Source organism: Dunckerocampus dactyliophorus, unplaced genomic scaffold, assembly GCF_027744805.1.
Source record: "Dunckerocampus dactyliophorus isolate RoL2022-P2 unplaced genomic scaffold, RoL_Ddac_1.1 HiC_scaffold_22, whole genome shotgun sequence".
NCBI classification, from domain to species: domain Eukaryota; kingdom Metazoa; phylum Chordata; class Actinopteri; order Syngnathiformes; family Syngnathidae; genus Dunckerocampus; species Dunckerocampus dactyliophorus.
The window spans coordinates 664,335-736,423 of NW_026559858.1; the positions used below are offsets into that span (position 1 = coordinate 664,335).

Below are 72,089 nucleotides of genomic sequence, written 5' to 3' on the forward strand. Positions count from 1 at the left end.
CATCTTTTAACATACCTGATCTTTTCCCAGATCCAGGAGATTATGAGGGACGCACGACCCCCTAAATTATCACATGATCATTGCCTTATGATTTCGCAGTCGAAAATCCTCGGAAGTGACTGTTGAATGATCTCTTTTCAGATGAGCAATGTGGATAAACAGGAGGGAAATGTTGGGAAAATGTACATACATTTATGCTTTTTATACAATATTATCCAAATTGCTGTGTTGAATAAAATGTGTGTGTGTGCAGCAGTAAAGTATCAAGGCCAGACGTCTCGCTGCAGGATGTGTGAATCAGTTGTTTTGCAGAGTGGAGACAGGACGCCCTGTCTCTGGTTGATTGTGTGAGCAGAAGAATCAGTTTCAACCGGCGCCAAGAATGTTCCCTCCCTTTAGCGGTTGAAACTGCATGTAACCAGGGCATACCCAAAGCAAAATAAAAGAGCAACGAGACAGAGGCTGACTCAGAGTGGGTTGGAGGATTGTATCTGAGCAGTCTCTGATCACTCTCCTTGCAAGTAAAACTGTACTCACGTCTTTGTGTCTTCTTTCACAGTTGGTGATATAATGTTTGGTGTTTGAACCTGACACTGCACAAAAAGGTAGGCAGAGAAGAAATGAAAACGCTGCTGAACAATCAAGCAGGATAATGACTCACCACTGCAGGTAAAAACCAAACTGCAGGAGGAACAGGCAAACAAGGTAGTGAACGACCAGAGAGTAGCAATACGAGCTCACTAGATGCTGGAAAGAGCAGGTAGTAGGCGTAGGCTGAGTAACAATCCGGCACTGGACAAGTGTTGGACTGCAGCTTAAGAAGTGCTTCCTTAATTGCCTGTAGGTGTGTCAAATTAGCTCCTCCTGCCGGTACCCGTGTGCTGCAACAGAAAACAGCCAGAGGGCAGCAGAGCAGCACACAGATCATGACACCTTCCTTAATATCCTCATTTCATTTTGCAATGCTTCTCTCTGAACTTGAACTTGCTCTTTTATACCTTGCATTTCTCTTTGTATGGCGTTGGAAGACTCTAGCAGAGTATGAGTTAGTTTTTGCATGGAGTTGGAATTCTCCACAAGTTGCTGCATCTGTTTTCCAGAATCCTCCGTGGTTTTCGCCATGGTAGCCTCACTCTTTTCCATTAAGCTTCTTTCTTGCTTTTTTGCGCGGTGTTTAACCTTCTGCAAGGCTCTCGCTGTTGCTTTGTCCATATTTCCACTCAGCTGTGTCATCTGATTAACTGTGTCATCCTTGTTGGGTCTCGGTGGCGGTTGTGGTACTAGGTAAGCACCTCCGGTTGTGTCAGGAATCTGTTCTAGGTCGACATCTTCCGTATATATGACTGAATCTGGAGTACTTCGACCAGAACTGTTAGAGCCACCGCTTGATGCGCTTCCTCTCCCTCGAGCCTTTGACATTGTTACTGTTGCTTGGTAACGCCATCAGTTAGCCGTTGGCTTGTGGTGCAATGCCTTCGGTGATTAATATCCGTTATAACAGCGAGTTTATCTCTCACCAGTATCTCACCAAAGTCCCACCAGTCCTCGTGGGCCGGAAAAAGGTGCACAGGAAAACTCCAAATGTTATCCTGTTATTAAAATCAGGCTTTGTGTGCGGCTGTCAAACCGCGGCTAGCATGATAGCTTGCTTGTAACGGTTTTGGTGAGTTTAGTCCACTCGCGGGTCCGAATTGAGGCAGAAGTCTCAGCACTCACTTGCAGAGTTGTAATCACAAGTTGTGATCACGAACTGTATTCACCAAGGTAGCAAAAGTTTAAAACTCCGGTAATAGTGGAAGGAGCTTTTCCGTGAGCGTCCTTTCCGTACAACAGGAAGTGACGAATCCCTTCTTGAAAAGGTCAACAGTCAAGTCACTTTGTTTGACTCCTGTACAAATCTGAGGACAATTTGATCTCACTTTGTTTAGGGTTTCAGTAAGCAAGTTCAAACTGACCACTTGCACACTGTTGCTATGGAGTTTGAAAGAACGTTTCACAGAGTAAAGTCCCGGTGTAACGCCATAGCGAGCACGTTAAAGAAGCACGTATGAAGGAAAATTGATGTGCTCTGCTACTTGGCAATCTGTGTAGGTTAGCGTTTTGCAATTAAAGTGTGCTTTTAGCGATAGCATTATTATTATTATTTTTTTTTTATTTTTATTTATTTTATTTTATTTTTTTTACCCCTGTCCTGTCCAGCCTTTAAAGCAGATAGAATTGTAGATCTAAATGCCGTCAAGTGCTCAACAGATTTACTCTGCCAGGGAGAAGTGTGACATACACTTCCCCTGTCATACAAAATTTATTCGACCTTGATGCTTGTTATAAAGCACATTTGGAGCGACCGGACCGGAGCAGGAGGGGACAGAGAAGAAGAGAAAAGGAAACGGGGGGGGGGGACAAAAACAAAAAAAGAGAGACAAGAGACAAGGACAACAGCAGCAACAACAACAATAGTGACAGAACAACAGAAACATACAGAACGACATCAGCAAATAAATGTCTGTGACAACAATGACAACACTGCATTGAAACAGTCACACATAATAGCAGTCATGAAATGATGAACTATGATAGTGATCACAATGACAATACCGCATTGAAACAGTCACACATAATTGTAGTAATGAAATGATTATCCATGATAGTGAACAGAATGAAAAGTACTGTAATGCACATCATTGTAAAAAAAAAAACAAATATATATATATATATATATACTGTATATATATATATATATATTTATATATACAGTATATATAGTCATACTGCTGATATCACCGTCGCTGTAATAAAACCAACAACATAACAACACCCTGGTTAACTCAGTGAGTAATGTGGGGAAGTACGTATGTGGTCGACTGCCCGACACCCGGAAGCCTCACCCTATCCCCCGTTGGTAACCCAAGGAGCAGCGGAGCCAGGGACCCCGAGGTCCCAGACATACAATCCAGAACCCAGGCGCGGAGAGCACGGACCGCCGGGGAGCAGGAAGACACCAGGCCACACTCTCCCAACGGCAGGACGCGAGGAGGGAAGCGGGAAACTGAGCAGGCAGGCGGGAAAACGGGCGAGCAGCCAGGCGAACCACCACAAAGCCCCAACCGACACCCGCGGGCCAGCAAACCCCGAAGAGGGAGCGGGAGCACCACACCCCAAGCCGCAGGGAGGCCAAGCACCAGAGCCGAGAAGGCGAGACCAGCCGACGGCCCCCACAAACCACCAGAAGCCAGACGCCACCAGAGCCGACAGCGCACCACCCACGCACCGGAGCACCACCCCCGACAAGCCCACAGACAGACCGGGGGAGGCGAGGACACAGACAGCGGCCCGGCAGAGCACAAAGCGCAATGGCGACAAATGCCCAAGCGCCCGGCAGAGCACAACCCCCCCCAGCGGGCCCGGCCCCAGGGCACCCGCCCCCCCACCCCCACCCCGCCACCCAGGCCCACAGTACCCGCAAGCATGACCAGGCCCCAACCCACCAGCTGGCCCGGCGCCCCAGCAGCCGCCACAGCACAGCAACCACCAGCCGCCACGGCGGCACACGGGCCACCCGAAGCACCGGCACCGTCCCCCAGAGACCGCCGAACCCGCCCCAAGAGCACAGAGGCGCCCGCAGCACGTGTCAGTCCAGGGGAAGCGCCGCAAGCCGCCCCCCCCGGCGCAAGCCCCGGCATCAACAGGGAAGGGCAGGCGAGGGCAGGCGAACCAGACAAGGGCACCCCACAGGCCAGGCCGCCCCGGGCGAGCCACCGCAACGGCCAGGCCCCCGGCCACACCGCCGACCCTGGCGGGCAGACGCCGAGGTGCACGAGGCACCCCAATCCAGCCCGCCCCACCCGTGTATGTGATAAGGTGTGATTGTGTCTATAATGCAATTAAATTAGCGATAGCATTATACTGTCAAGGACAACTCCAGTCTTGGTTTGTGTTCAATGCAAGATCCAATCTATTTATCCTCTAAAGGAGGAGGCAGGGCCGAGTGGTTAGCATGTCGGCCACACTGTCAGGAGATCTGGAAGACACACACACATATTTCAACTGTAAATAGTTCATGGTGTTATATTTGTAAAGAAATTGTTTTCATGTTGTGTTGTTTATGTTGGTATCTTTTCACAAAAAGCTGATTTTCATGTTATTGGAAATGTGAATACATGTATATTCAATGATCCCCAAGTTGGTGTCTACTCGCATGTAAATGAGTTGCGGAAGTCTTTTTTTGTTTTTTCGGTTCTGTTGGACGGGTTCCTGGAAAAGATCTCGTGGCAACACTTTTTGGTTGAGAGAGTCTCATAAAGATCCGACAATGATGAGGGCTGAGCTGCTGTTGTCGTCTAGGTAACGGCAGACGGTTGACGAGCCGTTCACAATCTGTAAGGCAGGGGTCTCCAACACAGTTTACCTGGGGGCCGCTGGAGGTAGTCTGAGTGAGGCTGGGCCGCATCAAGTATTGGGAATCTCAGGGTCCCTCACGATACCACACGCGATACATGGCTCACAATAACAATAATATCTTCATGCAGTAATAGGGTGAAGCACATAAAGAAATAAATCATTTCACAGTTTATATTTTGCTGCATTCAGCTGGGATAGGCTCCAGCTTACCCGTGGCCATAATGAAGACAAGCGGTATAGAAAATAGGTGGAATTTTTTACCACATTTTTTTAAGTGACTCACTCACTCACTAGTTCAGTGTAGGCTGATGTGTGCATCCTACGAGTAACACTGGCTTGGCTTCATCTTTGAAGACAAGTCGCGGGCCGCAAAATGTGACTCGGCGGGCTGCAAATGGCCCGCGGGCCGTGAGTTTGAGACCCCTGCTGTAAGGACACACAAACAAGGGGTGTCGTAAGAGTCTGCACAGGGGCCTTGGAGTGACAATCTAACACTTTCATCAACAGTATCCAAATAAGAATGGATTTTTTAATCTACTGTATGTACTGTATTTTATTTCAAAATAATGCTAAAAATGATTTTCAATGCCAAAACTTAATGGCAGCTTTGTCAGCACTTCATCTTCTCCAGTAAATACTCGTCCTTACAAAAGCAGCGTTGGTAAATCCTTTTGTTGGTTTTCTATGTTTGGCTATGTTTTCCTTTTCTTTTGACTGCATTTCAGGTATTAGTACATACACACACACGCCCCCCCCACACACACACACTTTTAGCATGGAAAAAAAGCTTAAAAAAGCTATCTACAAAGTTTGTAGATACTTTTTTTTTGTACGAGTAAATATATATTTTTATACATATTGTACGGTGGCTAGGAGCACTGGTATGAATACGAGTGAAATACTATAAGTTCTACATTATTCAACACTATATAATATATCATGAATATCATCAAATGTGTTATCTTTGGAAGGGCACAACCTTTGATGCAGCTAGCTTGTATCGCATTGTAGCCAGTTACAATAACTGAATGTTGACTTTGAATGTTTAACCTACTTTTTAATAACTAAAGGCATGTCAGAAAATACAACTCTTTTTTTATTTAATAAAATAATATCATTTATTCAAATGCATAACCACTCGTCTGCCATAAGCATCTAGGTGGGGACAATCTATTTCAAAAATAGATTAAACAAACAACCAAAAAAATGAAAAAAATAATGTGATTGACATAATGTGTATAATATTAAATTTAAAAAATATATATTTTTAAATGTATTTAAATGTATAGTTAGGGCAATCTGGAAAAAAATATAGAAAATGTAAAAAACAAAACACCAACAATTTTATTTGAAAAGTAAATATAAAATCAAAATATATTTGAAAAAAAAAACGCATGACTGTTACTCAGCTACCTCAAGTATGTTGGTAGTCAGTGTGGAAATCTGATTAAAAAAAACAAAAAATGAAAGTGTTGAATAGTTGGAAAATAAAAACACACCTCAAACATGGAAAAAAAAAACAGCTGTAATTTTATGAGAATAAAGTCAAAATATTACGAAAAATAAGGTCGCAAGTCACATAAGCGAGAAAGGAAGACGCTGATTGGATAAAAAGGCAAAAAACATCACTTCCAGGTAAGCTGAGTTTTGTGACGCAGTCACACAGACTCCAAGAATGGTTGTAGATATTTTTTTCTATGCCAGCATTTCTATGCCACTTTGCCAGCAAATGCAGTGCAATTCAGGTGGGGGCAGGGTCGAGGGGGGACACAGACTACAGACTAACACAGACTAACACATGTGCCAATATATTTTGCGTGCTAAACAAAACCGCATGTATTGTTTTTTTATCTTAGCTAGTAAAAACTCAACAAATTCTAAGATTTTTCGAAGAGTGAAATCACCAAAGGGTTATTTTTGGAATGTGGGAGGAAACCGGAGTACTCAGAGAAAACCCACACATTGGCTGGCGACCAGTCCAGGGTGTACCCCACCTGTCTGCGGTGAACGGAGTAACACTTAACAAGGGGCCTGGTCAACTTCCTGGCTAAAACTAGCGTTAAATGTCATTTGTCATCTCAACGATAACTGAATGGATAAGAACATTAAAATCATACAGATATTTATGTTTGGTATTTTTTATTAGAACTGAATTTGTATTAAAAAGGTGACTCAAAAATGGAATTTAAAAAAGTAGAAACAAAAGTGATGTTTTTAGAGCAGTTTTTTGAACATTCCTCGGCCATCATGCCACATCAAATATCCCAACCTTGCAAGGCTTGTATTTACTACCTGCCATGGGCAGCAAATGTAGGTCCAGGGTTAGGGTTAGGGTTAGGGTTAGGGTCCAGGACTTAAAGCAGGTCGGTACAGATGCTTGTGCAAGCGACAGGTTAAATATGTCAGCAAGCACATCAGCTAGCTCTGATGAGCAAACCCGAAGTGCACGTCCTGAGATGTTGTCTGGGCCTGCTGCTTTTCGTGGGTTTGTTTTGTTTAGAACCCTGCACACATCAGCTGATGTCACCATGAGAGGTGAGTCCTGTGTGCTCCCCAAGTCCAGCCACCCTCTCTGCTCATCAGGAGTTTGGGTGTCAAAGCGGGCATAGAACTCATTCAACTCATCAGGAAGTGTGGTTTGGCTGGTTTGGCTGGACGTGGCTACGCTACTCCGCTGTCGATAGTCCGTGATGTGCTGGAGCCCCGCCCACATGCGCCTGGGGTCTGAGGTGGAATAGTAGCCCTCCAGCTTCTGTCTGTACTGTCTTTTGGCCTCTCGTATGGACCTCCTCAGGTCATATCTGGCCTTTTTGTAGTCATCAGCGGTGCCCATGACAAATGCAGTCGAACGAGCATGTAGCTTAGCCCTTACATCACAGTTCATCCACTGTTTTTGATTGGGGTATTTTCTGTAATACTTGGTGGTGGTAACAGTCTCTATGCATGTGCTAATGTAGCCAGTAACAGCAGAAGCATATTCATCCAAATCAACAGTACAATCTTCCCTCCCCGCTGCAGTTTTAAACACATCCCAGTTTGTGCAGCCAAAGCAGTCCTGAAGTACTTGATCAGTTTCTTCATTCCACACTTTAACTTCTGTACTTACAGGGGAGCTTTTTTGAGAAGTTGTCTGTATGTTAAATAAAGGAATATAGAGATGTGGTCAGCCTTTCCAAAGTGGGGTCTTGGAACAGCCTTCAAAGCACCTTTCATGTTGCTGTAGACTTGGTCCAGGATGTTATTTTCCCTCGCGGGAAAGCTCACATGCTGGTAATATTTGGGGAGAACAGTCCTGAGGTTACAGTGGTTGAAATCGCCAGATATAATGAATACAGCGTCTGGGTGTTTGGTCTCGTGTTTATCAATGATATCATGCAGGAGGCCTAGTGCGTTAGCGGTGTTAGCTCGTGGTGGAATGTAAACAGCAGTTAAATACACAGCGCTAAACTCACGAGGCAAATAAAAAGGTCTGCATTTCACCATCAGCAGCTCAATGTCCTGCGAGCAGTGCTTTTCCATCGTCTGTACGTCTATGCACCACCGTTTGTTTACGAAAACACAGACGCCGCCACCTCTGTGTTTACCAGACGCTAAAGTCCGATCTCCCCGGTAAGCAGCAAATGTTTCCAACTGGATCACCGAGTCCGGTATATCCTCCGTCAGCCAGGTTTCTGTGAAGGTGAGGACACAGCATTCCCTGATCTCACGTTGAGCTGTAATCCTTGCTCGTAGTTCGTCCATCTTGTTTTCAAGAGAGCGGACGTTGGCTAGCCTCAGGCTTGGTAGCGGTGGCCTAGTCGCTCTAGCTTTTAGCCTAGCATGCAGGCCGCCTCTCTTGCCTCGTTTACGCCTCGGATGCTTTGCTCGCCGGGTATTCAGCTCACCAGGCCCGCAGGCTGCTGTGTTCTCCAGGAGCAGAAGAAAGCCAAAGTCTGATAGGCTAAATAAAAGTTCATGGTGAACCCTGCCGATGTTCAAAAGTGTCTCTCTGTTGTAATGTACTGCGTGAGGGTGTTGAATGTCCAAAATGAACAAAAAAATTGCAAAAAATTGATAAAAACGGGAGAGTGTCACAGAGACGTCTGCCACAGAGGGCGCCATCTTTGATCTATATAAATATATATATATACTGTATCTATATATATATAAAAAAGTGTGATTTATAGTAGTTCCATCCATTTTATTATACTGGTGAAAACATACGCAAAAGTATTCATTTAGGAAAAAATGGAATATCATTCAGTAAATTCACTTCTGATATGCAGTACCACCAAACTGACTTCAAAACGCAAGATCAAAAAATCTCATCCATACTTGAGATTATTTGACTTGTTACAGTATTTGAAGCTCTTGGGGCAGAATGGCGTGCATTACTTGGCTACAACCAGCAGAGGCGCTGCTGATTCAATGAGTTTGCTGTCTAAAGAAGTACACTATGGGAAGTGGAGCTATGTCTGCTCACCAACTCCTCTAGGCTGCATTATTCTTGTCAATACAACACTGGAATAGAAACAAGAGTTCAGAACACTCATATTCTTTCATCCAGTTAAAAATATAACAATTAAGCAACAAACGTAGTTTATCACCCATCTAACTCCATCTAGAATTTACGGGGTATGTCTAGGCTTACAGCCGTGTATAATTTCTATGTCTCTGCTAATGTCAGCAAGACGCACATGATAAACATACAGTCAAGCCAGAATATTAACATATGCAGGAATCCCCACCTTACCGTGGTGGAGGGGTTTGTGTGCCCGAGTGATCCTAGGAGCTATGTTGTCTGGGGCTATATGCCCCTGGTAGGGTCTCCCAAGGCAAACAGGTCCTGGGTGACGAGCCAGACCAAGAGTGATTCAGAAGACCTTTATGAACACATACACAAGGAGAGACCGCACCTTGCCTGGACGTGGTATAACGGGGCCTCACCCTGGAGCCAGGCCTGGGGGAGGGGCTCACCCATGGGGCCCGGCCGGGCTCAGCCGGAACAAGCCACACGGGATTCCCCCCCCCCCAGAGACCCACCACCTGCGGGGGCAAGCATAAGGGTCCGGTGCATTGCGCTTTGGTTGGCGGTCGAGGGCGGGCGCCTGGGCAACCTGGTCTTCGGCGGCCAAATCTGGTTCTTGGGACATGGAATGTCACTTCTTTGGCGGGGAAGGAGCCCGAACTTGTGAGAGAGGTTGAGACATTCCGACTAGATATAGTCGGACTCACCTCGACCCACAGTTTGGGTTCTGGATGCAAACTCCTCGTGAGGGGCTGGACCTTGTTCTACACTGGAGTTGCTGCTGGGAAGAGGAGGCGTGCTAGTGTGGGCTTATTAATAGCCCCCCGGCTCGGTGTCTCTGTGTTAGAGTCATCCCCGGTTTACGCGAGGGTCATTTCCCTACGCCTTCAGGGAAAGGATCCTGACTGTCGTTTATGCGTACACGCCCAACGGCAGTTCAGAGTACCCAGCCTTCTTGGAGTCCATCAGAGGGGTGCTGGAGAGCACCCCAACTGGTGACTCCGTCGTTTTGCTGGGAGACTTCAACGCCCATGTGGGCAATGACAGTGTGACCTGGAGGGGCGTGATTGGGAGGAACGGCCTCCCCGATCTGAACCCGTGCGGTGTGATGTTGTTGGACTTCTATGCAAACCACAGTTTGTCCATCACAAACACCATGTTCAAATATAAGGATGTCCACAAGTGCACATGGCACCAGGACACCCTAGGCCGCAGGTCTATGATGGACTTTGTAGTCGTATCATCAGACCTGTGTCCGCATGTTCTGGATACGCGGGTAAAGAGAGGGGCTAAGCTGTCAACTGATCACCACCTGGTGATGAGTTGGATTAGATGGCAGGGGAGGATGCCGGACAGACCCGGGAGACCCAAACGTGTAGTGAGGGTGTGCTGGGAACGTTTGGCAGAGTCTCCTGTTCGTCTAGTCCTCGGTTCTCACCTCCGGCAGAGCTTCGCCTGCATCCCGGGGGAGGACGAGGATATTGAGTCCGAATGGGCTCTATTCCGTGCCTCCATTGCTGAGGCAGCTGATCGGAGATACGGCCGCAAGGTGGTCGGTGCCTGTCGTGGCAACAAGCCCCAAAACCGATGGTGGACACCAGAGGTCAGGGCTGCCGTCAAGCTGAAGAAGGAGTCCTATCGAGCATGGATGGCTTGCGGGACTCCTGAAACAGCTGATAGGTACCGGCAGGCGAAGCGGCTTCGGTGGTGGTCAAGGCAAAAACTCGGGTGTGGGAGGAGTTCAGTGAGGCCATGGAACACGACTTTTGGTCGGCCTCGAAGAGGTTCTGTCAAACCGTCCGGTGCCTCAGAAAGGGGAAGCAGTGCCCGGTCCACAGTGGGGATATAGGATATAGTTGGGCAGTGGAAGCAATACTTTGAGGTCCTTCCATAGAGGAAGCAGAGGCTGAGGACACAAACGCAGACAGTTCCATCACCGTGGCTGAGGTATCTGGGGTAGTCAAAACGCTCCCCAGTGGCAAAGCTCTGGGGGTGGACGAGTTTCGCCCTGAATTCCTCAAGGCTCTGGATGTTGAGGGACTGTCTTGGCTGACACGTCTCTTCAACATTGCGTGGAAGTCGGGAACAGTACCTCTGGATTGGCAGACTAGGGTGGTGGTCCCCCTGTTCAAGAAGGGTGACCGGGTTGTGTGTTCCAACTATAGGGGGATCACAGTCCTCAGCCTCCCTGGGAAAGTCTATTGCAGGGTGCTGGAGAGAAGGGTACAACCGTTAATCGAACCTCGGCTACAGGAGGTGTAATGTGGTTTTCATCCTGGTCGCGGAACACTGGACCAGCTCTACACCCTTGCAAGGGTACTGGAGGGTACTTGGGAGTTTGCCCAACCGGTCTACATGTGCTTTGTGGACCTGGAAAAGGCATTCGACTATGCTCCGGGAGTATGGGATTGGTGGCGCGCTACTACGTGCCATTTGGTCCTTGTACAATCGGAGCAGGAGCCTGGTTGGCATTGCCAGCAGTAAGTCAAGCCTGTTTCCTGTGAACGTTGGCCTCTGTCAAGGCTGCCCTTTGTCACCGATTCTGTTCATAATTTTCATGGACAGAATTTCTAGGCGCAGCCAAGGTGTCGAGGGACTCCAGTTCGGGGACCTTAGGATCTCGTCTCTGCTATTTGCAGACGACATGTTCCTGATGCCCTCATCAGGCTGTGACCTGCAGCATTTACTGGGACGGTTTGCATCTGAGTGTGAAGCTTCTGGGATGAGACTCAGCACCTCCAAATCCGAGGCCATGGTTCTCAGCCGGAAAAGGGTGGATTGCTCCCTCCGGGTTGGGAATGAGGTCCTGCCTCAGGTGGAGGAGTTCAAGTATCTCGGGGTCTTGTTGACGAGTGAAGAAAGGCTGGAGCGTGAGGTCGATAGGCGGATCGGCGCAGCATCTGCAGTCATGCGGTCGCTGTACCGGACCGTCGTGGTGAAGAGAGAGCTGAGCCGGAAGGCAAAGCTCTCAATTTACCGTTCGATCTATGTTCTCACCCTCACCTATGGTCATGAGCTTTTGGTCGTGACAGAAATAACGAGATCGCGGATACAAGCGGCTGAAATGAGTTTTCTTCGTAGGGTGGCGGGACTCACCCTAAGACATAGGGTGAGGAGCTCGGTCATCCGGTCACTGCTCCTTCACATAAAGAGAAGCCAGCTGAGATGGCTTGGTCATCTAGTCCGGATGCCTCCCGGACGCCTCCCTGGTGAGGTGTTTCGGGCATGCCCAGCTGGGAGAAGGCCCCGGGTCAGACCTAGGACACGCTGGAGGGATTATGTCTCACAGCTGGCCTTCCCTAGTAAGACTGCTGCCCCCGCAACCCGGGGGAAAGCGGAGGAAAATGGAATGGAATGGAATGGAATGTGTTTGTGTGTTTTTGCATCAACATTTTAATAACCTTATGCTTTTAATAGTGGGTTAAAGTATCACGCCTTATTTACAGGTAAGAAATTCATCCTCATGCTTCTACACCGAACCAACAAGCCAAATAGTTGTGGTTTGCTCATGAAGCAGACGCCACAAGCCACAAAAGTAGGGGTGTAGTAGAGACCCAAATAATATTAAATAGTATCAATCATTTCTGCTTTACCAGTTTGCAACGCAACTCCCATGGCATATTCTATATTCACACCCCCAGCTCAGAACAATTACAAACTATTTGCTTTGTCCCTCGGAAAGTTCCAGTCCAGCGCGCGGCATCGCCATCGTGTCCGTGATCGTCAAAAATCCAAAAGATGCCCGGTGGGATACATAGTGGTCGTCTACATCCATGCATGTCTCGTTTTCCTCATGTATTTAGATTTTGTTTCTATCATAAGGTCTTCGTTTTCACAGGCTAATAGAAAGCATGTGGTTGTCAACAATGGCCCCTGGACAGAACAGCAAAAACAAATTGGGAGAAAGAATAATATCTTCTGCTTGAAATAATTGGGACATTTCAAGACTTCTGGTCATTTAAAAATAGCTTTAAATCTTTATACAGAGCCACTGACTTGTGTTGAAATTAGTACTTAAAACATATTCAAACCAGCCTGTATCAGCAGTAGTATGTATGAACTAACAGGCAAATGTTGTGGTCTGCTTTGCAGTCAAAATGGAAGTACAGTCAAACTTGTCTATAGCGGCCACTAGAGGGAGTCTGCAAAAGTGGCCGCTATAGACAGGTGGCCTCTATAGACAGGTTGGCGTCTAGTTTAAATGTTGACCAGTAGAGGAAAAAAAAGAAAAAAAGGGGGAAAAAAATAATAATAATAATGTTGACCAGTAGAGGGCACTGCGGACTGTGGATAAAAGTTGTACAGCACTACTAGGCTTGTTATTATCATGGTTCATGGTTCATGGTTTTAATCCTGAACATGCATGAGTCAAACATTAGCACATCACATCGTACAATTCACAATTTTGCATGTCCAAAAAGGAGTAGGAAGAAGCAAAGCTTATTTAATCCTACCCCTCATCAGTTTCACATCAGTTGCAATACATTTATTCACCTCTTGTTCTTCCAAGTGTACTTTGTAGGTCTACATGAGAATGTAGTGCAATCATAGCCAAGGTTTTTACTTACTAAAAGGAAGCTAGAGGCTTAATAATAACTGACAGAATATATCCACGACCCACAGAACAGAGCTGTGCTAGTAATGTCTTACAATTGTTTTTTATATTTTACTTTTTAAACGGCAGACAGCTTTAGTTCATCAGGAAGTGACGGGAAGTGACGGTGGGCGTCCCGAGCAGGAGCGCTAGGCTCAGTGCTAGCTGTGAGTTTGGAGAGAGTTGGGAAGTGTGTTTATGTTGGCGTGGATGTCAGGTCCTGCAGTGTTCTCCGCTGTTAATAAAGCCATTAAAGTGCATCGGTGACGTGAGTCTCTCCTTCCCCACAAACAAGAAATAAACGGTGTCACTTGTTACAGGCATTGCCTGGACAGCTATGTAGTGGGGCTTGTTTAGCCTTTGCCTTGTGGGCAAGCAGGAAGGAGAGACGATGCTGAGAGATGTGTGTGTGTTCTGAGCTGCTGTCTGGTGGCCGCGTTCAATAAATAAAGTTGGCAGAAGCAACAGGAGAAGTTTCCTTCTTTGCTTCGGAGCTGAATAACATTGACAAGTTAACAGACTAGTAGCGAACGGAAAAGAAGACGGCTTTGTTTGTGTCGAATACAGAAGATGAGGACTTTGATGGATTTGTGGATGAGGATTGATGAAAAACAACGTGAGTACATTCTAAAATACTTCAATTAAGTACAACCCAACTCAGTTTTGCTCCCGCTGCCGCATGCATGCTAGCACATGTTTTTTTTTATTATTGCAGCGTCGCTGAGAGCACGTCCTGTTCCCAGCCTACTTTGCGGTAATGTTTTGGTGCAAATGCTCTTAAAGTTACATGTTTGACCAGGAAATAGCAAGCTCAAAAGAAGACGGCTTTTTTTATGTGGAACAACTGACAGTTTGTGTGGATCTTGTGAATGATTGTGACTGAGCTAGGACTCAGTAATTAAAGTCTACACACGACAGCTTCATTGATTGAAAAACAAAACTTTTTCGTGCATGAAGCTTCTACTTGAGTTGGTAATTTGGCCGCTATATGCAGTCAGATATTGACCAAGGGAGACAAAATGGGTGGTCGCTGGCCGCGTTGGACAGGTGACTGCTATACACAGGGTCTATAACATGTAAGTTTGCTGGGGGGGATTTTTCAGTGGCTGCTATAGGCAGGTGGCCGTTCTATAAAGGTGGCCGCTAAGACAGGTTTGACTGTACATGGAATGGAATAACAATGGGCCTCATTCACGAAATGTTCTTACGCACAAATGTGTTCTTAAAGCCTTCTTACGAAGATTTTTGGCATTCACGAAACGTGTTCTTAACTCACAGTTCTTAGATCTAAGAACAAATTCTACGAATGCTCAGAAGGACTCTTACGCACAAGCAAAGCTTGCACTTTCATGAGCAATCGCCCTCATGATGGATTTTGCAACCTGATCACAAAAAATGTAGTGCAAATAAAATATCCCAACAATTATTTATCATCAAAACAACAAAAATATACTCCATGGATAAATATATATTCAAATCCCAATTCATCAAAAAAAAAGTAGCTGGCTGGACGTGCGCTGCGCAGAGAGAGAATGTAAAGGGACCATTAGATTTATTTGTTGAAAGCCACCAATATTTGATGTCCCGCTTCAGGCTTCCCTCTCTGTTCTTGCAGGTGTGCAGGATCATCAGAATAACATCGCAATGAAACGTATGAGAGGCCCCTTGAGAGATAATTCATACTTGGTTTCACACGCAATATCATAATCTCACATGTACACCACTATACTCTCTTAAAAACACTATCATACCCTCACACATACACTATCATACTCTCACACATACACCATCATACTCTCTTAAAAACACTATCATACTCTCACACATACACTATCATACTCTTACACATACACCATCATGTGAATGCAAATAATCATGTATAAGGATCCAAATGTCAGTGAATGTAAGACAGAATGGTAGGGTATGTGAATGAGAATAGTTGTTTGTGTGAGAGAGTTTGATTGAAACGGAAACAGTCCTGAATTCTCAGTGCCTGATTGGCTATCTTTGACGAAGCTGGAGGAAGCAGGATTTCATGGACATGGCCCACCTTCCCAATCATGACTGATAGAAGAAGATGGCGGACCGGGAGAAACTCAGTGAAGCCATTGGCCTTTTAAACAACATTTTAAACTCTCCAACCGTTATCTCAACAATGTCAGAAATGTTGGATCAAAGGCGACAGACACCCACAGGTGCCTCTTCTAACGCGACTGTGGAGGAGGAAATGCGGCGGATCTTCAGGGCTAGCTCATCAGGTGTATCAGGAAGTGCCAGTAGCACTTCGTCTGGATCTAGCCTGAACCAAGTGATGCAACCTCGATATCGAACTCAACAGTATTTCGGTGGATGGGCTTCAAAGTCAAGGAAGAGGTGAGTTTATTGAATAAGGTTTAATCATTTATTTAGCCGCGGATGTTTTTTTTTTTTATTTAAGCTACCGCTTAATAATATTACTGCTTCTACGCTAACACATTAGCATTAACACTAGCAGTTACTTTTGTCAGTATTCGTTAAGGGACAGTGAAAATGTTAAGAGTGAGACGTTGTAGTGTTTCGTTAAAATTAACGCTGCTGAATAACATTAAACCCGCATACTACCTAACTAATTTAACCTGTAAACCTAGGGCTGGGCAATTAGCTATTTGAAAAGTAACCTAAAACAACATTCAGAACTGACTTAGTGTTAATGTCAGGTATTTTCCAACAACTTTATGTAACGTTACATCTTAAAATGACAACAGTTAATATTACTCAAGGCTTGAGTACAGGTCAGTCTGCTGTGTGGAGCCATTTCATAACGTAAGTAGCGTTAACAGAATAGGCGAACAGCTCATTTCAGCTGCACTCCGGTGTCGCGACACCTGTCCACTTGCGATTCCGTGTGGTTGCACTCAGAGCAGTCATGTTAGCACTAAGACTGAATGTAACAGCGAATGTTCAAAATGAGCTATAGTATCTATTCTAAGTAAACGAGAATCAAGTTGAGTTCATGAGTTTTGTTTAGCAGCAACCTTGTACAGTAACGGTGGTAGTACAAAGTTAGCGACAGTTTAACCCTGAAGCAGCGAATGAGTCTCCACTGATGACAGTTAGGAAACTAAACAACTTGTTTCACACGCAGCACGCTGTTATTAAAATCTAGTTCTTACCAAAGTAATTATGTTAGTCACCAGATGTGTGAAACTAAGCCTGTACTTAGTTTTTCCTGTTTTAGAAAAGATAAACCTGAAAGCCTTCATAACTACTATATGTAACATAAATGTGACGCAGCTATAATTTATGTTCAATGCAAAGAGTTAATAAGAGACAATAAAGACGTGTGCACATATTTATTAAGATAAGAACTAGCTAAAGTTAATAGTGTGGATGTTATTGCCATTGCCAGCTGAAAATGTTATGTAATGCATTATGTATTGAGACAAGACTCTTTTTAATTACTGTCCTCTAAATGTTTGATTGTCTTGCATTGATTGTAAGTTGCTCTGGACAAAAAAGTTTGCTAAATGACTAAATATAATGATAATGCTTTCTTTTTTAGGCCTACTGCCTTAAATCACCCAACCTTTAATAAGGACATCATACTGCTACCTGATTCTACATGGGATGAAGTCTGCAAACACAAAACCAAAAGAAGGCTTCATGAAAGGGGCTATATTTTAAGTGCCTTTGAGATGAGGAAAATGTGGGACTGCAGGACAGTCATTGCAGAGATAAGAGAAGCATTCAAGGACAGAATTCCTGAGGATGTCAGGTATTTTTTAATATTACGACATTGCACGTTATACCTTATGGGTTGATTGATACAGGGTGGTTTTGAAATTGAATTCTATTTTTTCTTGTTTGTTATTCAGTATTGATCATTTGATGGCATGTGGAAACAAACTGGTTTCACCAAAGTTGCGTGAGGGCCAGGAACTGAATGGCTTTATGATTCACAAGGTGTTCAAATCAAAGGCAGTGTACATTAGGCTATCGACAAATCTTCCATTTCTGGTAAGCTATTTAAAAAAATGTCAAGCAGTGTGTTCCTATGTCAATTGGACCATACAGTTTTCATGGTTCGGCAATGGGTTTAACCCAACATTTTCTAAAAACATATTTTTTGTTGTTAAGTCTGACAGCACAGATTCGGAGGACAGTTGTGTGGAGGTTGACGCTACATCAGCATCTAGTGACCACAGTACCAGTCAGACCAGTGACTGTATGACCACAAGGGCCAGGGGAAACCAAACTGCATCAATACAGCAGATCTCTAGTTATCCTTTCACAAGAAGGGCCAGAGCTAACCAGCTCTCTGCAACACAGCAAACATCCAGCGATGTCATGACCAGAGCTAACCAGCCTTCTGCAACACACGAAGCATCCAGTGTCATTGACTTAGATAGTGTTGGCACAGTGAACCAGACACCATCAGCTAGTGATGACAACTATGCTGCCTACCTTTCGATCATGGGTTCCATCTCAGACCTTTCTTCTGATGATGAGGAAGTAAACCAGGCAATAATGGCCAGTCCTGAGAGTCATGTGTAAGTGACTGGTTAATATGACACTGTTTAATTAGTGTGGTCATTTCAGATAGACAGTGGTAAGAAAAAGTCAAGTCTTTGTAATTATCTGGTTTTCTTTCAACAGGGCATCCGAACACACAAATGCAAAATCAGCACAGGAAGTGCTCCTCAATCTTGCATCCCTAATTGACAGTAACAAAAGATGCAGGTTCAACATTAATAGGTCTTCAGTACTGGATGGTGCTCTGCGGGGCTTCAGACGACTGTCCTATAATCCCAAGCACCAGATGTGCATCAAGTTTTCAGATGACTTAGGAATGAATGAAGAGGCTGTGGACCTTGGTGGCCCTAGGAGAGAATTTTTACAGTTGCTCATGGAAGCCCTGGTACTGTCACCAATGTTTGAAGAGACGATAAATTGAACTTGGCTTTGGACAGTTCAGGTATATGTTTGGTTCCAGTGTATTGATTCCCCCCCCCCCAAATATCCCTTTTTCCCAGCACTAGTTTTGTCCTAGGGTGCGTACCATTCATTTTATCCTCTGTTTTGTCTTCCATGCTATGTTTGTTTCAGCTTTAAGAGAAGATAAATATTTTATCGCTGGCCAGGCCATTGCCGTAAGTCTTGTCCATGGCGGTCCTCCACCAGGATTCATTGCACCAACACTGTATTCTTGTCTAGTTGGTGGCAGTTCTTCAGTAAAGCCTGTCTTGGAAGACATTGCTGATACAGACCGCTATGAGAAGGTTAAAAAGGTAAATTTATTGTAAACATACACTCAGTTGCCAATTTATTAGGTCTACCTCGCTAAAAGTAATGTAGCCTAATCCAACAGTCCTGCAATAAATCCTACGTTCATGAAGGTTTTAATGTTCAGGTTTTGTTCAAACTGTTTTAGAGAGGTGTTGATTCAACTCTGTGATCATTTTGGAGGATGTAGTTTGGGCTGTCAGTGAACTGTATTATGTTATTCTGACATTTGTTATTTTGTCTGCCCCATTCATTTCAGTGTTGGAAGGCTAAATAACCAAAACACCTCTCAGTATAATGCAATCCAGTTCAACAGCACCAAAACCTGCAGACTCCAAAATGATCATACAGTTGAATCAACACTTTTCAAAGATAGTGTGTGGTGTTGTTTTCTATCCACAAAACACTTTAAAAGGAGGCTACAGATTTATCACACATACTTTTTGCATCCTTGGATGCCGGTGTCTCAGGCCACTGAAATGCATTGAGGACAGAGATCTGCTGGTTAAAGACATTCTCATGTTTCAGGTGGTCCACAGAGTCTGCGGGGCATTTGAAAGGTTTGTGTAACACTATTGTTCAGAACAGCAAATTTGTGAAATTTTTGTTACATGGATAGTGATATTTTCTGCTATATTTTCTCCTCTGCACAAATACAACAACAAAACATTTGAACATGTACTGTATTTTTTTTCTTTTTAATTTTTAATTAAAAAGCCACTGTATATCCTTATCAAATGCCTACATGGGTTGTGTAAGAATAACAAAAAAAAACAGGTTCCAAACAATTGATGAAGTAAGCAACTCATTACCATCTCTAAAGTACCCTGTAAAATAAACTATTTGCACACATTACAACAACTACATTTTCAAAATTGAGACATATTACACATACAAAAACAAAATTTTAACCACAACGATAAATTCTGTGTAGTCTTTCTTCTGGTTCTTCTAAAAATGATTGCTAGCTTGTACATTTGGGATTAAATTGGATTTGAAATTGTTTGGCGAGTCTGAACAGATAAATTTCAGATTGTCAAAGACAAAACATATTTTACATTTTTTGCCATCCTAGATTTCATCCTAACTTGTGCTGGCATCTTGGATTTTCTAGCTTTTATTCTGCATTGATGAAGCAAGTCATCCCTTTCCCCCTGCTAGCCTAACAATATATGATTATCAACACAATTTGAAACAGACATTTTTGTCTTCTTGTGTCTCATTTGTGTAGATTTAAGGAGGGGCTGAAGACCCTTGGTGTTCTGGATGCGATCAGAATGCACCCAGACAGTTTTAGACCCTTAATGTGTCACGAACCATCCCCACTCACTGCTGACTTAATGGATCACCTGTTCCACATCCGGCTGTCTGCAGTGGGAAGCAACAAAAGAAGGGCAGAGGAACGTGTTGTTCCATTTTGGAGGGACTACCTGCAGGATGTTGAAGGTAATTATTTGCTAGATATGTTAGATATGGCACTGTCTCATGCTTTTGTCACGTTTACAAATTGTACATACAGTATACTGGGCTAGGAGAAAATACATGGACTACTAATTGCAATGAACATTCATTATTCTCAGAGGTTGAATCAAAAGGATTTTGGTTTTTCCCTAACCTTTGCTAATGCCACCATTTGGCCAAGTTGTCAACTTTTGTTCCCATATTGGGTCTCTCTTTCAGTCTTTCATTTTTTTTTTTCCATTTATCCTTTTTTTTTGTTTTTGTTTTTTAAGTTTTTTACTCATTTTCCCTTCCTCTATCTTTACTCTTTGCTTCCTTTCTTTTTGCAATCTGTCTCCTCTAGAATTGGTTGTCTTTCCATTATATACCTTTTAAATAATTTTGTATGCTATTTTTGTAGTTCTAGTAACTTTTTTCTTTTTTCTTTCACTCCTCTCCTTAAGTTCTTTTCATCTATCACTTTCATTTCTCTCTTTTCTTCGTCTTACATTCCTTTTGGAGCTTTCTATATGGTACTTTTTACTTTCTGGTATAATTGCTGTAAATTCTCATTGTTGTCTTTGGTGTTTGCTTGCTTGTTTTTCTGTGTGTTAGAGCAAGAGGGATCCTCAAAGCTAGGTAAAATCCTAGCCTTTGCAACGGGTGCAAGTGTCATCCCTCCGGTTGGCTTCTCCCCTCAACCATCAGTTGATTTCTTGCATGATCAGCCTGTCAGCTCCAGACGCTGTTTGCCAATGGCAAACACCTGCATCAACTGCCTTAAGTTGCCACTGCTTGACACATACGAGGATTTCAGGGAGAGTATGGACTTTGCATTAGGTAACACACAGGGTTTTGGTAGAGAATAATATATGGACTGTGAACATTCAAGCTTAGCCATTTGCAGAAAAATCTTGCATTTGATGCTATTACAGGTAACTATTACAGTTTGAAAAAAAAAAAACAAAAACACATTTTCAGTAGTGAGCCAAAACTTTTTTTTTTCCAATAACCAATGCATTCACAGGCTGTATAGAATACCTTTTTTCTGTCACATTCTTTTCTAGTGGAGTGGTTGGGAAGTTATTATTATTTTTTTTTAGGGTATAGAAGCCCAGTGGTGCAAAAAAAGCTAAATGTTGGTTACATTATTCAGTCTGTTGTGAGATAAACTGTTTAGCTTAGCATGCATAAAAGTACTATATGCAGCCATTTACCATTTATCTGTTAGAGTACAATCCACAGTGTTCTAGTACTCAAGCGTCCTTGTTACTGTTCACTAATAAAATTCACCAGGCCTAAAAATAATTGTATGCCGTGGTTACCATCATCACTCAGTGGGTCTACTGTCTCGTGAATTCTGTTCAGAACTGTTTGATTTGCATTAAAGTTGTTTACTGGAACAACAATATTGTTTTCAGTCTCTAACTGTAGAGGGGTGTCTTCATTGATTTCCAAGGTATCATTTCCTGCTAAAATGTCCTGAATTGCACTGTTAAGAACCCCTCTCTGCCACAGTTGGAGAGGTGTTTGTCCTCCTTGTGTAGATAATCCATGATTGTTCCACTGATTTCGGAATTCTGCAGCCGCCCTCTGAACTCTTGGCAAGTAGATGTAGTGCAGACAAAACAGATGGAGTTCATCTGTAGAATCCAGTATGCCCTCATTTTCCATGAAGGTGAAGAGGTTACTGAAGTGGAATGAGACAACTCTGTTTAGCTCTGCCCACAACCGTTCAATCCTCTGATTGTGGACACTGCGTCCAGTAATGACACTGCCTCTGTTTAAACCCCTTCTCTCCAGCATATACCGGGCAACTGCTGTGTTCTCCATGCCATGGTCACAGCGTACTCTTAAGGGAAGGCCAAAGCTCTGTACACCAGTACAAAACAGTTCCAGTACGCTTGATGCCCTGTTGTTACTGAGGCACTGCAAGTATATGATGGTCCGGCTAAAGCCGTCAACACATCCATGAAAGACCAACCTCCACCTCACCAGCTTATGGTTTCCATCGATGTGCCTGTGGGGAGAAAAATTGCCAACATTTACTACTGTATTCAGTCTTGCGATAGACCCCCCACCAAACCCCCACCTACCTGCACTCTGTAGGAACATACAGCTCAGTAACTTTTAATTTTTAAAGTCTTCCCTCAGTTTATAAGCGATATCGCTCATAAACAACCTTTCTAGGACAATAATTAGTTAAAAGACGGCGCTTTTTACAGCCGAATCGATGTTATCTTCGACTTGATACATAATGCCTGTGACCTCATGACGTAGCTTTGACAGTTATTTCACGTTGAAGAAAGTGTACGTCCGTAAACTGTAACCCGTATTTGTAATTTTGTAAAGCTGCAACTATGAGTTGCATTCTTACAGATAACTAATACACTGCATAATCTATGCATAATCTATGCGTGGTTTGACTCAAACAAGAGTTTACAATTTTTTTTGTAATTTATGCACAACTATAGACTAACATGCACACATTTTTAATACGTGCACGATTTTTATGTGTACACGCACAAAACTTTTGACGGTAACCTTACCCCATATATTAATAATTCATATTTCCCCTGCAACTCTATGATTCCATTCCACAGATATGCTTTATGTAAAGTCATATGGTGTGTTGGAAGCTTTGCAGCCTGATGGCTGTGAGCTTGCAGCTGTGTGTTTTAGCATACAATTAAAACACATTGATTTGGCAAAATTAAATGAGAAAAACAGGCTAAATTCCCCTAAAAATGATGGCAGTGGTTCCAGCAATTCAGTCATTGTTAATATTGTGTTTTTTGTGGCATAGACTTCAATACCATATCCACTGTAATGTGCTGTTTTAGGCTGCAAGAGTAAGAATGTCTGTATACATATATTACCAGTGTGTGTGTTCAAAGAACCAAACTTGATGTAATATTACAAAACACTCACCATAATTGATTAGGAGTCTGAACATTGTAAATTCTTCGGCGAATTGCACGGCGGCGGCGGAAGGCCCGTCCAACTGGGTCAAGCTGTTGCAGGCAACGTCTCACTCTCCAACGCTGTATTCTAATGTTGCGTGATCGGAGGCCTCCTAGCACATACCTTTCTCCTGCATTTGGGGTGGTTTGAAGGATTGCACTAACAATGTCAGTCAAGGCCTCATCAGACATTGCTGTGTAAGTCAGTGGCCCAATTTGAAGTTGCTGTCTGTGCCTGTACAATGTCCTTCTGCTGATTCCAAAACATACAGCTATCCTTTGCCAACTCATTCCAAGGGACAAACAGTAGGTAATTTGTTCATGGAATATATTGTACTGAGGGCGACCAGGATGACCAGTTCTGATTGTTGGTGGTGCTCTTGAAGTAAACATATCCCTTTGTCTCATTTCCACAGATCTTGAGTTTTCATACGAATTTATGATGGAACAAAAACCATGCATAGAGTGCCTCCAGTGCACCTAAGCTTCCTTGAATGTCACCCCCTTCTAACTGCTGGCTTATTGAGAGAAAGAAAGAAATTGTCCGTGCATATCCGTTAAGCTCACAGAATAATCGTTCCAAAATCATGCTGTCATGTCCCATGCTGTCTGTTTCCCTTACAATGGTCTGAACACACCTCATGGTATTAGTGAAAAAAATAGCAATGTCCTCCTCATTACCATTTACTCCCACAAACAAAAACTGAACTTGAAAAAGAAGGTAAATAAGTGGAAAAATCATGACTACTTTGCTACTGTTCTTAAAAAAACTATAAAGTTGTCCTTGAAAGTGCTGCTGCTTGATTTGAATGCTCCCACGTAGCTTCAGTTTAGCTAGCAGTACTCTCTTTCACACATGGTACAATTCCCTCTCACATAAACCATCATAACTTCTTAAACACACAATCATTGTCATCATTGAGTATGATTGTGTTTTTAAGAGAGTATGATGGTGTATGTGTGAGAGTATGATAGTGTATGTGTGAGAGTATGATAGTGTTTTTAAAAGAGTATGATGGTGTATGTGTGAGAGTATGATAGTGTATGTGTGAGAGTATGATGGTGTATGTGTGAGAGTATGATAGTGTTTTTATGAGAGTATGATGGTGTATGTGTGAGAGTATGATAGTGTATGTGTGAGAGTATGATAGTGTTTGAGAGAGTATGATGGTGTATGTGTGAGAGTATGATAGTGTATGTGTGAGAGTATGATGGTGTATGTGTGAGAGTATGATAGTGTTTGAGAGAGTATGATGGTGTATGTGTGAGAGTATGATAGTGTATGTGTGAGAGTATGATGGTGTACGTGTGAGAGTATGATAGTGTTTTTAAGAGAGTATGATAGTGTATGTGTGAGAGTATGATAGTGTTTTTAAGTGATTATGATTTATGGCCCAGACAATACTGTGTGTGAGAGAGTATGATTATGCATGTAAGAGGGTATAGTAGTGTTTGTGTGAGAGTATAGTGGTGTACATGTGAGATTATGATATTGCGTGTGAAACCAAGTATGAATTATCTCTCAAGGGGCCTCTCATAGAAACGGGGTGTGTCTATTGCGCACGTAGCACCCCCAGATAACGACATGCGCCCCCAGCCACGTCTTGAGCCAGAGCACGGGGCTGCTGTATTAATTAGGCAGCGTCTAATCAAATGTAACCACAGAAAAAATACATTGTCACACACAAACTATGTATTTTGACTTTATTTTTCCATCATGATTGTGTAAATATTTTCTAGAGTTTCTGAAATGGTTTGGTTTCTGATTGATGGCCCACCTCCCGTTTCCTCCAGATCCCTCCGGTGCAGTCTAATCTTTTTTTTTTTGTCTATTTTAAGTCAAACCACTTCTTTTTAACCTCTGCGGTGGTGCGTTTCTCCGTGGAAACGGCATTTATGTTTCCTGCAATGGTGGTCCATGCCGACTCTTTTTGGATGGCCTGATGACCGGTGGATACACGTGAAAATAAGGTGGTCTTGTGTTCGCTCACTCCTTGTAAAAGCACCTCTATTTTAGTAGAATTGAAGTTTTTCTTTCATTTGTTGTCCAGCTGCTCCTCAGTCTTGCCCTTGCGCTTTGGCATCTTGGCCTCCAGCGGCCTGTTGCACACGGCACATTTTTTACCTTATATAGGAAATAATAGGCGGTGACCTATGCAAATTAGGCCTCACATGCACGCGCATCCCCGTTGGCATTCACCAACACCGGTGCGAACGATTATCCCTACTTAAAAAAGTGTCGTAAATGTGGTGCAGTTTCCAACCCGCGCCTTCTTAAGTACACTTCTTAAGAAGATATTCGTGAATGAGGCCAAATATGCCTTGTGTATAAAAGTTACGCTCTCTATGTTTGTGTGTGTGTGGTGACGTTTTTGAAAGTAAAGTGAAAAGTATTGACCCAATACTGATACTACCCCACAAACATAGCAGGTCTGCTTTCATGGATGACGAAGGAAATGACAAAATATGACATAATATATTTGAAAAAAGATACATGAAGATATCACAGCCAGTATCTGCTACTCCTATCACTCCTGCATCAATGAAAAATATTGCTTAAAAATGGAGACAAAATCAATATTAATAACTAAATTACAATGTATATAGGATGCGTCTGCGTAGGCTCTCAGTCGTACAGGAGTTGTCCAACGAGGGAAAGGCCTCTTGAGACGACATCTGTACTTCTGTGAAGAAGGTGTCGGACATTTCGCTCCTCATCCGAAGAGCTTCGTCAGCGAACTAATAATTGCTGGTAGCCTAGGCCTTAAAAACAGTGGGCGGAATTGGTGTGCCAACACCCTCCTCCTATTGGTTCCTTACACTAAGACTGGGCAAAGTTGTGGTCTAATCCTCTCCTGCCATTAGCACCTCCGATCAAAGAGAAGTGTAGCTCCCTGTAGTTGGGTATGAACGACTCTGATACTGGCTCGTTAGCATCTATTGCTATTGCTAACGTTAGCTATAGGCTCACCAGTCTAACCCATAGAGGCGAATCTGTACATGGAAGAGATGGAGAAACAGGCTCGGAGGTGCTAATGGCAGGAGAGGATTAGATCATAACTCCGCCCAGGCTTAGTGTTAGGAACCAATAGGAGGAGGGTGTTGGCACACCTGTATTTAAGGCCTAAACTACCAGCACTTGTTAGTTCGCTGACGAAGCTCTTCGGATGAGGAGCGAAACGTCCGACACCTTCTTCACAGAAGTACAGATGTCGTCTCAAGAGGCCTTTCCCTCAGTTTTGAGGTGTTTTTTTCCCACTTTATGTTTAAAATTTTTAATATGAGATTTCCAGTTCATCTTCTCGTCTAATATAACCCTGAGAAATGTGGGGGACAAGAGACAAGGACAACAGCAGCAACAACAACAATTGTGACAACAAGAACAGAAGAACAGAAACATACAGAACTACATCAGCAAATAAATGTCTGTGACAACTATAAAGACGAACAAGGACATAAGGACAAAGGACAAAACAATATCAACAACCACAATGACAATGCTGTCAATGACAATCACACATAATAGTAGTCATGAAATGATGAACTATGATAGTGATCACAATGACAATACTGCATTGAAACAGTCACACATAATTGTAGTAATGAAATGATTATCTATGATAGTGAACAGAATGATAATTACTGTAATGCACATCATTGTAAAGCTATAGTCATACTGCTGATATCACCGTCGCTGTAATAAAACAAACAACATAATAACACCCTGGTTAACTCAGTGATTAATGTGGGGAAGTATGTATGTACTGCGAGTGTGCATATGTGCAAATGTTACGTGCATATCTCTGTATGTGGGGAAGACTTCATATATATAAAGGTGCAGGAATGTGTGGGCGTGTAATTGACACTGAGAATGCATGAAAGGAAAGGGGCCGCCTTCCACCTCCCAGAGAGCCCCGCCCCAAATAGCCAGTCCGAGCCCCCGCCGCCAGAAGGCCACCAGGCCCACAGGGGATGGCAGCACAAAGATCAGTGCCCCAAGAGCCAGCCCAGAGAGCCCTCCCCCCGGGAAGACCAGCAAGGGGCCGAAGAGAGGTAATCCCAGCCAAGGACAGGGCGCCGGCGGGCCGGAGGACTGCCAACCCCTGAGACCAGCTAGAGATCACACCCAACAAAGGCAGACGAGTACCGGGGGCCACAAACCGGCAGGCCCTGAGATGCCCCCACAACCGGAAAGAAGCCGGCCCGCGCCACCCCCGCCCCCAGGGAGCGGAGCCCGGCCCGCCCCGGGCCAACCCCCACCCGACCCCCGACATAGGGCCGCCCCGCCCAGGGATGCAGGAGGCACACCTTCCACCCACTCGGCGGAGGCATGGGCGGCAGAGATCTATCACCCAGCACCCAACTCCACTGAGCAAACCCCTGTATGCCCCCCCCCCAAAAATAAATAATTAAAATAAATAATAAATAGTAAATATAATAAATAATAAATAAAAAATAAAAGTACACACATGCACGCACATACACACTCCTACGCACCCACAAGCACGCACATACACAATCCTACGCACCCAAGCGCGCACACGCACGCACACACGCGCGCGCACACACACACGCACGCACACACACAGTGGTCGACTGCCCGACACCCGGAAGCCTCACCCTATCCCCCGTTGGTAACCCAAGGAGCAGCGGAGCCAGGGACCCCGAGGTCCCAGACATACAATCCAGAACCCAGGCGCGGAGAGCACGGACCGCCGGGGAGCAGGAAGACACCAGGCCACACCCTCCCAACGGTAGGACGCCGCCAGCAAGGCAGACAGAGGAGCCAGCGAGGAGGAAAGTGGGAAACTGAGCAGGCGGGCGGGAAAACGGGCGAGCAGCCAGACGAACCACCACACAGCGCCAACCGACACCCGCGGGCCAGCAAACCCTGAAGAGGGAGCGGGAGCACTGCACCCCAAGCTGCAGGGAGGCCAAGCACCAGAGCCGAGAAGGCGAGACCAGCAGCAGACCAGCCGACGGACTCCACAAACCACCAGAAGCCAGACCAGCCACATGCCGACAGCGCACCACCCGCGCACCGGAGCCCCACCCCCGACAAGCCAGCAGACAGACCGGGGGAGGCGAGGACACAGACAGCGGCCCAGCATAGCACAAAGTGCAACGGCGACAAACGCCCAAGTGCCCGGCAGAGAACAACTCCCTCCAGCGGGCCCGGCCCCAGGGCAACCACCCCATCACCCAGGCCCACAGTACCCGCAAGCATGACCAAGCCCCAACCCACCAGCCGGCCCGGCGCCCCAGTAGCCGCCGCAGCGCAGCAACCACAAGCCCACGCGGCGGCACACGGGCCACCCGTGTGTCGATTTTGAGTGGTTTTTTGAGTGCAAGCTTTTCGGCATGACTTGGCTGCATTTTTTTTTTTTTTTTTTTTTTTTTATTATTTTATTTTATTTTATTTTATTTCACTGATTTATGTGTGTGGTGTATGTGTGATAGGTGGGAGCTGCCTGTTATCCTCCGGCGCCTGTGGCTGCCCCCCGGGTGACTGGGGGCGCGGAGGTGGGGGTCGCGGATGTGCGGTTTGGGCTCGGGGTGGGGGGTGCGTGGTGCTGGGGTGGGGGGGATCCCTTGCTTTCTCCCCTCAGGGGCGGGGCCGCTGTGGCTCGGTGGGTGGGGCGTGTGGGGGCCGTGGGCGGGTGGGTGGGTGGGTTGCGCGGGGGGGCGGGCGGCGTGGTGTCCATCTGCGTGGTGTTTCCCGGGATCGGCGGGAGGATGCTTGCTCCGGGGTGGGGCGGTCGGGGGGTGGCTTTGACCGGGGGCTTGGGGGTTGGGCTGGCGAGGGGCTGGCGGGCGGTCCCTGCTGCCTGCTGGTGTCAGGCTGGTCCTTACTTCCGGGCCGGCGGTTGTCTCCCTCCCTCCGGGGTTTCCCCCTTGCCGTGTTGGTGGATGGGCGGGGGGTGGGGCGGTGGCCGGTCTGCGGCGTGGCGGGGGGCGGGGCGGGCGGGGGCATCTGCTTGGGCACCGGGCGGGGGGCCGCTCCTCTCGTGGGCCCGGTCGTGCGGTGCTTGCTTCTCTGTCCCTCCCTGGCGCCTCTGGCCTGCATGCTTCGTGGGTGTGGCCGTGCTCCGCTCTATGTGGGGTCCGGTGCTCTTGTGGTCGTCGTGGTGTTGCTCCCTTGCCGGCCATGGTGGTATGTGGGGGGCGCGTGGACGCGGTTCCCGCTGTCCTGGTGGCGGTTGGATCTGCCTTGGGGGAGTGTGGCTTGTCCGTGGTGTTTGGCGGTTTGGGGGTGGCGCTGTGGACGCTACCTCCGGTGGGGCTCCGGTGTTGGGGGCGCTGGGGGTATCGCCTCTGGGGGGTTGGGTGGGCCGGACTGGGCATCCTGGCGGGCCGGGTAGGGCCTGTGGTGTGTCCTGCGGCCTGTGGCACGCCCGAGCCTGGGCTGTGGTGGGCGGCCGGTCGGTCATGTGTCCTTGGTCCCCCCCTGCTCGGTTTGGGCGGCGTTGGGGTGTGGGGCCCCCGTCCTTCCTGTGCCACTGCACCACCTCACATATATATATAGGACTTTGGGGGGTGGCCTACGGTCGGGCGTGATTGGGGAGGGGAGCTGCCTTGCGGGGCTCCTTTGCTCCTGCTGTGCCACTGACCTGTTGCCCCCCAATTTTAATCGCAGAGTAGACACTTAGGGTTTGGGGGGCTGGCCAGGTGAGGGGCCCTCCGAGCGGCAGCTGTCCCCCGATTTTAATTGCATCATTAGCTATCATCCACATACACTCCATATACATGCACACAGATACACCATCCTCTTTTATTTTATTTCCTCTTTTATTTTATTTTATTTATTTATTTATTTTTTAATTGCATCATAGACACTATCACACCTTATCACATACACGGGTGGGGCGGGCTGGATTGGGGCGACTCGTGCACCTCGGCGTCTGCCCGCCAGGGTCGGCGGTGTGGCCGGGGGCCTGGCTGTCGCGGTGGCTCGCCCGGGGCGGCCTGGCCTGTGGGGTGCCCTTGTCTGGTTCGCCTACCCTTCCCTGGGGTGGCCCTCTGGGGCCTGTTGATGCCGGGGCTTGCGCCGGGGGGGGCGGCTTGCGGTGCCTGCCCTGGACTGACACGTGCTGCGGGCGCCTCTGCGCTCTTGGGGCGGGTTCGGCGGTCTCCGGGGGGCGGTGCTGGTGCTGCGGGTGGCCCGTGTGCCGTCGCGGCGGCTGGTGGTTGCTGCGCTGTGGCGGCTGCTGGGGCGCCGGGCCAGCTGGTGGGTTGGGGCTTGGTCATGCTTGCGGGTACTGTGGGCCTGGGTGGCGGGGTGGTGATGGGGGGGCGGGTGCCCTGGGGCCGGGCTCGCTGGGGGGGGTCGTGCTCTGCCGGGCGCTTGGGCGTCTGTCGCCGTTGTGCTTTGTGCGCTGCCGGGCCGCTGTCTGTGTCCTCGCCTCCCCCGGTCTGTCTGTGGGCTTGTCGGGGGTGGGGCTCCGGTGCGCGGGTGGTGCGCTGTTGGCTCTGCTGGCATGTGGCTGGTCTGGCTTCTGGTGGCTTGTGGGGGCCGTCGGCTGGTCGGCTGCTGGTCTCGCCTTCTCGGCTCTGTTGCTTGGCCTCCCTGCGGCTTGGGGTGTGGTGCTCCCGCTCTCTCTTCGGGGTTTGCTGGCCCGCGGGTGTCGGTTGGCGCTGTGTGGTGGTTCGCCTGGCTGCTCGCCCGTTTTCCCGCCTGCCTGCTCAGTTTCCCGCTCTCCTCCTCGCTGACTCCTCTGTCTGCCTCGCTGGCGGCGTCCTGCCGCTGGGGGGGTATGGCCAGGTGTCTTCCTGCTCCCCGGCGGTCTGCGCTCTCCGCCCCTGGGTTCTGGATCGTATGTCTGGGACCCCGGGGTCCCCGGCTCCGCTGCTCCTTGGGTTACCAACGGGGGATAGGGTGGGGCTTCCGGGTGTCGGGCAGTCGACCACTGTGTGTGTGTGTGTGTGTGTGTGTGTGTGTGCGCGCTTGAGTAAGTAAGAGTGTGTATGAGCGTGCGCGTAGGGGTGTGTATGTGCGTAGGAGTGTGTATGTGCGTGTGTGTGGGTGCGTAGGAGTGTGTATGTGCGTGCGTGTGTGTACTTTTATTTATTTATTTATTTTAGTTATTTATTTTTTGGGGGGGGGGCATACAGGGGTTTGCTCCGTGGGGTCAGGTGCTGGCCGATACATCTCTGCCGCCCGTGCCTCCGCCGGGTGGGTGGAGGGTGTGCCTCCTGCATCCCTTGGCGGGGCGGCCCTGTGTCGGGGGTCGGGCGGGGGTTGGCCCGGGGCGGGCCGGGCTCCGCTCCCTGGGGGTGGGGGTGGCGGTGGGCGGGAATTGGCGCTTCCGGCGCGGGCGGGCTTCTTTCCGGTTGTGGAGGCGTCTCTGGGCCTGCCGGTTTGTGGCCCCCGGTATCCGTCTGCCTTTGTGGGGTGTGATCTCTCGCTGGTCTCAGGGGTTGGCAGTCCTCCGGCCCGCTGGCGCCCTGTCCTTGGCTGGGATTACCTCTCTTCGGCCCCTTACTGGTCTTCCCGGGGGGGGGGGCTCTCTGGGCTGGCTCTTGGGGCACTGATCTTTGTGCTGCCTGCCCCTATGGGCCTGGTGGCCTTCTGGCGGCCGGGGCCCGGCCTTGCTATTTGGGGCGGGGCTCTCTGGGAGGTGGAAGGCGGCCCCTTTCCTTTCATGCATTCTCAGTGACAATTACACGCCCACACATTCCTGCACCTTTATATTTATATATATATGAAGTCTTCCTCACATATAGAGATACCTGTACATATGCACACTCACAGTACATACGTACTTCCCCACATTACTCACTGAGTTAACCAGGGTGTTATTATGTTGTTGGTTTTATTACAGCGACGGTGATATCAGCAGTATGACTATATGTATGTATGTATATATGTGCGGTATGTATATATATATATATATATGTATGTATGTATATATATATATATATATGTGTATATGGTTTTTTTTTTTTTTTACAATGATGTGCATTACAGTACTTTTCATTCTGTTCACTATCATGGATAATCATTTCATTACTACAATTATGTGTGACTGTTTCAATGTGGTATTATCATTGTGATCACTATCATAATTCATCATTTCATGACTGCTATTGTGTGCGACTGTTTCAATGCAGTATTGTCATTGTGATCACTGTCATAGTTCATCATTTCATGACTGCTATTATGTCTGATTGTCATTGACAGCTTTGTCATTGTGGTTGTTGATATTGATTTGTCCTTTATCCTTGTTCGTCTTTATAGTTGTCACGGACATTTATTTGCTGATGTCGTTCTGTATGTTTCTGTTGTTCTGTCACAATTGTTGTTGTTGCTGCTGTTGTCCTTGTCTCTTGTCTCTCCTTTTTTTGTTTTTGTCCCCTCTCGCCCCCCCCCCCTGTTTCCTTTTCTCTTCTTCTCTGTCCCCTCCTGCTCCGGTCCGGTCGCTCCAAATTTGCTTTATAACAAGCATCAAGGTCGAATAAATTTTGTATGACAGGGGAAGTGTATATCACACTTCTCTCTGGCAGAGTAAATCTGTTGAGCACTTGACGGCATTTAGGTCTACAATTCTATCTGCTTTAAAGGCTGGACAGGACAGGGGTAAAAAAAAAAAAAAAAAAAAAAAAGACTTGGCTGCATTTAAATGGAGCAGAATCTCCTTATTCAACGATGCTGAGCTGGCCTTGAATTATTTTTACGATGAGTTCAGTCGCATCATAAATAGGCATGCTCCCATCCAAAAATTTAGGGTAAAGGGACGAAAAAATCCCTGGTTTTCATCTGATTTAGGAAACCTTCTCAAGGACAGGGATAGTGCCTGGGCAAGGGCTCGAAAAACTAAATCAGAGGCAGATTGGCTCAGTTTTCGTCAACTTCGAAACAAATGTACTTTTTTAATCAAAAAAGCTAAATCTGACTTTTATTTGACTGAATCAACAAAATATCTAAAAGATCCCAAAAAATTTTGGCAGGTCATAAAATCAACTAATCATGAAAGGACTAGTGACCTGCCAACTTCTCTGATTTCTGATTCAGGACCCGTGTCTGATAAGATTCAAGATTCAAGAGAGTTTTATTGTCATGTGCATAGTAAAACAGCAGTTATACTATGCAATGAAAATCTTATTCTGTTCATTCTCCCAAGAAAAGAAAGAAAACAAATGAAAGAATAAGAACATAAGAAACATAAACACATAAACATATATACCAATAAATTAAGCAACAACAACAGAAAGCCATCTTAAATTGTTTTAATGATCATTTTATTTCTGCTGGCTCCTTGTTTGAGTCCTTACATCCCGAGCTGTCGAAAGCTGATCCAGCCTATGTAAACTCACCCCTGGTCCCAACATCAGTTAGTGGTGGTATGACCTGTCTTTTTGAGTTCACTGCTGTGACTGCCTCTGAGGTTCAGAGTGCTCTGAGGAGACTGGACACAAAAAAAGCTGCTGGACCTGATAATGTTGATCCTTTTTTCTTAAATTTGGCTGCTGATTTTATTGCCGAGCCTCTAGCGCACATTTTTAATCTGAGTTTTATCAGCAATAAAATACCCAAAGTTTGGAAGTCTGCATTCGTTCTTCCCCTGTTAAAAGGAGGTGGTCCTTCTAATATAAATAATTATAGATCAATTTCTAAATTATGTGTATTAGCGAAAGTATTTGAAAGGATCGTCAGTGATCAATTAACAGACTTCTTAGTGTGAAATCATATTTTATCATTGTTTCAATCTGGTTTTAGAAAACAGCACAGCACTGTTACCGCCGGTCTTAAAGGTTTAAATGATTTTATTGAGGCTCTGGACAGTAAGAATCATTGTGTAACTCTTTTTATAGATTTATCCAAAGCCTTTAACACAGTAGACCACGGACTCTTGGTTGAAATCTTACGCAGCAGTGGTATTTCAAAATCACCACCGATTGGTTTTCTGATTATTTAACCAACAGAACTCAGTGTGTGCAGGCGGCAGGATCCACCTCCACGACTCTGGATTTGTTGAAAGGGGTGCCCCAAGGATCAGTTCTGGGTCCCATTTTATTTTCATTATATATCAACAGTCTGTGTACTGATGTGTCAAATGCATTTTATCATTTTTATGCCGATGATGCCATTATTTATTGCTGTTCACCCTCACTAACTCAGGCTTTTGACTTTTTACAAGCTGCTTTTAATGTTGTTCAGTCTCGTCTGAGGACCCTGAAATTGGTTTTAAATACAGAAAAAACCAAGCTCATGGTCTTTTCAAATTCCAGTGTGTTACCAATAAACATGCCAACCGTTGTAACGCTTCAGGGTAACACCATCGAGCTGGTTTCTAATTATAAGTATTTGGGGTTCCTTCTTGACCATGAGCTTTCCTTTAAGGCACATATTACAAAATTAGTTTCTAAACTCAGGGTGAAACTCGGATTCTTTTATAGAAATAGAACTTGTTTTTCGCTTGGAGCCAGGAAACTGCTTGTTTCAGCTACATTTCTCCCTCTGATTGACTACGGAGATGTGCTGTATATGGGGGCTCCTCTCAAGTGTCTCCAATCTTTAAACAGTGTCTATCCCAGCACCTTGAGGTTTGTCACTGGTAATGGCCGCCTTACACATCATTGTGACTTATATGTAAAATCAGGACTGCCCTCTATTAGTGCGCATAGGTATACACACTGGCTGATCCTGATTTATAAGGCTCTGCTTGGCTTAGTCCCAACATACTTAAGTACTTTACTCCAGAGAACTGAAAGTCAGTATGCCTTGCGATCGTGTGACATCCTCCATCGCTCTGTTCCCCGTGTGAGAACTGAACTGGGGAAGAAAGCGTTCTGTTTTGCAGCCCCCACAGCGTGGAATCTTTTACAGGCTGTGTCACGCTTTGCAGTGACACCACTCTGGTGCTGCAGGTGAGCTACTTGTTGGTCTCTGTTTGTTTTGAGTTTGGTTTCTCAGGTGTTTCTCATTGTAGGGCCACCTTGATGGGTGAAGCTACCGAACGAGCCACAGGTGTTCCTCATCAGAGCTGCCTCTTTATATTCACACCTGTGGCAGCAGGAAGGCGTCGTTTGATTGACCTTCATGGACTCACGCCACAAGCCATCGTCATCTTTCCGGACGCCTTCTTGCTGCCCGTCTTCATCTTTAACATTACACGGTAGATTTATACTGTCTTGTTTTATTGCCTTCCTGCCAGTTCGGTAGCTTCTCCCAGTTAGCCCTCCCGTTTGGAGTTTGGTAGTCTTTATGTTAGGTTCCCTTCCTTCGTGGTGCTATTTTGTTACTGTTTGCCCTGCACCATAGATTTTTGTTGTTACCCCTTTTTTCCTTCTTTCTTGCTGTGGTGAACAAACTATTAAAGGAATTCCTTTTTGACACCACCCTGCTGTCTGCCTTTTTGGGTCCAACCAAGTTCACAGCGTGACAGAATCAAACGACCAAACTGATGGACCCTGCAGAGCAGGAGAAGATTTTTTTGGCCCTCAAGGCTCATGGCCAGACTATTAGCCGCCATGAGCAAGTCCTAGAAGACATGTCGACCCTCATTAAAGACATTCATGTCCGGACGCTTGCCCATGCCACCTCCTCTGAAGACCAGCCCCTACACGCTGTCCCAGCCACACCCTCCTTCATGCTGCCCAGTTCCTCTGTCCGGGAACCCAGCATTCCCCACCCGGCAAGGTTTGGAGGTGATTTTGGTCAGTGCGGGTTGTTCGTGCACCAGTGCTCCCTCATATTTGCACAACAACCAAGCACGTACGCCACAGACTCCGCAAGGGTAGCATACATGCTTAGCCTCCTTTCGGGGCGTGCTGCCAGTTGGGCGTTGGCCATCAGCGAGAAGAAACCACAGCTACGTGACAACTGACCCCTGTTTGTGACAGAGATGAAAAAAGTATTCGACCACCCGATGCGAGAGCGAGAAGCTGGCATGCGTCTTCTCTCCATCCGCCAGAGCAACTCCTCCGTCGCGGACCACTCTGTCACATTCCGCATTCTCGCGGCCGAGAGCGACTGGGACGAGAAGGCACTACGCTGCAGCTACCTAGGAAGCCTCAGCTCCCGCCTTCAGGACGAGCTTGCAGCACGGGACGAGACAAGATCATTGGAGGAGCTGATCGCTCTGTCTCTTCGGTTGGATGGTCGTCTGCGGGAACGCCCATTCCAGCGTCGAATGGAGACTCCCACCTTTCCACAACGGGCATCACCATCAACCCTTCTGGATCCCCTCCTTCCTCCTTCGGATGTCAGTGGACCGTCTTCGGGGGACTCCAGCGGGATCGAGCCCATGCAGCTGGGAGCCAATCGCCTGTCGTCGACCGAGAGGAGCCGGCGGCTGCGCCTCCACCTGTGCCTCTACTGTGGGGAGGCGGATCACTCGCCCACTGGCTGTCCGGTTCGCCCTGGAGGGCGCCGATCACCTTCCTCCAGCGAGAGACCTTCAAACAGCTCAACTGTGGTCGGACGTCTCCAGATCGAAGGTACGCTGTCATGGGGGCGAGAGGCATTATCCATAAAGGCTCTTATTGACTCAGGAGCAGACGATAATTTTATTGACTGTGAGTTAGTAAAGCATTACAACATTCCTACTGTGTTGTTACCTTCTGCTAAGACTGTGCGCTCACTTGATGGTGGCCATCTTGCTAGCATTATTAGCCAGACAATTCCTTGTTCTCTTCTCCTTGCGGGTAACCATCGGGAGACCATTAGTTTTTTTATAATCCCATCGCGTTCAGCTCCGGTGGTCCTTGGCCTCCCATGGCTTAAACAGCACAGCCCCACAATTGATTGGGCTATACTTAAAGTTACCAATTGGAGTGATCTTTGTCACACTCACTGTTTGCGCTCTGCTGCAACACCCGCTTCTCACGCCAATCGTCCTCCACCGGCTCCTCCTGACCTCACTTTAGTGCCCAAAGAATATCACTCACTCCACAAAGTTTTTTGTAAGGATCGTGCTATGTCTCTTCCTCCTCACCGGCCTTATGATTGCTCCATTGATTTGTTGCCAGGTGCACCTCTTCCCTCTACTCGTCTGTATAACATCTCTCAACCTGAACAGAAGGCACTCGAGGATTATATTTCCTCTTCTCTCGCGGCGGGTCACATACGTCCGTCGTCTTCTCCCCTGGCGGCGGGGTTCTTCTTCGTTAAAAAGAAGGATGGCTCGTTGCGACCCTGCATCGATTTTCGCGCCCTTAACCATATTACTGTCCGGAACAAGTACCCACTTCCTCTCCTTGATTCAGCCTTTACTCCTCTCCACAGTGCAGTCATCTTCTCTAAGCTAGATTTGCGGAATGCCTATCACTTAGTACGTATTCGCCAGGGTGACGAGTGGAAGACGGCCTTCAACACACCACTGGGGCACTTTGAGTACTGCGTCATGCCATTTGGCCTAACTAACACCCCTGCCGTCTTCCAGAGTCTCATCAACGATGTGCTAAGGGACATGATTGGGCGCTTTGTTTTTGTATATCTTGACGATATCCTTATTTTTTCCCCCTCTGTTTCTGCTCACCATCAACACGTTCGCTTAGTGCTCCAAAGATTATTAGCCAACCGTCTGTTTATCAAAGCCGAAAAATGTTTATTCCATTCCTCCTCAGTGCCGTTCTTGGGGTTTATTGTGGAGAAGGGCCAACTCAGACCCGATCCCCCCAAAATTAAGGCGGTGGTCGAATGGCCGACTCCGACATCAAAAAAGCTTGTGCAGAGGTTTCTGGGGTTCGCCAACTTTTATAGGCGCTTTATACAGAACTTCAGCAAGGTCGCAGAGCCTTTAAATAACCTAACATCTTCTAAGATTCCCTTTGTCTGGACCCCAGCGGCTGACACTGCTTTTAGGCGATTAAAGTCGTGTTTTACATCTGCTCCTGTGTTGGTTCACCCTGACCCGTCTCTCCCTTTCTTTGTCGAGGTGGATGCGTCTGACACAGGGGTTGGGGCCGTACTCTCCCAGCGCTCTAGCTCGGACCAAAAGTTGCACCCCTGCGCCTTCTACTCCAGACGCCTTAATTCTGCGGAACGTAATTATGATATTGGCAACAGAGAGCTCCTGGCGGTCATCCTCGCCTTGCAGGAGTGGAGGCACTGGCTCGAGGGGGCGGCTCATCCGTTCATCATCTTTACAGACCACCGAAACCTTTCTTACATTCGTGCTGCACAACGCCTCAACCCTCGTCAGGCACGTTGGGCCCTCTTCCTCACCAGATTTCATTTTGTCCTCACTTATCGTCCTGGATCTCTCAATGGGAAGCCCGACGCCCTCTCTAGGGTGTTCGCCCCTCCGGTGGAAGTTTCTCCCCCTGAGACCATTCTACCTAAGGACCAGATTCTAGGAGCGCTCCAATGGGAGGTGGAGAGGCGAGTGGCAGAGGTCAACAAGGACACACCCCCTCCTGTCGGCTGTCCACCTGATCGACTCTTTGTTCCTCGCAACCTCCGGTCTGAAGTCCTCATATGGGCTCACTCCTCTAAGCTCGCCTGTCATCCCGGAGCCAGACGTACAGCATTCCTCCTGTCACAGCGGTTCTGGTGGCCATCCCTGCATGCTGACACCAGGAGTTTCGTAGCTGCCTGTTCAGTATGCGCGAGGAAAAAGTCATCCAATCAAGCAGCGGCAGGCTTGCTGCAGCCACTCCCCAACCCCTCCCGCCCGTGGTCACACATAGCCATGGACTTTGTCACCGGACTACCTGCTTCCAGGGGCTTCACTACAGTCCTTACCTTCGTCGACAGGTTCTCTAAGTCAGCCCACTTCATCCCACTCCGCAAGCTACCCTCCTCCATCGAAACAGCAAGACTTCTGGTCCAGCATGTGGTACGCATCCATGGTATCCCGCTCGATGTGGTGTCAGAGAGAGGCCCGCAGTTCGCTGCTGCTACCTGGAAGGCTTTTTGCAAAACCCTTGGAGCAACTGTGAGTCTTTCGTCGGGGTACCATCCTCAATCAAACGGACAGACTGAGAGGGCCAACCAGGACTTGGAAGCAGCTTTGCGGTGTGTGTGCCACCAGCATCCCACTTCCTGGTCCCGCTATCTGCCTTGGGTGGAATATGCCCACAATACCTTGGTATGCTCTTTGACGGGCCTTTCCCCATTCCACGTAGCCCACGGCTTTCAGCCTCCCCTTTTCCCCTCCCAGGAGAAAGAATCATCTGTGGCTTCTGTGGCCACCCTGTTGCGCCGGGTCCACCGGGTGTGGTGAGACACCCGGGCTGTACTTATGCGCACCGCCAAATGGAACCAGAGGTTGGCGGACCGGCATCGCAAGCCTGCTCCTGAATACAAGCCTGGCCAGAAAGTTTGGTTGTCTTCACGGGACCTTTCGTTGGCCGGAGAATCCAAGAAGATGGCACCCAGATTCATTGGACCCTTTGAGGTCATCCGTATGGTTAACCCTGTGTCAGCCAGACTGAAGCTTCCGCCATCTCTCAAGAAGTACCCGGTGTTCCACGTGTCCCTCATGAAGCCTGTCTCCTCCTGCGAGCTCAGCCCTCCACCAGTGCCTCCTCCTCCTCCTCGGTTGGTGAATGGCCATCCTGCATTTACGGTCAAATCTATTGTGGATGCCAGGAAGCGGGGCAGGGGCGTACAGTATCTTATCGACTGGGAGGGATACGGCCCAGAGGAACGTTCGTGGGTCTCTCGTTCTCTTATTCTTGACGACTCCCTTCTTGCCGACTTTTATCAGTAATTCCCCGACAAGCCAGGTAACCCTTCGAGGGGTGCCACTTAATTGGGAGGGGGGAATACTGTCACGCTTTGCAGTGACACCACTCTGGTGCTGCAGGTGAGCTACTTGTTGGTCTCTGTTTGTTTTGAGTTTGGTTTCTCAGGTGTTTCTCATTGTAGGGCCACCTTGATGGGTGAAGCTACCGAACGAGCCACAGGTGTTCCTCATCAGAGCTGCCTCTTTATATTCACACCTGTGGCAGCAGGAAGGCGTCGTTTGATTGACCTTCATGGACTCACGCCACAAGCCATCGTCATCTTTCCGGACGCCTTCTTGCTGCCCGTCTTCATCTTTAACATTACACGGTAGATTTATACTGTCTTGTTTTATTGCCTTCCTGCCAGTTCGGTAGCTTCTCCCAGTTAGCCCTCCCGTTTGGAGTTTGGTAGTCTTTATGTTAGGTTCCCTTCGTGGTGCTATTTTGTTACTGTTTGCCCTGCACCATAGATTTTTGTTGTTACCCCTTTTTTCCTTCTTTCTTGCTGTGGTGAACAAACTATTAAAGGAATTCCTTTTTGACACCACCCTGCTGTCTGCCTTTTTGGGTCCAACCAAGTTCACGGCGTGACAGGCTGAACTAAAGCTCTCGGAACTCATTCCTTTTGGAGCCTTTCAGTCCTGTTGGACAAAGAGCGTGAGACCACAGAACAGTGCCTTTGTTTTAAATAGCTTTTTATGGATTTTATCACTAATCACTTGCACTTTACAAAGTATGTGTGTTCATATACATTGTATGTAATCTTTTAGATTTGTACATTTATCACTTGTGACATGTGCTGCTGACCTCTTGGCCAGGTCACCCTTGTGAAAGAGATCCTGATCTAAATGGGTTTTTATCTGGTTAAATAAAGGAAATCTGAGAAGGTGCTATAATTGTTAATGAGTGAGATAGATTGGTGAAGTGAAGAATGTGAATTATCTAGGAAGAGTAATACATCATCAGCATAAAGGCTTATCTTATGATGAACATTTGTGGTGTGGATCCCTTTAATACTTTATATTAATAGTTATATAATATTTATATGTTGTCGAATTGCAGCTGCAAGAGGTTCGATAAAGATAGCAAATAGTGAGGGAGAGAGTGGACACCCTTGCCTAGTACCTCTTTGTAAAGTAAATTCTGGAGAGATGTGATTGTTGGTCCGAACAGAGGCCTTCGGGGTGTTATATAGTATTTTAATCCATGTTCTAAATGAATCTCCAAAGCCAAATTTTTGTAGTGTTGCAAAGAGAAATTTCCAGTTTACTCTGTCAAATGCTTTTTCAGCATCTAATGAGACAATTGTGGTTTCTAAATTATGGATGATAGAGTCATCAATCAGATTGATTAGACGGCGTACGTTGCTAGTTGAGTTTCTCCCCTTGATAAATCCTGATTGATCAGGGTGTATTATATGAGGGATAACTTTTTCCAGCCTTATAGCTAACGCTTTGCATATTATTTTAAGATCTGCATTAATCAGTGAAATTGGACGATAACTGGAAGGTAGTGTTGGGTCCTTATCCGGTTTCAGCAGGAGACTGATTGTAGCTGAGTTCATGCTTGGAGGCAAGCATGAACTGTCTTTAATTTCCAAAACCATTCTAAGAAATATTGGAGATAGTAATGACCAGAATGTTTTATAAAACTCGGCAGGGAAACCGTCAGGTCTTGGTGCTTTCTTATTCAGTAACCGGTGTAGAGCGTTATGGAGTTCTATTAATGAAATGGGCACATCTAAGTTGGTCACCTGTTCGTCATTTAATTTTGGTAATTCTATGGTGTTGAGAATTGTTTCCATATCTGGGAGAGATGGTTTAATCTGAGGTGTATATAGATTTTTATAAAAGCTCCTAAAAATGTAATTAATTTCCTCCGGGAGGTGAGTGATGTGACCTCCTGAGTTTCTAATGGAGGAGATAGAGCTTTTTTCTTTATTGACTTTTAGTTGGTTAGCTAAGTATTTTCCGTGTTTATTGCCATGCTCAAACTTTTCCAAACGTAGTCTCTGCAGTTGGAACTGAATTTTCTTGTCAGTAATTTCTTTTAAGTCTAGTTTCAGTTTCCTTAGGTTACTTAGGATATGCTCATCTTGTGAGTCAGCATGAGCGGTTTCGAGGAGTTGGATTTTTTTCTCCAACTCTGATTCTAGTAATCTCTCTTTCTTTGTCTTATATGATGAATATGAAATGTTTTTTCCACCCATTACTGCTTTTGCTGCCTCCCACAGAATACTAGCCGAGACACCGGGTTGGTCATTGAATTCTAAAAACATTGTCCACTCTCTTTCAAAGTATTTTAGGAAGTCTGAGTCTTTTAGTAATGATGTATTTAATCTCCAGCATCTAGTAGGAGCGCTCGTAGTTTGGTTAGTGAGAAAAAGAGAGACTGGGGCGTGGTCACTAATGGTGATAGGGTGTATGTGAATGTTTGAAATGTCTGATATGATTGAGTTGCTTGTCAAAAAGTAGTCAATACGAGAGTAGGTGTGGTGCACTGGTGAGAAATAAGTATATTCCCTGTGAGTAGGGTGATAAGAGCGCCAAGCATCACAAAGACCAAAATCATTCATGTATTTCTTCAGTATCGATGTTGATTGAGACTCACGATGTCTCCCAGCTGGGCTTGACCTGTCCACTTCTGGGTTAAATACTAAGTTGAGGTCCCCTCCCAAGATCATATTTGTATCCAAATGTGTAGAGAGAGAAGAAAAGAAGGCGTGAAAGAAGGAGGGGTGGTCAACATTCGGACCATATATGTTGGCAATGCAGAAATGTACATTATCAACAGATATGTTCATGATTATATATCTCCCTTCTGTGTCTGGAATAGTGTTGTGGAGTGTAAAATTCACCCTCCTGTTCATTAAAATAGCTACCCCTCTCTGTTTGGAGTTGTAACTTGCTAAATATGTGTGTGGGAACTGTGGTGAGTGAAGTGTATGGACAGCTGACTTGGACATGTGAGTCTCTTGTAATAAGACAATGTCTGCTTGGGTGTTCTTCAAATGGTGAAACATTTTTTGTCTTTTTTCTATCGACCCAACTCCCCTGACATTCCAAGTGACAAACTGTAGTGAGTTCATCCTAGACTAGCTTTAGTAATGTGTGTGTGAACAAGATCAAAAGTGAAGTATGTGTACCTGGAAGTAAAAATCATGGGAGTATATACAGTACATTTAAATGTATGCTTAATTTGTACATAGGCAAAGTGTAACATAGTAATCCTGAATGAACTAAGCCAACTAAAGTGAGGACGTGATGTGGGTTTATGCATAAGTGAGATGAGCGTGCTTGTGAGTAGTTGTGATATCCATATCAATAGTAGAATATGATGTGTATGTGTAGGAGAATGCGTGCACGTGTGTGTATTTGAGTGAATAGCTTGAATTTGGTTGGGTTTGGACTTTGAGGGTGTATGATGTCACTGTGAAGAGATGCTGATGAAGGAGACAGCTGGCAGACAAGAGGATATGTGACAATATGAGGAGGGGAGACAACGTGAGACAGAGGGGGGAATAGAAGAGGAAGAAAGAGAAGAAGAAAAAAAGGACAAAAAAGAAGTAAGGCTGTGCATACATACAGTGCCACTAAAATAAGAAGCATGCAAGTTGTTATGAATGAGCAACATACAGCACGTGTACCGAGCTCCATATAGTTCCTCCCCACCTGAGGTGCTGATCTTTCATTCAAACATGAACCCATTTACATCTGACTTCATTTTAGTGCGGAAAAACTCACTTGAAATCATACTGAAAGCAGAAACAACAGTTGTTTATTTGCATCGTATTCAGCCTTTTTTTAACTTTTTTACATTAGCTTTTGACGTTATTACGTTCTACAGTGTCCATACAACCAATAATGCAAAATTAGGCAATGATGTCATTTGGTGACCTCTTGTGACTTTCAGGACAGCCAGTATGTTTATTCTATTTCTTTATGTACGCCATACGTAACCGGATATGACGTTTACGTGCATTGGGTACGTGTTTAGGCAGCTCAGTCTTGGTGGATGTCATAAGGCCATAGAAACATCCACATGCTAACCAAGTATTTGAACAAGTCACTCCCCCCAATATATGACATATATGAAGTATGCTTACTGACCATTTATGTTCATACATTTTAAAAATAACTACCACAAACAAAAACGTCCACAAACGTTTATTTGACTAAATCATGATGTCAGATGTTCTTCCAGCCATCCATTTTCTATGCTGCTTATCCTAATTAGGGTGGCGGGGGTATGCCGGAGCCTATCCCAGCAGACTTACACCCTGGACTGGTGTCCAGCCAATAGAATAGAATAGAATAGAACTTTATTGTCTGTTCTATAGAACAGAAATTTGTCTTCCAACACGGCTTATAAAAATGCACTCACAATGAAGTACAATATAAAACACACAACAAAACATACTACAATACAAGAACAACAGTGCTACCGTGCGCTGCTTAACATAGTTACTGCAACTGGAATGAAGGATTTCTTGTAGGTGTTTTTGCGGGCCAGTGGGGTTCTGATGGCAGCAGAGTGGAGGAGTGGTGCGGGGGGGGTGTGGCATCCTCAGTGATGAGAGTGGCTTTTCTCAGCACTGATCGCCTATCCAATTCACAGAGGGGAGTCTGAGGTGTTTGAGTGATTTTACTGGCCTGGTTTATGATTCTTGACAGTTTTGTTTTATGTTTGAGTGTGAGAAAATTGTACCAGGAAGAGATATTACTGTATATGTGAGGATGGATTCTATGAGTGAAGTGTACACAAGAGTTAGAATGTCTTTGCTAACATTAAAGTGGCAGGGCACATATAGACAAACACTCACATTCATACCTATGGACCATTTAGAGTCTCCAATGAAGCTAACATGCATGTTTTTGGAATGTGGGAGGAAACCCGAGTACCCAGAAAACCCACACACACACGGGAGAACATGCAAACTCCACACAGAAATGCCCAACGGAGATTCCAACCCAAGTCTTCCCATCTCCTGGCTGTGTGGCCAACATGCTAACCACTAGACCACCGTGTGGCCCGCATGTTCTTTCATGAGCTTGTGAACTGTACAGTCAGTTTGATGCTCCATGCAAACAGGCAATGCTGAAGGACATATAGATGTTATGTATGACGGATAAGAATATTAGTAGTGATGTTAGGCTCGAAGCAGACGCTCGAGACAAGTGTCGAGCGCTCGCGGCAGAAGTATCACAATCAGTCGTCCCGATGTCTCGCTGGATCTGGTGGAACAGCTCGTGACGTCACGCTCGAAGCAGGCGCCCGACAAGTATCGAGCGCTCGCGGCAACAAGTATCCCGATACGTTGTACCGATGTCTCGCTTCATTCAGTGGAAAATCACCTGGCCGCGGAAGCGAAGCGTTGTGACGTCACACGCGTGTCGGCCGTGACCGTCAACGTGTCACTCAGGTCGGGAGGGGTCGAGTCAGTCAATTTGGTTCAGTCAAACTCACAATGCTTATAAAAAGGGGAAATATCCCTCAAAATGTTGGGGGTTGTGAGGAGAGCTTTTGTGCGCATTACGTCATATTGAGAACGAGGGAGAGTAAAGTGAAGTTAGATCAGATTACACATTAGATTCATTTGCAATCGCACATAGTATAGGCATTCATTGACACACTATACACTGATTTATATAATACGCACGCACACACACACACACACACACACAAGTTAGTTTTTGTGTCTGTTTGTCAGTTTTTGTGTTTGTTTGTCTGTCTGCCAGTTTGTATATTTGTTCGTTTGTCTGTTTGTTTGTGTGAGAGTATTAAGTGTGTGAGTGATTGTGTAGTTGTAGAGAGTGAGGCGAAATAGGGAGAATGGAGGGAAGGCCAACTAACAGAGCCAGGTCATATGTGTGGGAGCACTTTGACCTTTTTGCACCAAAAAGGGTCAAGTGTCAGATCTGTGCTCAAGAGTTGGCATTCACTAATAACACATCCTCAATGTTAAGGCACTTGCGCTCTAAACACCCCGAAACAGCACCCAATCCAGCTGCTCCTACTGCTCCAGCTGCTTCTTTAGTAAGTAGACAAGGTAAGCCTATGGCAACTGTCGTGTATTTATATAGTATAGTCAAAAGATAAAACAAAGCTTAAAATATAAAACATACATGACATTATGTTATATCATAAGTTATATGTAAGTAACTATTCACATTGGTCACATTGTTTCAAGGACGACAGGCTGAGCTGGATGAGGCCTTGGTGGACATGATTGTGCAGGACTGCCAGCCATTTTCTGTGGTTGAGGATAAAGGATTTAGAGCATTTGTTCACAAATTGGACCCAACATATGCTCTCCCCACAAGACAGGCACTGCGAGGCATGGTGGACCAAAAATATAAAGAGGCGCAAGACAAAGCCAGAGCAGAGCTGGAGAAAACTGTGGCAGTCAATTTGACTGCAGACATGTGGACATCTGTCAACATGCCTAATTTTCTTGGAAGAATGAACAGAATAAGATTTTCATTGCATAGTATAACTGCTGTTTTACCATGCACATGACAATAAAACTCTCTTGAATCTTGAATCTTGAATCTCATTGATGAATGGGGCCTAACTAACAAAATCCACTGTCTTGTCACTGACAACGCTGCAAATATGGTGGCTTGTGCGAAATACTTATTTGTTTAAATTTACTGGCAAAGAAGGCACTTGAGGCAACACCAGAAGTCTCAGAGATCCGTTTAAGAGCCAGAAAGGTTGTGGCATTCTTCAAAACAAGCACAAGGGCCAAAGAGAAACTGACTGAAGTACAGTTACAACTTGACAAACCACAACATAAACTAATTCAAGAAGTTGACACAAGGTGGAATTCTACTTTTCAAATGTTGCAACGCTTACTTGAGCAGCGTGAGCCAGTCGGAGCAGCCTTGGCGTCATTAACCACAGATGTGCTACCACTGAACTGTGCTGAGTACGAGGCAGTGGCAGAATGTCTCTCTGGCTACTACAGAGCTTTCAGTGGAGAAGAAGGTGTCTGCATCTAAAGTCATTCCATTAGTCAGAATGCTTCAGCATAAAATGACTGAGAAATCTACATTGTTACTCCACCCATGTGCAAAACAGCTGAGCCAGAGCCTGCTGCAGTTTTTAGTGGCAAGGTGCAATGTGGAAAACATCCGGGTCCTGGCAGTGGCCACTATTTTGGAGCCGAGGTTTAAAACACTAGCATTTGGTAACCAGACAAAAGCACAAGAGGCCGTGTCTCGCCTCATAGCTGAATGTGCAGGACTGATGGCAAGGCGCTCAGTACCCACACCCACAACATCACAGGTAATTTAACTTCATTTTCTCTGCTTGTATATTGCTTTATAAAAGTCATGTATCACTTTCCATTTTTTACAGTCCACAATGGAGGAAGCCCCTGGACCCTCAACCCAACAGGCTGACCCTGATAGTCTGTGGGCCCTTCTGGACTGCAGAGTTGGTTGGTTGCATTAGTCTGGAGTTACCTTTAACTCCGAAACATGAACCATTGATTTAATCCCTTTCTGTCCTGATGTCTTGCAGGTGCAACACAGAGTGTCCATCATGTGACAGCTGACGCAACTGTGGCAGTACAGCGTTACATGTCAGAGCCCTATCTCTCCAGAGGAGAGGACCCTTTGAAATTCTGGAACTCTAGGCAGCCATTTATCCCCATCTTGCAGAGTTGTCAAAGATTTATTTGCATATGCCTGCCACCGCTGTGCCATGTGAGAGAATATTCTCAAAAGCTGGAGAGGTCATTAGCAAAAAGAGTAACCGGCTGAAACCAAATGCTGCTGAGATGATTTTGTTTTTAAATAAAAATGTGTGAAACACCCAAATCCCCATCCCAGTGTCACTAGCATTCTATACACCTCCCATCAAGAGTTCCCTATTGCACAAGCATTTCCCTTTTCCATTTAAAAGGAACACAACAGCTTTTTTTGTTAGCGCTTTTTTTAAATTATTTTTATTTTTTTAATTCATCTGGGGGAATAATAAAAAATAAATTTCAGGACAGGAGTCAATCCCGCTACTGCTTGCACATTAGGCAAGCTATGTAACCACCATACCACCCACAGGTTTAGTTAATCAGATGACACTTTGTCATTTGGTTATATGAAAGTTCAATATATTTTTGTCCAGCAGATGTCGCTACACTGAATTGTGTCAAATGCCTCGAAGCACTGAACCATTTCAACACATTTGCTTCAGTGGTACAGAAAGCAGTGGTGAAGCAGTGTCGTGACTCACCACACTGATTCGTGGCAAATACTTCATAACACTGAACCATTTCGACACATTGCTTCATATTGATTCACTGCTTCAGAAAGCTTCAGTTTCTCCTTCACTAAATATTAGGATTGGAAGGCTTGCCGTGGACTATTTCCATTCTCTTGACATTGCTGCTTTGGAATGATTACAAAGAATGTTGTTGATCAACATCACTAATAGGATTAAAGCTGATGATGCTAACGATCAGAGCTCTTATGACTTTATGATGCAGGACAGTGATGCTAGTGACACGTAGCTCTCATACGTTATGTTATGACACCTGTATGACATGCTTGCTATGAATAAGCTGTTGGTGTAGCTTATAGGAGAAGTGGACACGGTGATCCAACTCATCAACACAAACCAACAACCACACAAACCCTGAGAGCTAACTGGTAAGTCCTAACTATGATTGCTTGGAAGCTATATTGTTGGCTGGAGGTGGCTCAGTGACAAACAAGCTTGTAAAAAGGTGCTTTTTTCCCAGATGGATGGAATGCTGTGTACTTGAAGTGTCGTTCCGCTTCGTGTCGTGTCACATATTAGCTTGATGTTTTGCTAGAGGTTTTAAATTGGTGCTTATTTACAGTACAGTAGACGCCCCGCTACAACGTAAACAATCCGTTCCGAGAACTTTTATGTTATAGGGTTTTTATATTACACGAAGCGTAAAATACATGTAAATAGCCTAATCCGTTCCAAGATCTTCCCAAACTCACCCCTTTGGCCCTTCAAAATATTCAAAGTCCACCAAATATGGTGGGAAAATATAAGAAAACGTTAGCATAAACATAGTAGAGTAACATTCCAATATAAAATAAGGTCATAAATAAGATTACTGTCAATGAATAAAACTGAAAAACAAAAACAATTCTACCGTTTACGAGATGTCTTGATCAGGAGCGCAAGTGGAGGCAGGAAGGAGGAGGACGAGCCTTAAAGAGTAAGAGTCAGCTGGTCTCACAGACAAACGCACACGCGCTACACGATAATGCTGTGTGCAAAATTTTAATTTGTAACTTAACTTAATTGTTTAAGTTAGTTTCAGGGCGACTACGAAGAGGAAGGAGGTGTACTCAGGACTCAGGTGTGCCGCATTAGCACTGCAAGTCATGTTGCCAGCTACAGTTGTGATGTTCAATGTTTAAAAAAGGGAATTTGGAAATGGTGGGCTGGATTAAGACGCTTGGACAAAAAGGTTGGAACCCGTTATGCAGACTGACACAGTGCTAGTAAGAAATACAATTTATTACACAAAGTAATAATGACAAAAATACAAAAATAACTACAAAAAGATAACTAAGGAACACAGGGCTAGAGCCAAAAACTACAAAGAACGAAAAACACTGCAAGGCAGGAAAAAGGTAACAACAAAAAGATAACTAAGGAACACAGGGCTTGAGCCAAAAACTACAAAGAACAAAAAACGCTGCAAGGCAGGAAAAAGGTACTCACTGAACAAAAGGAGCTGCAGGAAAAAAGGCGCAGAACAGGTAGAGGCAGTAGCAAATCACAATGGCAGAAAGTACACGAGCGAAGGGGACCAGTTGGGAGCCAAGGGATGAGGAACAGGAAGCAGGGTTGGCAAGGGAATAACTGGCAACTAGGTAGAGGCCAGGCAGAGGTATACAGTATATGGGGAGCAGCAGATTGATCACAGGTGTCCCTGATTACTCATCAGTGCAGCCATGACACTGCAAGGACAAAACAGAGGCGGCAGCAGAGTGGAAAACAAACACAGAACATGACACTTGGGACGCAGTTTGCCCACCCCGACTAATAGTATTAAAGCTCATGGTGCCACCTGACACATATCTTATGGCTTTGATGAGTCAGGACAGTGTTGCTAGTGACACCTGTCCTACCTGTTTTACCTTGAAATGACTTCTGACACCTTTAACTCTTTCAATACCAAAGACGTATTTATACATTTTTAGAACCCCAACACCTGATCCCAACAACGGAGTCATACGTCTTTTAGGTTTTTTTGTACAAGAGACAAAAAGAGGTGATGATGCAACTCTCCAATAATGCATTTCACTTCAGAGCAATTTTAAGTCATAAAAACGTCCACAAGGTGGCAGAAGTGCATTCGATAAGAGCTCGGCAGGCATCACGGGAACCCACAAATCAGAGTGTGGCGGAGCGTAGCATGCAGAAGGTTGCACGCACACACGTGCACACACACACACACACATGCATACATGCACATAATTCAGTTCCAAATATGATGAAAATTGTAAATTGTTTGTTATATTTGTAAATAATATTTTATTTTTTGTGTTTAGATATTTGAGCAAAAATGAAAGTTATGCTTGAAATGTATCGTTTCACAAAAAGTGTTTTTTCTCCCTTTTTCAGTTAGCAACTGATATTTTCCTGAAACTTACCTATGTTCTACTGCTGGTTAGTAAAGAACAGAAAACGGTAGAAACAAGCTTTTTTTTGTGATGAAAGAGTGTGTGTCATGTGTCTTTTGGTAGGTTCCATGTTTATATCGCCATGCAACACAATATTCTGTGTGCCCTGAAAGATCGGTCCAAATCATGTAAAAGGGCCGCTACTGAAGGGGTTGTCTTTTGAAAAATGTCTGGGATTGAATGAGTTTATTGCTGTATGACATGTCTGCTATAAAGAATAAGACATGTGATGTGATGTGCAGGTTATCGGAGACGTGGACGCAGCACAAGTGATTGGAAGCTGTCAAGAAAACCTGAGAGCCAAGTGGTAAGTCAGAACTATTTCTACATGGCTCAGTGACAAATAAGCTTGTAAAAAGGTGTTTTTCTTCAAATGGATGGAATGCAAATTGTGATTGAGTCATGAAGCCGCTCCTCCATGTCTTGTGTCGTATGTCGTATTGGAACTTGCGATTGAGTGACTTTGCCATCACTATAGCGCAGCGTCTTCGTCTTCTCCCCCCAAACTTGATTATTTTGTTACACGTGTAACACAAGTGCTGCTCAGACACCAGGGGGGCACTCCTTCAGCCCAATTTGAGTTTTTTGACAAAATACTACCACGTTTAAAATGGCCTAGCAAAGCAAACATACATGTTTAGCTTATCATACATAAAGTGTGTGTGTGTGTACTGTATATAGAATCCAATGAGGTAGATTTGCTCTAGCATTCACACATTTTAAGTTCTTTTTTACAGAGCAGAGTGAGCTAGCAATTTCCACTGCTCACTTGCGGTTGTCATCACGCAACCTGTAACAGAAATGCAATCGCTTCTGCGCATGCACGAGAGCGTCACTTCTGCGTTTGGCACATTTTTACAACAGTGCTTCTGCAACGCCACGTGCTGTGATAGCTTTGAATATTTTTTAAACGTAGGAACATAAATGGTCAATAACCATGCTTGATATACAGTATGTATGTAATATATTGGTGGGTTATCTTATTAGTGACTCTTCTTAAAAGACTTCATGAGCATACGGATGTTTCTATCGTCTTCATTCACCAAGACTGAGCTACAGAAAAACTTAGGCAATGCATGTCGTGCATGCAAAGATGTGCCACAGTCGTAAAGGTCATGTGCCGCAGTCGTAAAGGTCATACTGTATCAAAATATTATAATATCCATGAATAAATACAGGAAAACAACTCATCAGATACAGTAATATTTGAATGGAAACAACCATTAGCAGAGTGATGCAATAATGGGTTCATCTAGAGCAGGGGTCTCAAACTCAATTTACCTGGGGGCCGCTAGAGGTAGAGCCTGGGTGAGGCTGGGCCATGAGTTTGAGACCCCTGATCTAGAGGATTTTGTCACGACTGGTGCGTGGATGTACAGGTGTGAATCCCAGTATGCAGACAAGACACTTCCAGGTAAGAATAGCAGCTTAACTTGACACGTTTGTAGTCAAAAGAAAATACAGCAACTAAAAACAACGGTGCTACAAGAGTGTCCAAAAGTTAACTAGTACAAAGGAGAAACTAAAACTACCTGAGAGACAGGCGGGCCACTGGACCAGCAGGTAGGAAGGCAAGTACCAGATAAGAATGAGACAAGGACAGAGGCGAATGACGAGGAAGGCAGCAGACATGAAGCATGAGAGTAGCGTCCAACACAGCGGAATACTCCTATGTCTTCCTGCAGCAGCTGAGGAGCATAAATGCAAGTGCTGATGGGAAGCAGCTGTGCTCATCCACCTCAGGAAAACCAGCCTCTGGAAGACAGAAGAAAACTGAGCAGTAACGAGCGCATAAGAAGACCAAAAGGGTCTCTAGCGGTCCGGCGATAACGAAGAGGCTGACATGTCACAGCCGAGCGTGACAGATTTATCTATTTTTATTCCATCCATCCATCCATCCATCATCTTTCGCTTATCCAAGGTGGGGTTGCGGGGGCAGCAGACTAAGCAGGGAAACCCAGACTTCTCTCTCCACAGCTACTTCGTCCAGCTCCTCCCGGCAGATCCCGAGGCATTCCCAGGCCAACTGAGAGACACAGTCTCTCCAACTCTGGCCCTTCTACCGGTCGCACATGCCCTGAGCACGGGAGTCCGGGAGGCACCCTGACCAGATGCCCCAGCCACCTCATCTGGTTCCTCTCAATGCGAAGGAGCAGCACTACTCAAAGTTTCTCCCGGATGACAGGATGAGTGCTTCTGACCTTATCTCTAAGGGAGAGCCCAGCCACCAGTGAGAGTTGCTGATCACGGCCTCAATGAACCAGAACCGGAACCCCTCAACGCCCTGGCTGCACCTAGAAATTCTGTCCATAAAAGTAATGAACAGAATCTGTGTCAAAGGGCAGCCCTGGCGCATTCCAACCCTTGGGAAACGGGTCCGACTTAATGCAAACCAAGCTGTGACACCGGTCATACAGGGAACCAACAGCCTGAATTGGGTGGTCCGATACGCCGTACCCCCGGAGTAATCCCCACAGAATTCATCAAGGAACACCGTTGAATGCCTTCAACAAGTCCGGGGCGCCACAACCGCCTCTCAACCAAGGGTATGATATAAGATGTTATAATATCTCCAATCCTAATAACGTTTTTCGGGAGTGGGGGTGACGTATATTGCACATGACTAGTATAAATCTTGGTGCCTGATGTTTACAATATGTACCTGCTGTAAAAAAAGATGGATGGATGATGTAGATTTCACATGCGTAGTAGTACAAATCGGCTTGCCTGACACATGACTGATGAAAAATAGGCCGACCGGATGTAGACCCATTGCATTGTGCACATGCGTAGAACTCATTGTGTTTCTGCTACGGATCACGTAATGACAGCAGTCGTCTTCAGAGAGGTCACATGATGTCTTGTCAGCTGATTTATACAGGTGTTGGCTGTCTTCCTGCCAGTGAAAGTAGGGCCACAGCGCCATCTGCTGTCCGACTCCTTTAGGACCACATCCCAGGTGTGAGAGAGGAAAAGACCCCTGGTCCCGGTTTATGGTCCTGTGGGCACGTCTCCGTATTTTATTTGGTCCAGCAGTGGTGTTTTCTGTGCGTTCTAAAGATATAAAAATAGATAAAATGAGACATGTCATTACGGCACACACCTGGGACACACCTATTCTGCCATGAGAGGCCGCTATGAAAACACCTCCAAGAAGCTCCAACAAGGTTTAGTGGTTTTCCATCCATGCTGTGAGCATGTAGTAACAGCTGCATGCATGATTTCCCTCTGAGGGGAAGTTTTTAACAAAGTTAGTCATGCTCATTTCAAGTTGACAACTTGTTGATGTCCTGTACTTTATTTGTTGTGCATCCTTTCCTTCAATAGAGCAAGGTGTGCTCCTTTGACAATTTTCTCTGCATTTTGGTTGGGATACTTTAGGTCCAGGCTTGGTGGAATAATTCCCTCATCCTGGCAACGTAAATTAAATCTGAGATTTAAATCTGGTTTTGGGAACATGTCCTTTTCCATTCCCACTGTTCCAAGTGACACATTGTTTTCTATGAATCCAAATCCAATGAGGTTTGGCCATTTCTGAGCATTGCAAAAGACAAGCACATTATGGAGTGGAATGGAGCAAACGTGATTGGGACAGAGGACAACAAACACCACCGCTGGACCAAATGAAATACGGAGACGTGCCTACAGGACCATAAACCAGACCAGGAGGTCTTTTTTCCTTCTCACACCTGGGATGTCGGACAGCAGATGGTGCTGTTGCCCTACCAGCCCAACATCTGTATAAATCAGCTGACAAGACAGTCACAGGAATATCACGTGACCACTCTGAAGAAGACAGCAAGTGAGCAAAACTGTCATGGAAAACTAGCTGACTCTGGTACACTATACATGTATATACATTAGGGCTGTCAATCATTGTCCATAGTTAACTCAGAATTAATTGCAATTAATTGCAGATAAAAAATTTGATCCAAAAAGTAGGGATGTATATCTTTCTGGCAAACAATTCAACAACAACTACAACAATAACTACCGTAAAGCACCGTGTATAAACCGCACCCGTGTATTAACCGCACCCCCATTTTCAGGCTCACGGCGGGGAAAAAAAATGTTTAGTTGATAAATGCTTGCCAACTCCTTCATCTCAAATCAACATGTGTAAAGGTACTAAGAAATTTCACAAAGAAGAAGAAAGGAGAAATCTGAACTTCGGCATCTAGATCTTTAATATTATGGCTAAGCACAGATTAATAATAATAACAATAATAATAATAATAATAATAATAATAATAATAAATCAAAATAAAGACTTGCAATTTTCAGAGATGTTTTGATATCTTATCTTTCACTGCTTCTCTTTTTCTCTATTATTTTATTGCATTGCTTCAGTGTGAATTTGAATAAACTTGTATTTGACATTGGAAGCTTAGGTTAGCTTCAGTGTATATAGAGATGTTTCACTGTGGAAATACAGACAGCCGTCAGATAAGTTAGTTGCATACACAAGCATTTTCAGCAACTGTACAGCAGAGGGCGCTAAAGTCAAAGCAACTGTCTGACCCACAGACGGCTATTCTAAAATGGACTCGTAGTCAATTTCTGCGTCTGGTCACAGACCTGTCATCGTGTATAAACCGCACCCCGATTTTTTGCTTCTTACCAGTGGGAAAAAAAGTGCGGTTTATACACGGTGCTTTACGGTACATCAAATTTTATGTAAAGGGTTGTCAGTTCTGGAAATATGGGCCATTATTTCATTCAAAAAATAATACACACTTAAATCCCACAGTTTTTGAATATTTAATGTGAGCGGAGATTTGTCTCACTTTGTTGAACGGTCCTTGAATGCACCGTGCAACTTTGTCCCATGCTGCACAGATAGACTACGCTATATTTATATATTAGCCTTTTTCTTTCACCTCATACTTGCTCCCAAATGCTGATACTATGTGGGAATGCATAAAGGTAAGATTTGTTTAGCTTATTGAGTGCTAACGTGTATATTTGCTCTCTGAAAAACAGCCCAGGCTGGTACTGGTGGATGGTGGCTCTATTCATGTCGTGCTTTTAATTTGATGTTGTTCCTGTCATAGTTGGACACAAAGCATCATAAATAGGATCCATTAGAAGGCTATCATGTATGTATGTTTTACTCATGTGTTAAAATCTTTCCAGGTGACTAGCTAGTGGCGCTGCTAATGTGATTTACGTCCATTCTCGTCTTCAGCCATCGTCATAATGACACAAGCCCCCAAATAGCTGTCCTTGGCTCTTGCCGGATGGTAAATAGCAGCAACTCCTAACCCAAATTTAAGCTCGCAGGAAAAAATCAGCCAAGCGACGGCTCACATGTAAAAAACACTCATCAGTTGGGACACTCGTATGCCAAGATACCACTGTATAAATGACAATAAAATAAATATGGGCAGTGCTCCAGTAACTTCTCGCTTCTCTCTGGCAGGCGGGCGATGTACTCCGGGACGACTCAAATCACAGTGACAATAGATAGAATTAACCTTGGTCTCGTTGTGAGAGCCATCTGCCAGGGCTTTGAAGCTAAACATAACAATCAAAATAACCTTTTCTTTCTCCACTTCTCATCAATCTTAACAGCTGTCAATAGCTGTTTTAATCGTGATTAATTGTATTTTGTCCATAGTTAATTCATAATTAATCACAGATTGGAAGAGGTTTTGATCTACAAAAAGTAGGGCTGTCCGAATAATGGCATCAAAATGTAATATGGGTCAATATCGGTATCGGGCATTTTCCCTACAATGAAAACTGATTTTAAAGAATGCTGTATATATGCCTATTGGCTCCCGTATTATCCGGTGTGCAAATGATGACCTCATCAAACCGTGTCTGAAGCGTTTTTCTAGCAACAAGCTTGCTAGCTCCTGACTAACATTATAGCTGTGGAGTCTTCTTCGGATATTAAACTTGGATTTGCGACGACTGCAAAGCGTCTTGGTTCCGCGAGGTGGAACCAAGACGCTTCTTTCAATTCTTCCAATTCCCAGGGCGAAACCCATCAATGGGAAAATGTGTAATACACTGGATAACCAGCTCTTGTCTACCGCGCAAGATGACGGATGCACCAAACAGGAGTTCCATGCTTTGCCATGCCCGATCACAAGTGTTGTATGTTTCAGATGTTTGCTTTCTCGAGCTGTACAGTGTTGTTTACAGCCACGTGGAGAAGCTAATTGCTGATGCTCTATCCATTAGCTTCACAACAGAGATGTGTTCATTCCACCACAGGAGATATGTGATGGTACACATATCGGTATTGGTATCGGCTTATATCGGAATCGAAAAATAAGAGTTGGACAATATCGGCATATCATATTGGCAAAAAAGCCAATATCAGGGGGCAGGAAGTCCCGAAACTAGAAAGTGGCTAGTCTGATATGCTATCATTGAGTCCTGCCCAAGCAGGGGTGTTACTCCTTCCTAATTGGATCAGTATGTGATTATGTGTTAGTATTTGCCTGGTTTCAGCTTGTGTCAATCAAGTGTGTGGGTGTGTGAGTGTTGCAAGCATGGCAGCTGGCTGGATAAGGTTGCCAGGCAACCTGCAACATTCAAGTAAAATACAGTGCAAAGTCTACAGTACTGCTGTTGTGTAATTCTAGTCAACTCTAGGAAACTCCCATGCACCCTCAAGGACCCTACTGAGAGTGTAGAGCTGGTCCACAGTTCCACGACCAGGACGAAAAACAAACTGCTCCTACTGAATCCAAGATTCAACTATCCGGCGGATCCTCCTCTCCAGAACCCCTGAACAGACTTCACCAGGAAGGCTGAGGAGTGTGGTCCCATGATAGTGGGAACACACCATCTACCCTTCCTTAAAAAGGGGGACCACCACCCCGGTCTCCAATCTAAAGGCACCGCCCCCGATGTCCACGGTATGCTGCAGTCATGTTAACCACAACACCCCACAGCATCCAAGGCTTTAAGGAGTTTTTTTTAACCACCTCGGCACCTCAACCCCAGAGCTAGGAGAGGCCATCATGGAGTCCCCAGGCAAGGCTTCCTCATTGGAAGACGTGTCAGTGGGATTGACGGCTGGACTCCATATACCAATAGTCCTGGCCGGAAGGCGAAGCCCTCCGTCATTCCTCCTCTCATCCATCATTCACATGAGCTGGCCGGCAGAGACGTATGGCACACTATGTCCCAAGCTCTCCACCCAAGTGGTGGTCACGTAAGGAGCACACCACAGACACCAAGCCCTATTGAATGGCTTCAGCCAGCCTACTTCAGACAGTGGGTTCTGTTAGCACCACCCGTCCACGCCACTCTAAGCACAGTTTATTTTCACACAGCACAGTAAATGCTCACAAGAATATTGGAATCCGGTCCCCGACACGGATAGGTTGCAGGGGAATCTCTTTGTTGTTCGATAAAGCCTGTTTTCAACCGTCCTACTAACACAAAGGTGGGTCTCTTTCGGCGGCTTGATCACCTTTGCCTCAACACACACAAATATCAGGTCCGCCAAGAGTCCCTAGCCCCTAGCATAAACCCTCGGTGCACCAATGTATCCCCACCCAGTAGTTGGTCTAGCATTATTCAACTTCTGACATGTTCCAGACATTATCTTATCATAACATCCACAACAGTTAGTCCATTCAGCTGAGCAAATGATGGCAGAAATTCAACCAAACAGGTTTTCTGCCTGTACCTTCAGAAATTTGGAGGAGCGGCTGCTGGCTGAAAGAGAAACTGTGGAGGTGTAGGACCTCTAGGGATCCTAGACAAACCCCCAATTGAAACGTCCCAGTTCTTATTTTCCAAGAAGAGATCAGGCGGGCACACTTTTCTGTCTTTTGATCTTTTAGTGATAAAATTGTCACAAAAAGATGAAGATGTCACAAAGTGCAGCATGCAGGATCCCCTCAGGAAGTCCCAAAACTAGGGAGTGGCTACTCTGATATGCTTTCCTTGAGTCCCGCCCTCCTTCCTCATTGGATCAGTGTGTGATTATGTGCTAACTGATTCCAGCTTGTGTCAATCAAGGGTGTGTGTGCGTGTGCCAGTGTGTACATTAAGTGTGGCGGCTGTCTTGGTAAGGTTGCCAGGCAACCTGTCTGTGTGTACAGTATTTTGAAAAGTGTAAAAGAACACATCATATCCCCAAGCATGCTGTAAGGCAGGGGTCCCCAAACAAATTTCAGGTGCAATGGCTTAAAAAAACACACACAAGTTAAAGATCTGTTTGGATGGATGCTATTAGTCCACTTAGAAAAAAACCCTAGCTGAATCGTCTAGATCAGGGGCGCCCATTACGTCGATCGCGAGCTACCGGTAGATGGCCAAGGTAGATGGCGTAAGCGGCACTGTAGATGTCATATGACATCAGTCAGCTGACATTAAGCTCCTCTCCTGATTCGCTCTTGCTCCCGCGTGGGGTTTCAAGCCACACATGGAGATGCAACTTCCACCATTGCTGAAAGCTTTAGAACATTTTTTCCATGGCTGTACGTGTATTTTCTATATTCCTAGGAGGAGGTAGATCTTTGGAACTTGGTGATTTTAAAGGTAGCTTGCAGGCTGAAAAAGTGTGTGCACCCCTGCTATAGATGAAGCCATCATTGCACTCTGCTTATGGTTGCTTACATTCAAATACCTTGCTTTGTCTTCTTTTATGTTTTATTCTATTTACTTGTATTGTATTTTACACGTTTATCTCTTTATCTATACATGCACCTATGCTCATTGCCTACGTTTTTATGTAGGCTCACGCTTGGTGAAGAAACATCTGCATGCTAACAAAGTCTTAATAAGAATCACTTAGAAAATAACCCTCCAAATTTGCAAATGGAGGAAGTGACATAGTCTCGCACGTGTGTACAACCGATTGCTTTTGCCGTACAGATTGCGTAGTGACAAGCATTAGCGGCGCTAGCATTATCAACACGCTAGCTAGTCGCCAGGAAAGATTTTAGCTCACATTTTCATGGTGGTGTTGATGTCATGAAGGAGAACATTTTTAAACTATAAGACTTCATTCACTTTGAGCCATTGCGTCCACCTCGAAGCTTGCATTCATCTAAAATGTTCTATCAGTAGGAAAAACGTAGAAACACGCTCACAAAGAATGGAAACGTGTGCCTTGATATCCCACCACTTTTTTGAAAGTTCTGCTCATCTTCCTCTTGTTCATAATGCCACTGCTGTGTCCTCCAAATATTTCCTCATGTCTCCAACTAAGATTTCCCGTGGCAGCCGTGATTCAGAAGGCCCCAGCAAAATGCAATCAAGGCTGATTAAATATGGACGCCGCATTCATGAGCCACTTTGCATGGACCATTTATGGTCAATTGAAGGCGTGTAGGTCTTGAAGGATTCCCTGATCCTTGTGGGTGTCGAAGTCGGAGGAGAAATACTACATGAGACTTTCTGAGCAAGCCATAGATATATTTATTCCTGACAAACAAACCTAATACAATCGGAGCTCCGGGCCTAGCGTCTTTCCCTATAGGCCTACACAGAGGTTGGTCTTAATACAGGGTCAGACAGGAAGAGCACAGCTAACTATCCCTGCCCGGCCTTTATACATTTGTAGATGCAAATGCATGTTGATCCTCAGCCAATGGGAGAAGACAGCGCCCGTCACTGTAGATGTTGGAGAGCCAATCAGATGCCGCTGAAGGTGTGGTGTTGTAGTCCCCGAGGACCAATTAGATGTCTCTGGAGGTGTGGTGTTGTAGTCCCTGAGGACCAATCAGCAAAGTGGGGTGGCACCCGCCGATGTGAGAAGTGGGCCTTTGTTCGTTGTGAAGGTCAACCAGCTGCTGTAAGCAGGATGTTGCTGTAGTTTGAGTACTCTCCTTGAGCTGCTTATCAGTTGTGAGGTATGTGTAGATGAGGTAATGAGCGCAGGCCATGAGAACACTATGTGTTTTGTGTGACTACCTGTATAAAATGGATGTGAGCGGCTTAGCAGATTAATATGCATATAATAAGAACACAAATGAGATATAAAACCCTTCAGTCTGAATATTAGTAAGGTCACACATGCAGTAGCATCAGCATTTGGGAGCAAATATGAGGGGAAAGAAAAAGGCTAAAAATACACTAGAGTATGGGAGAAAGTTAGATGGTGCCTTCAAGGACTGTCCGACCGCTCACATCAAACGTGCAAAATGTGGGATATCATTTTTCACCAAAATAAAGGCCACATTTCCAAAAGTTCCACACCTTTTGATGTAAATGATGATTTGTTTCATCATTGTGCCTGAAGGTTTCCCGCCGCCTGTGCAGCATGCTCTTTTACTCGTTTGAAAATACTGTAAGAACACCACTTTGATCGTAAGATTCACGTCTACAACAAATGGAACAGTGGAACCGTATCGTTTGTACTATTGTGTTTTTAAATATATGGCTTTAGACTTCTCAAACCACTGGAACCCATCTTCCGGTGCTTGTAGTGGCTCAGTCACTTAATGGAATCGTATCTTAACTGGTGTATCTAGATGTGCCACAGAGATTTACATCCCTACTTATTATTGATAAACACTTCATCTACCTGCGCTTAATTAGGACTTAACTATGGACAACATGCGCTTCATCACGCTTCAATGTTTCAATTGATTGACAGCCATCACACAACACACAACTTGAAACATGAGGAAGGTAGACATACCAGGCAAGAAGCCTCAAAAGGCCTTTAGTCTCATAACGATCCTAATCGCCATCCTCTTCATCTTCATCTTTGGACTCATCTACATCCTACTGGTGTCTGCACCACCTAACCTGCACAAGCATACAGGACCTGTGGACAAGCAGGAAGTTGAAGTAGCACCAAAAACTGTGGAAGCTGAGGTAAAACATCTTTTTTTTACATTTTAGAATATTACCCACAACATGTTCTCTTGTAGACTCTGCCTACACCTGAGGAGGCTGCACTAACAACAGCAACTATGGAAACTGAGGTAAAAACAGGTACTTTTTAACAGGAAGTGATAGAATATTACCCACAACATCTTCTCTTACAGATGCCGTCCCCACCTGTGGACATGCAGGACACTGAACAAGCCCAAGTTGTCTTCCAGATGCCGTCCACATCTGTGGACATGCAGGACACTGAAAAAGCCCAAGTAAAGATCAAGATCTTTATTGGACAGTCCAAGAGTATTATTATTACTCACAACATGTTATCTTACAGACCCTGGAAGAACGCGTGCGCATGTTGGAGTCCTGTGTTCAGGTAAGACCCAGGGTTTCAGCTACATGTCATTGATCGTGGCAGTGTGCCACTACATAATAAAAGCCACCACACCTTCAAAATGAGGCTGTAATACAAACCTGATCAAAATACTAAGACCAGCTGAAAAATGTCTAGAATGATCATGTTGCACATTTGGATCATAATGAGGGTTTAAGTAGAGCTACAATATGCAAAAACAAGAAGGGGGGCTGAGACAAAAAGCACTTTGAAAAAGTCATTTATTGAAAACAACAATTCAACTGAAATAGGCTGTTTATCAGCTGATCAAAAGTTTAAGACCACAGGCTATAAAAGCCCAAATGTGCTCCAAATGTAGATGTGGTGTCATCATTCCCACTGTCATGCCCTCCTGATGGTGAAGCTAAGAAGCTTTCTCTTTTCCAAAGTGGTGGGATTGTGGAGCTGCATAAGCAAGGCCTCTTGCAGCATGCCATGGCTGCTGAGGTTGGGAGCAGGAAATCAGTCATTCTAAGTTTTTGGAAAGATCCTGAGCATTATGGAACAAAAAAGTCAAGTGGTAGACCCAAAAACATCACACCTGCGCTGAGCCGGAGGATCTGATTGGCTGTCCATCAAGACACAGGGCGGTCTTCCACCCACATGAAGGTCCTTACTGGTGCCGACTGCAGCGCAATAGCCATCAAATGGCATCTGAGAGAAAAGGCTTTAAAAAACAAAAAATGCCACAAAAGTGCCTGTTTAAACTTTGCCAGGGAGCATCAAACATGGGACATTGACAGGTGGAACAAAGTTTTATTCTCTGATGAGAACAAATGTAACCTTGACAGTCCAGATGGCTTCCAACGTTACTGGCATGACAAGGAGATCCCACCTGAGATGTTTTTTGACAGTGGAGGGGGGTCCATCATGATCTGGGGTGCTTTTTCATTCAGTGGAACACCGGAGCTTCAGGTGGTGCAGAGTCGTCAAACGGCGTTCTATATTAGGGTTCTTGTCATTATCCATTCCAAAAGGGCAAACATTCCCATAGTACATACAAATCTAAATAGATATGCAGAATAAAATGGATAAATCACATTTATAGTTTATAACACATGACAGGAAGTACTATATAGTGATCAGAACATCCTTTTGCAGACTCTAATACATGACCTGACCCAGCTGAATGACAATTCAGCAAAGGCCAAGGATGTTGAGGTAATACATACAGTATTACTACTGTACTATACAGTATATAGTATAGTGACCAGAACATCTTTTTGTAGAATCTAAGACGTGATCTGACCCAGCTGAATGATGATGCAGCAAAGGCCAAGGATGTTGAGGTAATACATACAGTATTACTACTGTACTATACAGTATATAGTATAGTGACCAGAACATCTTTTTGTAGAATCTAAGACGTGATCTGACCCAGCTGAATGACAATGCAGCAAAGGTCAAGGATGTTGAGGTAATACATATTACTACTGTACTATACAGTATATAGTATAGTGACCAGAACATCTTTTTGTAGAATCTAAGACATGACCTGACCCAGCTGAATGACAAGGCCAAGGATGTTGAGGTAATACATATTACTACTGTACTATACAGTATATAGTATAGTGACCAGAACATCTTTTTGTAGAATCTAAGACGTGATCTGACCCAGCTGAATGACAATGCAGCAAAGGTCAAGGATGTTGAGGTAATACATATTACTACTGTACTATACAGTATATAGTATAGTGACCAGAACATCTTTTTGTAGAATCTAAGACGTGATCTGACCCAGCTGAATGATGATGCAGCAAAGGCCAAGGATGTTGAGGTAAACACCACACACACACTTAAACATTGCAAACTAGCTGAATTAGTAAATTGAGACTGTCAGGTTCTCGGTGTGGTTAGGACCCCAGATGCAGAGGCTTAGAGTTCGTGTGGTAATTCAGGATTTTTAATGACAAAAAGTGCAAGAGAGTAGATCCAAAAAACAGGAAACGATGGTGATGTGGCATAAACAGAGACAAAAGGCAAATGAAAGTTACACCATGAAGAAAAGTACAAACTCTGGAGTTAGCTGGACGGCAGGGAGGCGGCAGGTCCAAATGGGCATGGAACAACGATTGGTAGCAGAAGCACTCGGGTGTGTTGCCAGCAGAGGCGAAACAATGAACCAGCGGCTGCCAGCTGTGGGTAGTCGGCTTAAATGAGTATTGGGTAATTAGCCACAGGTGTGCCCAGCGTCCCCGCCTCCAGCCCGCTTAAGGTGTAACTGCAACAATAAAGGAAAAACAAGCCAGAAGAAGGCAGGTACCACGCAGTGACAACCACAACAAATGGTAGTCACTAGCACATTGTGACAGTACCCCCCCCCTTAATGGGCGCCACCCGGCGGCTTACCTGGCTTCTCTGGGAAACGCTTGTGAAAGTCCGAAATGAGGGTGGGGTCGAGAATGAGGGACCGGGAAATCCATGAACGATCCTCGGGGCCGTACCCCTCCCAGTCAACCAAATACTGGAAACCCCTGCCCCTTCTTCTCACGTCCAAAATGGCCTTGACCGTGAATGCTGGGTGGCCTTCAATCATCCTGGGGGGAGGGGGAGGCACCTCCGGAGGGCTGAGGTTGCTGGTGGTAACTGGTTTAAGGAGTGAAACATGAAAAACCGGATGTATCCTGAGGGACTCTGGCAGACGGAGTCGAACAGCGGAGGGGTTCAGGACACGATCCACGGGGTAAGGGCCGATGAATCTGGGCTGGAGCTTCTTTGAGTCAACCTGGAGGGGTAAATCACGGGAAGAAAGCCACACCCTCTGTCCTGGCTTGTAATCAGGGGCGACTGAGCGGTGGCGGTTGGCTAGGCGTTGGTTGCGCTCTGATGTCCGACCAAGGGCTGCCCGTGTGTTGCGCCAGGCCCGGCGGGCCCGTTGTAGGTGGGCGGCCACGGAGGGGACTGTCACCTCTGATTCCAGGGATGGGAATGCCGGAGGCTGGTAACCATAGGCGACGTGGAACGGGGACAGGCCCGTGGCAGAGCAGACCAACGTGTTGCGAGCATACTCGATCCACGGCAGGTTGAGGGACCAGGAGGCGGGCTGTTGATGGCAAACAGCGGATGGCCGCCTCCAGGTCCTGATTGGCTCTCTCGGTTTGACCGTTGCTCTGTGGATGATAGCCCGAGGACAGACTGGGTGATGCTCCGAGGGCTTTGCAGAACGCCTTCCAGACAGCAGATGTAAATTGTGGTCCCCTGTCTGAGACCACGTCCAGGGGGATTCCATGCAGTCTCAAGGCGTGAGAGACTAGTAAGTCTGCCGTCTCCAGGGCCGAGGGGAGCTTCAGGAGTGCTATAAAGTGAGCCATTTTCGAAAAGCGATCCACTATGGTGAGGACGACTGTATTTCCGTTAGATGGTGGAAGTCCTGTCACGAAGTCCAGTGCTATGTGGGACCATGGGCGGGAGGGGATGGGGAGCGGTCGCAGGAAGCCCGCTGGAGCCAGATGAGATGGCTTGTTCCGCGCGCAGACTGGGCAGGCGGCCACGAACTTCTGGACGTCCGCTCGGAATGACGGCCACCAGAACCGTTGCGCCAGGAGGAAAGCGGTGCGGGAGACTCCGGGGTGGCATGCTACCTTGGACTCATGGGCCCACCGGAGGACCTCGGAGCGGAGTCCCGGGACGACAAACAGCCGTGCCGCCGGACAACCTTCAGGGATGGAGCTTTCTTCAGCAGCGTTGGCCACCCGCCGCTCGATATCCCACTGAAGGGCACCCAGGATCCGGGACTGGGGGACGATATATTCCTGGCGGGGTTGCTCCGGGGCCGGTGCGTGTAGTCGGGAGAGGGCGTCGGGCTTGGTGTTTTGGGAGCCCGGGCGGTAGGTCAGGGTGAAATTGAATCGAGTGAGGAAAAGGGCCCATCGTGCTTGTCGGGGATTGAGACGCTGAGCGGAGCGGAGGTATGACAGGTTTTTGTGGTCAGTGTGAACAATGAACGGGAGTTCAGCACCCTCGAGCCAGTGCCTCCACTCTTGCAACGCCAGGATGAGTGCCAATAATTCTCTGTTGCCAATGTCGTAGTTGCGTTCGGCCGGGGTCAGGCGGCGGGAGAAGAAGGCACAGGGGTGGAGCCTCTGGTCGTCGCTCGAGCGCTGGGAGAGGACGGCCCCTACGCCGGTGTCTGACGCATCAACCTCGACAATGAATTGAGAGGAGGGGTTAGGGTGAATGAGCACAGGAACCGAGGTGAATAAAGATTTTAGCTTACTAAATGCTGCGTCTGCCTCTGGGGTCCACCTAAAAGGAACTTTAACAGATGTGAGCTTCGTCATTGGTTCTGCGACCCGGCTAAAATTCCTAATAAATCGGCGATAGAAATTGGCAAAGCCTAGGAACCTTTGAAGAAGCTTCCTTGATGTAGGAACGGGCCAGTCGACCACAGCCTGGATCTTGGCTGGGTCGGGACTAACTTGGCCTTGTTCCACAATGAACCCCAGAAAGGAAACGGACGACGAGTGGAAAGAACATTTCTCTGCCTTAACAAATAATTTGTTCTCAAGTAGCCTTTGGAGGACCAGACGAACGTGCTGGGTGTGTTCCTCGAGTGAGGATGAAAAAATTAGAATATCGTCCAAATAAACAAAAATAAAGCGGCCGAGCATGTCTCGCAGGACGTCATTTATGAAGCTTTGGAACACGGCTGGAGCATTGGTGAGTCCGAAAGGCATGACTAGATATTCAAAGTGTCCGAGAGGGGTATTGAACGCGGTCTTCCATTCATCACCCTCTCGGACACGAACTAGATGGTAGGCGGACCGAAGGTCAAGCTTAGTGAATATCTTGGCGGAGTGGAGGGAGTTAAATGCGGAATCCATGAGTGGTAATGGGTACTTATTCTTTACTGTAATATCATTGAGAGCCCGGTAGTCTACACAAGGGCGGAGGGACTTATCTTTTTTGTCCACGAAAAAAAACCCAGCAGCTAATGGGGACGATGAAGGACGAATGAGGCCAGCTGCGAGAGACGTGGCAATATACTGCTCCAACGCTTCCCTTTCAGGTTTGGAAATGTTAAATAGCCGTGCGGATGGGAGGGTAGCACCGGGAAGTAGCTCAATGGCACAATCATATGGTCTGTGAGGAGGAAGTGACTGGGCTTTTTCTTTACTGAATGCTTCACGGAGGTCGTGGTAAACTGAGGGTACCGAGGTGAGATCAATTCTTTCCGGTAATTCTATCTGGGCGGGCGGAGTTCGTGGACATGCTGATTTGAGACAGTGGGTGTGACAAAAAACGCTCCAATTAATAATGGTGGATTTAGCCCAATCAATGTGGGGGTTATGTTTGAGCAACCAGGTAAGCCCTAATACGATGGGTGCTGAACGGGAAGGAATGACTAAGAAACTCATGGTCTCCGAGTGGTTACCAGAAATGCGGAGAAGAAGTGGAGTGGTTTGGTGCGTGATAGTAGCAAGGTGACGCCCATCAAGGGAACGCACAACTTTAGTATCAGATAGTTTTACCACAGGAACACCATGTTGTTTGACAAACCCCTCATCAATAAAATTGTCATCTGCCCCTGAGTCAATGAAAGGGTTAATGTCTAATTGTTTGGTGGACCAGGAGAGAGTACCTGGGAGTTGTAGTCTACCAACCGCGTCAGGCGCTGACGTCATCCGGGGGGGGCGTGTCTCCGGACGCGCTTGGAGAGCGTGGATGTGCAGCTTGGGTGCGTGGGCTGTCGGGACGGACCGGACAGCTGGAGAGGGAATGACCTGCCTGGCCGCAGTAGATGCACAAGCGGAGGAGCTTGCGGCGATTCCTCTCCGCAGGAGTGAGACGACTCCCTCCCAGCTGCATAGGTTCGTCGAGCCGAGGTGCAGGAGTGGATTCCATGTAGGCGGATGGCCGGGGCGGTGTCTGTTGGAACTTGTAATCGCCGCGGCTGTAGCCGGGGGTGCCGCGTCCCCGGTCCGCATGGCGGTCGCTGAGGCGCTTTTCGATGCGGCCAGCCAAGGCGATGAGGTCGTCGAGGGTTGCCGGGGTCTCCAGCGGAATCATCTGGTCCTTGATGGGATCAGCCAGGCCAGTAAAAAATGCATCCAGCAGGGCCGTGGCGTTCCAATCACTTTTTGCCGCAAGTGCGCAGAACTCGACGGCGTAGTCGATGGCGCTGCGGCGTCCCTGACTTATCCGCAGTAGGGCGCGTGCTGCGTCGCGCCCGGGAGGAGTCCGTTGGAATACCTGTTCCATCGCCCTGGTGAAGGCTGAATAGGACGAGCAAGTGGGAGATCGGCGGCTCCATTCCGCCGTGGCCCACTCCCCTGCTTTGCCAGTCAGATGGGAAATGATGAAGGCGATCCGTGCCCGCTCGGAGCGGAAGGCAGCCGCCTGCAGCTCGAAGTGGAGCTCGCATTGAGTGAGGAAGGTGTGTACCTCACCGGACTCGCCGGAGAACCTCTCGGGTTTGGACAGCACTGAGCCGAGCGCAGGTAAGATGGCGTCTGACGAGGGCGAATGTTCTGTGGGTATTTCCGGGTTAGCGGGTGGTGTGGTGGTGGAAGATCCTTGCTGTAGGGTTGCGACCAACGCGCCGAGCTGTGTCTCCAGAGCCTGCATGCGAGCGTCTTGTTGGTCAGCTAGGCTTTTAATGCACGAACCCAAAGCATTAAGTTGTTCCTCTTGTTTGCCCAGGCGTTGAGCCTGGTGACGCAGCGCCAATTTAATGGGCTCGGGCTCCGCGGGGTCCATTGCTGGCTGGTTCATTCTGTCAGGTTCTCGGTGTGGTTAGGACCCCAGATGCAGAGGCTTAGAGTTCGTGTGGTAATTCAGGATTTTTAATGACAAAAAGTGCAAGAGAGAGTAGATCCAAAAAACAGGAAACGATGGTGATGTGGCAAAAACAGAGACAAAAGGCAAATGAAAGTTACACCATGAAGAAAAGTACAAACTCTGGAGTTAGCTGGACGGCAGGGAGGCGGCAGGTCCAAATGGGCATGGAACAACGATTGGTAGCAGAAGCACTCGGGTGTGTTGCCAGCAGAGGCGAAACAATGAACCAGCGGCTGCCAGCTGTGGGTAGTCGGCTTAAATGAGTATTGGGTAATTAGCCACAGGTGTGCCCAGCGTCCCCGCCTCCAGCCCGCTTAAGGTGTAACTGCAACAATAAAGGAAAAACAAGCCAGAAGAAGGCAGGTACCACGCAGTGACAACCACAACAAATGGTAGTCACTAGCACATTGTGACAGAGACAATGTGTCTGCAACATTAAAACCATGTTTTATTTAAAGCAAAGCACAACATAATCATGAAAATACATTTCATTTAGCACACGTATTGAAGTTTTTCAGTCTTCCAAGTCTTTCCAGGGCATCTTCCAGGCAACTCCTGACTGTTGTTGCCACATGTGTCGTGAATGCAAAGTTAACTTTAGTTTACGTCATCAGTATGTCTAATGTGCAATTATTTCATGTACCGTCGTCCCTCGTTTATTGTGATTAATTGGTTCCAGACTCCACTGTGATAAGTGAATTTCCACCAAGTAAGGCTCCATAATTTTAAAAAACCTGTTTCCCCCCCATAGTCACCCGTGTCTCATGTGTATTACCGATATTGTAGCTATAATCAGACAATATAAGACATACGTGTTAGCAGTTCCTTGTAGTTTCTTCCTGTGATGGCTGTTGTCTCAATTGTAATGGCAGCTTTAAATGGCCGATTCACTTCTTCATTCATTCATTCACAAGGCCGTTTAGCCATCGTCATGCTTGAAAATGCTTCATTTAGGCCAAGAATAAGTACAATTTGCTTAAATATGCACCACAAAACAGCAATCCTTTATTCATTTGTGAAAAACGGCGATTGAGTGAGGGGGGGCTGTTCAAGCAGCGATGTAGCGACGGACGATTGTATCCTTCTAACTGCCTCACACGTATGTGAACCTTGACACTATTCTAAATACACTCAACACAAATATAAACACAACACTTTAGTTTTTGCTCCCATTTTTTCATGAGATGAACTCAAAGATGTCAAAACTTTTTCTATGGACACCAAAGCCCTCTTTCTCAAATTAAGTCTGTTAGTGAGCATTTGGGAGGTGATGCTTGTGGATGAGTGACACAACAATGGGCCTCAGGCTCCCGTCCCAGTATGTACATTCAAAATGCTAAAATGCACCAATGGACAGTGGCGTTATGGTGTGGGCAGTGGGGTTATGGTATGGGCGGTGGCATTATGATGTGGGCGGTGGGGTTATGGTGTGGGCGGTGGCGTTATGGTGTGGGCGGTGGCGTTATGGTGTGGGCGGTGGGGTTATGGTGTGGGCAGGTGTGTACGTTAACACGGGTGCCTTTTGAAGATAGCGGGCATGTCTGAGATGTTCTATTCCGCGTGACCACCACCTAACTGCACATTAGAGTGGCCTTTCATTGTGGCCAACCTAAATCAACCACCATGCTGTCTAATCAGCATTGTGATATACCGCAAAGACAGATTTGTAAACAATATTCTAGATAGGTCATAGATAGGCCATAGTCTCTCCACCGTGTCCTGGGTCTTCCCCGAGGCCCCCTACCGGTCACACATGCCCTGAACACCTCCCCAGGGAGGCTCTGGGAGGCATCCTGACCAGATGCCTGAGCCGCCTCATCTGGCTCCTCTCCCACCAGCGGGTTCTGGGATTAGCGCCACGACTGGAACCAACCACCTTGCGGTCCCAGTGAAGGACGTGTCACTTAATATCGTTGCAGGGAGTCTGTGGGAATTACAAAAAAGAACAAATATCTTTGTGGTGAAATTCATTTAATCTACTGCATCAATATTTATCAAAAGTCTCATAAATGTTAAAAATATTTTGGAATGTTGCAATTACACTCAGAATGAGACAAAACAATGTTGTCTTGCATGAAATAGTGAATGTCATACTAACACTAGCAGTAAATATGATATATGATGATATATATGACAATAGGAAGCAAGACATTTGGGTCAATTAAGGTCCATACACGAACAAGAAGTACTACGGTATCATCACCCACAACATGTCATTCTTACAGAGTCTGGCAGCTGATTTGAACAACCTGGATGAAAAATCTGCAAAAACCGAAGACATTCAGGTGAAACACACATGGATATTTTATTTACAGTAACTACAATTTTACCCATTACCCACAACATGTACTTGACAGACTATGAAAGTACATGTGGACGACCTGGACGGAAAACTTGTAAGCATCGTGGACTCGATAAAGAAGGCAGAAATACACCCTCAAACGTACACGTACATCCTCCTGGACAGTCTGGCAACACGCGTGGACGGTCTGACACCACGTGTGGACGGTCTGACACCACGTGTGGAAGGTCTGGCAACACGTGTGGACGGTCTGACACCACGTGTGGAAGGTCTGGCAACACGTGTGGACGGTCTGGCACCACGTGTGGACGGTCTGGCAACACGTGTGGAAGGTCTGGCAACACGTGTGGACGGTCTGGCAACAAGCGTGAACAAGCTGGACAACAGAGTAGACAGAACCAACAATAAAGTAGAGGTAAAACTTGATTTACATGCATGGGCAGGAAGTCCAGTATTACCACAACACGTCTCTTGTAGACTCTGGAAAAAAGTGTGAACAGACTCGACACAGCAAAAGCTGTCAATGACAACATAGTGCAGGTAAGGACACAGGAACATAGTCATTTTCATACATGGACATGGACAAAGTACCACAACATGTCTCTTGTAGAAACTATCAGGAGATGTGAAGAAGCTCGGTGAAGAAACTGCAAAAACCAAGGATTTTGAGGTAAAAATCACACATGATACTTTTTAAGGACACAAAGTACCACAACATGTCTCTTGTAGAAACTATCAGGAGATGTGAAGAAGCTCGGTGAAGAAACTGCAAAAACCAAGGATTTTGAGGTAAAAATCACACACATGATACTTTTTAAGGACACAAAGTACCACAACATGTAACAGGATTTGAAGAAGATGATAAAAGTTAAATTTTTTCTGAAAATCATAGATTAGTTGGATTGGAATAAATCAGGTAGTACAATTGACAGTTCCACATGTCCATAATTCCATAATTTGGTTCCACATACTGAAATGCTGGGGGTGTTTAGTTTTCCTCTCTTGTAGAAAAGTATTGTATGACATTTTTGTGTAATAGGTTGTTGTTATCTTGATGCATTATTTTAGCTGTCTGAAAATGTACTAGAAGATTTGTATATTCTCTATACGCGGCATTCTGGATGAGCCTAACTGATCTTTTTTGCAGTACTTGTAGTGAGTGAAGATTGCTTTAATAGTTCTTTCTCCATGTCTCCACACAATAGATCACATGTGTCAAACTCGTGGCATGGACGCCCGAGACACTGCAGGTTTCTCTCCGACCAGTTTCTCCAGTAGGTGATTCAATTG

General features: G+C 45.9%; 2 protein-coding genes and 1 pseudogene across 2 annotated transcripts; 2 read left to right on the plus strand and 1 right to left on the minus strand.

The window, feature by feature from the left end:
* Window positions 1-15,332: 15,332 nt before the first annotated feature.
* Window positions 15,333-19,112, plus strand: LOC129174703 (uncharacterized; annotated as a pseudogene).
* On the plus strand, window positions 19,101-21,616 carry LOC129174706 (G2/M phase-specific E3 ubiquitin-protein ligase-like). Its single transcript, XM_054766497.1, has 3 exons — window positions 19,101-19,321; window positions 19,993-20,207; window positions 20,817-21,616. Exons 1-3 carry the CDS (start codon window positions 19,101-19,103, stop codon window positions 21,068-21,070), a joined length of 690 nt encoding a protein of 229 aa, XP_054622472.1. The 3' UTR covers window positions 21,071-21,616.
* LOC129174704 (uncharacterized) lies at window positions 21,380-23,988 on the minus strand. The gene is made up of 2 exons (XM_054766495.1): window positions 23,133-23,988; window positions 21,380-22,221 (listed from the first exon to the last, which is right to left on the minus strand). Exons 1-2 carry the CDS (start codon window positions 23,624-23,626, stop codon window positions 21,471-21,473), a joined length of 1,245 nt encoding a protein of 414 aa, XP_054622470.1. The 5' UTR covers window positions 23,627-23,988; the 3' UTR covers window positions 21,380-21,470.
* Between the last annotated feature and the right edge of the window lie 48,101 nt (window positions 23,989-72,089).

Coding starts and splice junctions, on each gene's coding strand:
- LOC129174706 (XM_054766497.1), top strand. CDS start 19,101: ATGATCATACAGTTGAATCAACACTTTTCAAAGATAGTGTGTGGTGTT. Junction 19,322..19,992: donor GTCTGCGGGGCATTTGAAAG/GTTTGTGTAACA, acceptor TCATTTGTGTAG/ATTTAAGGAGGGGCTGAAGA. Junction 20,208..20,816: donor CTACCTGCAGGATGTTGAAG/GTAATTATTTGC, acceptor TCTGTGTGTTAG/AGCAAGAGGGATCCTCAAAG.
- LOC129174704 (XM_054766495.1), bottom strand. CDS start 23,626: ATGCATGGTTTTTGTTCCATCATAAATTCGTATGAAAACTCAAGATCT. Junction 22,222..23,132: donor CAGACTCCTAATCAATTATG/GTGAGTGTTTTG, acceptor TTCTCCCCACAG/GCACATCGATGGAAACCATA.